The sequence below is a fragment of the Cariama cristata genome, unplaced genomic scaffold (assembly GCF_000690535.1).
Source record: "Cariama cristata isolate BGI_N322 unplaced genomic scaffold, ASM69053v1 scaffold1578, whole genome shotgun sequence".
Lineage (NCBI taxonomy): Eukaryota > Metazoa > Chordata > Aves > Cariamiformes > Cariamidae > Cariama > Cariama cristata.
This window is the reverse complement of record NW_009631462.1, coordinates 71,218-143,306: the sequence shown is the minus strand read 5'-3', so window position 1 is coordinate 143,306 and position 72,089 is coordinate 71,218. Positions and strand designations below refer to the sequence as shown.

The following is a 72,089-nucleotide window of genomic DNA, read 5'->3' as shown; positions in this document are numbered from 1 at the left end:
GAAATCTGTGTGCTTCCATAGATGTCTGACGCCATCTCGACTCTCTTTCCTTTTTCTTTTTTGTTCTGAATATGCCAAATGTGCAATATGTTTCTTGTTTCTTTTTTCTTTTTTTTCCCCCCCCACTTAGGAGCCCTTAAGTAGTCCAGTAGAAATAAAAAAGCTTCATTCAAGTTTGAAGCGCTGTGTTTAAAAGGCCTTTGCAGCGTGTCTTGAAGGTCATCGTGCATGGGTTGTTAAGACAAGGCTCAGTCATGGGACTATTCCTGAGGATACTTTCACTGTTTGTTTGATAAAGAAAGGATCTAGCTCAGCTACATTTGCAGCACAAGACGATGAACCCTTGGAACGTACCTTTAGGGTCATGGCCAACGCTGTCATTTCTAGCACGTTGTCTGTGGGCAGCTTGTGCCCTCGTAATTTACTGCTGTGTTGCTGAACCTTGAGTATTTAGTGGCTTTCCTTGGACACGGTGGGTTACTGCATGCTAACCTCCTGCGGTGACGATGGCAAAGTCTGTATCTGAAATGAATTCATGGTTTAGCGTAGCACCTAGAGCTGCGTCGGTTGCTGCTGTGGACTGATTACCGTTGTCATCTCTGTGTGTGGATAACGGCAGAGCATTTTAAAAATACGCTTTTGATTATAACCTCAGCATGTGTGCCTATTCACTGCTTTCATTACCAACTCCTGTTGCATATGCGCTTAACTTTAGCTAGTTAGTTTTCTCACTCATATTTCTTAATCTTACGGACGTTTGAAGACAGTATGGAATATGCTAAATGGAATTATGTCTCTTGATCATTCAACTAAATGGTAACACTGGAAGGCATGGTGTGCTCGTGATACAATATACTCCAGTAATCAAGTTCAACAACAGGAATTTAAAATTACTGCAAATCATGACAGTATCCCCTGTACTATTAACTCATCCGTTCATCAAAGATTTCACTTTGTTCTTTTACTATAGTCTTTTCCAGGCTTACATAGTGGGAGTGGGAAGCTGCCAGGGTTGACGGATCAACTAACTTGGTGCGGCTGGTAAGAGTTCAGCTGTGGCTGTGGCTGCAGACAGGGATGTGCCAGCACCCGTGCCTCAACTGCTCATCACTGCTCTCCAGGGACTGCTGGTGGTGATGGTTCTGTGCTCTCCCTTAAGCAGCTCGAGATAGTATACGAATGTATCCGTCTTGTGCTAGCTTAGTTATTTTTGTTAAGAAGTGATTTTTCTTCCTTTGACAACAAATTAGGAAAATGACTGCCCTTGACATGGTGTGGTAAGGAATGCTCCCCAAACTGTTTCCCTAGCAAAAAGGCAGGAACTAATTTTTCCAGCCAGGCGAAGGGAGCCCCTTTCACCAATATATTTGATCCAGAAAGGATGTATGTCTGGGCTTGTGGTTGGCAGGTGATAGGCAAAGCAAGCATCTCGAAGGCAAGTGTGTTATTTCTCTCCAAGCAATTTTATGGAGTTGGGGTCTACAGGACAGCGTATCTCGTGTGGTTCTGCTGATGCCAAATTGACGTGACTGGAGGGCGGGTGCCACAAACAGAAGAGCCATGAGAGCAGCGAGGTTTTATTAACAGCGATGACCATCTGGGTTTGTATGCACAAGTTTCTTTGGGCTCCTTTTGGGAGGTAGGAAAAGGTTTTTGTTTCTGCCAAAGCAAGAAAAGGGAAATAAATAGATACACAAATGTTTTCTGTGTTGGAAAGAAAAACTAACAGACTTGGTTGTGAGGGCTGAGCAAGGAAGTAAGGGATAACTCTTGAGTTCTGTTGTTAGCAGAGCTTCTTCAGTTCTGGAGTCCGTGTAAAATAAACTTACTATTTAAAGGTTATTCAGAAGTAGACGAAACAAAGATGTAAAGAACACTTTTAGCTTTAGATGTGTGTGATAAAATGAATCATATTAACCATGGCCTCTAACGCTGATTTGCAAATTGTGGGTGCTTTGTAAAACCTTGTGCAGGTGGCATGGTGAGAAGTTTCTCTGAAAAAGAACATGGTCTGTTTTGAGAATAACTTCCTCATAAGGGGTTCTTAAGTTCTTAGATACACTTTATATAGTAAGGAGATAATCTAAAATTACCTATCTAAAATCTGAGGAAAAAATTTGAAAGATATCAGAAGTTTTTCAAACCAATATGGATAGTCAAGGAATTCTGAATTAAATGATACTTTGTCTGAAAAGTAAATAGCTTAAAATTTGTGAAAATACTGGAACATTCTTAACTGTATTTCCTGGGTACAAACTTGGTCTTGATTAAGCGTGCCATCTGATTATGAAAAAGTTAAGTTTTGCTGAAAATAAAACCCAGGAATTCATCTACAAGACTGGACACTAATAGTTACATGTGGCTTTTTAGCACATCTCAGCTGTGTTGCTGACTCTTTGAAAGAGCAACTTTTTTTCTCGGGGGAATCAAATTGCTTTCTTCTGGATGAGGACACCCCAAGAGTTACGAGACCTGTGGTTGTTTAAGGGCTTGGTGCAGCCTCTCCTGCTTCTTTTTTAGTATTCTGAAGAAAGGTAGTAATATGTGCGGTAGAGTATGCAAGGTTTCTACTTTCTGAAGTCTGGCATAGAGAAAGCAGAAGTTTGTGTTTCTGGGATCGAGTTCAGACTGTGCGGTACTTCTGCCTTAAAAAAAAAAGCTCTTTATCTCTAGTGCAGCAGCTTTGCGTACTTGTAGGAACCGTTACAAAAAGTTCAGAATATCTTGCTTACGGCACAGACCCATCCATGAATACGAAGTAAAGCACAAAGTGGATTCTGTGCAGATTATTTGTACTAACACAATGCTGATGAAGTGCTCTGTACTTGTTTGTTGTAGATGGATATGCGAGGAGGGTTCAGTTTGCTATGGCTTTCACCAGCTCCTCTGACATCCCAGGACCCTTGCAGCCCTCAGCTCTCTGAAATATGTTGAGTTTATATTACTTTTTGAAATCGTCAAGGACAGCTTGAGTTTCAAGTATTGTTGGATAAGGCCATGGATGTGACAGTGCTAATGAGAGCATTACTTGAAATCTGAAGGAATCAAACATACAAGAGAACAGTGAAACTGCAATTGGATGATCCACTTTAATGTGACATTCTTCAAACTAGTCTCATGAAAAACAGTCAGAAAATAGAAATAATTTGGTTTTAAAGCCTCAGAAGGAAGTGTGATGTGGTTTGACAGAACTGTTGAATCAGTTGCTTTTGATGAGGGAAGGTGTCCTGGAGTTGGAGAAAAGCAAGAACAAATTATCTCTGGTTCTTTGCTTTTACAGGTCATTTGCAGCAGAATTGCTCATGTTATGCTGTTAAACACCTTTACAATAAGATGGATAGGTTTTCAAGAGCTCATAAAAACTGTTTTCCCTGTAACTTCTCCACCTAGCAACTTTAGGCTAGCTGTTCAGAAAGAAGAAAAAGAAACTAGAGTTAAGGCCATCTGCCATCTCCTGTACTGATTTTATTTATTCTGAAACGACTGGGGTGCGTAATTTGTCTCTTGGCTCTGTGTTGAAGAGGGAAGACTTGCTCGCATCACAAGTAGAGCTGTAAGGATTGCTTAGATGTTACTAAATGCTGGAAACTTCAAGATCTTCTAATGTGCGGTTACCAGGAAAATTAAAAATGAAACTATGTTACAGTTGTCTTTGGTAGTTTTGAGGGAGAAGAGAGACGGCTTTTCAGCAGTTTCGAGGTCAACCAACTTTCTTGGGAAATAAAGTTCCAAGATGTCCTCTAAGGACAGTGAAACCTGGAGTCATCTCGGTCAATAGCACTGTGGTAATAACCGCTCACCTCTTATACTGTAACAAAACTAAAAAACTGATTTCCTACTGGTGTGTATTCTGCATCTCCCTCTCCTCCTCGTGGGGCTGTCATCCGTGGAACTTCTGCTCTTCTGGTCCCTTCCACATCCCTCGTGTCCCCGCTGGGCTGAGCCTGGCTGTCCCAGGGCACCCACCCCCAGGGCTGGGTGACTCCAACCACCTCCTATAGCAGGCTGCATAGGCAGTACTTGGTTTGAAACCCCTTGTATTGCCTGGCTAGCTGCCCTCTCTGAGGTCTGGAGAGGAATGAACGTTTTGTCCTGGCAGAACTAACTGCAGTTCCTCTTCCCTAGGGCAGCTCACTTTTCATGAAACCCATAGGAACCGTATCTCCGAGAATGTGCTATCGCTTCGATTAATGTCAGTCAGATAAAATAGTGGGGCCAGAAGTTATTTAGCAGTGTAAAATTTTTACGCTGTAGTTTTCCATGCTGTGTTCGTATAGGAAGTGATGGCACTTAAATGCTTTGCGCTGTTCTTAATTACTTAAATTGCATAAAGCTAGAAACTCTTCCAGGTACACCAGCTTCCGATCCCATCTCTATGAGCGGCAGTAGCCCTGCCTTGTGCTTAGCTGTAAAGATAATGCTGCTGCGTTACAACATCAGAACTGTCATACATCCTGAAGCATCTGGAAGTGTACACCGGGAAGGAGCTGTAGTTTTAATACTCTTGTCCGCTTAGTATTCTTAAAAACAAACAAACAAAACCCACAAAAAAAACCCAACCAAAAAACCAAAACAAACCAAAACCCCAAAACCAAACCACCCTCATGCAAACTGTGGTAGGATTGCAGAATTTCATTAATGGTCTGTTAAAAGTTGGCATGCCATTGAATTCTAGTAATTTTTTCTTTTGAACATAGTTATGTTACTTGAAAAATGTTCTGCTTGGTTTCATAAAACATTGCTCCCAGTAACTTATTTTGTTATTTCATGTGTGCTCAGACTAGGTAGATAGGGATTTGATTTTTTTTTTTAGAGAACCTGAAGGCTGGTTGGATTCTGTGGGAGCAGCAAATGCTTAGCAGCCTTGAGCTATAGTGTATCTTTTTCCAGTTCATCAAAGGAAGTGTTTTGTCTTATGCCCATTTTATATTCACTTGGTATATTACTTGCTGGATATGAATATGTTGTATATTTGTGCTGGAATTCAAGAAGGAATGATTTTGATTAACTGCTGCGTTTGTATCAATCTTCAGTAGAAATAACTAGTGTTAAAGTGTCATAGAAGCTAATTTCCAGTTGAAGGATGTGTTTTAGCATTTAAATTTAATATTCAGGAACTTAATGATTTTAATACAATCTCTGTCAAATGAAATTTTGTGAACTACTACTCTGTGGCACAATGTTCATTTGTACAGTCTGTAAGCTTCCAGAGAAGGAGTAACATCCAGCAGTTATTTTATTTGTGGATGAAGACTTAACTGCAATAGCCGTTTATTTTACCTCAATCTACTGTCTTCTAAATTTGCTACTGTTTGATGTTTTTCTGTATCTCAAATCTGGACATTTGACGTTAACAGGTGGAAAAAAAAACACTCATTAATTTAGAACAAATTCCCTCACAGTTAGCAAGGCTCAAGTATATTTACACAGAGTCCTTAATGTTGAAAACGAGATTCTAGGCTGAAATACTAGCTAAATGTAATATAATTAATTTAAAACCCATTAACTTTTAATACCCCTATTTACATCTCATTTTTAATACAGACTTTCATTTTAATGTTTCCCCAACTGTGTCCATCTGACGAGTGTAGAGTTGTTCCTTATTTGCTGTTGAGACTCTTGGCATCTTTAACAGGTAGGATTATTAATTCAAGAATAATGTTACTTTGATCTTTTCCTGGATCTTACTTGGTGGTTCTTGTTTTCTCCTCTCCCTGCCTTTGTTCTCTTTCTCCTTGTAAGAAACCAAGTGATCTGGTTTACAGCTGTTGGAAGTGGTTTTTTTTTTCTTCTTTTTTCCTTGCACCAAGTTGGACTCTTTCCTAGCAGGTTTCTGCAAGAGGCTCGTTTGCATCAAGGTTTCTGGTGACCTCTTGATGTCCAACATGGGGAGTCACATTCTAGGCTGCATGTCACGTTTACTGATCGTTTTTTCTGAAAAAGAGTTCTGTTTTGGGGTAGCACTATAAATTGAAGTGTAGGACTTTTGGTTAGAGTCTTTGTAATATTTGTATATGAAAGAAAACATCAACCATTATTTGGATCGATTTTTTTTTAATTTTTTTTTTTTAAAAAAGCTAGTGTCCTCATGATAGGGTCACATACCTACCTGCCTCTGAAAATCGCACTGAGGAACTCATTTCCATAGAAGTAAATGGAAAAACAGGCAGCTAAACACCTCCCATTAGCTGTTAAAATACTTACACAATTTTGTTCATTCCCCTAAAGAGTGAGAAATAAGTTTAACTGCTGACCATAACACTTGTGAAATGAGGTATTGTACTTAAATAAACAGAATGCAAAATGAGATGGGGATTTGGATATTGATAGTGTTAGCCCAGCATTAGAAAAATTTGAGATATAACTGAGTTTTCAGTTACAGATTTATTTTTTTCTTTTTCCTCCCTATTGGGACTGCAAGCACAGTGCATGCTTTTGGGCCCTCTTAGCAAATATTAATAGTTTCGTTAAAAGGTTCTGTTCTGCAACCTCAAAAGAATAGAGAAGTAACACATCATTGAACTGTGTTTGGATGTTGAATGCTGTTTGTGGTTTCTTTGACCTTAGAAGAGAATGGCTTTTTGTTTGCAGCCTGTAAGTTTTCTTATCACTAAGTATAAACTTTCTTCTAAACATGCTTCAGTGTTTCAAGTTCTGAAACACCATAGCCTTGAACAGTGAACATTTGCAAGGAGTGTTTGTGGCATGGGTGATTTTCTGTCCTTGAATTTTTATTTCTGATGATCTCTTAAAATTTAAAGCGTTGAAATTCATCCCAATGACCTTCAGTAATAATGCTTCTGAAAAGTGTATTGATTTTTTTTTTTTCAGAGCTTTGGTATTTTGGTTTTTGTTAGAAGGAAAATTATGGCATTAAAGTGAAACAAAATATAGATTTATATATATATAGGTAAAAATATATAAAATACATTAATTACCAAATAACTTGGCTGTGTGTAGTAGCAGTACCAAAAAACAACCAATGTCATAAATTTCTGTTCCTGATTGACAGTTTAAAACTAATTTCACCATTTTTACCTTGCTTGACCATGTAACTAAAAGTAAGTGGATGTTTAAATTTTGACCCACTTACTGCATCTTAAAGTCATAGGTTATATACGGTAAGATGGAAAAGTTGTGTATTTGTATAGTGTCACCACAGAAGTATTCTTCTTTCTTTGAGCTTTCTGCCAAGTTTAACCTTTTTTTCTTTTTGGGGGATGGGGGGGGGGTGTCATAGCTCCAGTTAAATCAGTCCCAGACATGCCAATGTTGGCTATATAACCATGCTTTGTTCTCTTCGTAGTGACTAAAATCTGTGTTTTGGCAGGTGTGCTATTAACTTGGAGCTGATAAGCTGGCCCTCCCTCTCGAAAATGCAGGAGTAACTACTTCGTTGCTGTGGTTCATTATGGGACAAATTAACCCTTGGAGCTGGTTGTATTTTAGTTCTAAATGTTCAGGCAGTTTTGTGATTTTTCTGTTCTGTTAAGATTAGATGCCACTCTTCTTCCTGAAGCTAATTGTGTTTATTTCCTCATGTGTTATGTGAAAAGGAAAAAATTGTACTTTTTAGCTCATTATTGAATGTTATACTAATTATTGAGTCAAAAGAGCAGGTTTTCCCCTCCATTTTCTCCTCCCAAGAGAAAGAGAGCACTGCCAAGTTTGCAGAGTTCTTGTTTCAAAGCAAGTGTTTTGCCTTTGCTATTAAAGGAGATCAGAGTTCTTGGAAATGCACAGTCCTGAGGGGCTTCAGCTGCTGAAGAAACTGCCAGGGTGGAACACAGGAATCCTTCCACCCCATAGAATATATTAAAAAGTTTGATTCCTTTTTCCCCTCCCAAGTTCTGTATTTTTTTTAAAAAGTGAGCCCAAATAGATTAGTCTGGGGGTTTTTTTTCTGCTTTGTTTTGGAACAGGTGGTTTGGCAAAAATGGTTTTAAAGCAATAAGACTCTTTTAAATATTCTGTATAAAAGAAACTGACAACCTAAGTCAGAATTCTTTATGGAGTGTAACCTATTAAAATTCCCCATAGAAATGATATTAAAGGAGTTTCATGTTAGCTGATGAGGTTCGAAAGGAACTCAATGACTAAACTTGACTAAGAATCTACAACCAGAGTTTGTTTGGATTCATAGCAGTAGGCATCTTCAAAGGGATGGAGAAAATTTTGTTTGTCTACAGTTTATTCAACTGGTTCTTTTCGATAGTAAATTTCATCAAAGAGGATTTTTTAATGGGAAAAAGTGGCAAAGCTGGATTCTATCTTTACCTCTCTGACTAAAACTAGATGTGACAGGGTTAGATCTAGTAATTCTGAAATGTTGCTTGATTTCTCACTTCCTACAGCAGGTGACGGGTGGCTTCATTGAGCAGCTAGTTGCGGGTGGAGGCTTCCCCACCCATCTCCAGGCACAGGTTCTCCCACCTCCCATGCGTCAGCAGAATCTACTCATCATCACTAGGTCTGGCTTAAATCAGCTGAGGGATCCAGCAGAAAACTACTCTAAGCTGTTGGATTTGCAGGTCTAATTCTCTGCTATCTGGCTCGTTGAGTTTCCCAAGAGTACCCAGTTGCTAGACTCAGTGTGAGGGGGGAACAAAAGCTGTGAGGATGAGGGGCTATAACCGAAGAGGAGATAAAAGTATTTTAGTGACAGCAGGCTCTTAAGATCTTGGTTGTGATATCAGCCTACACCCTTATACATCAGTTCGGTTAGTAAGTCACCTTTAAAGGTAGAATGTGTTTGTAATTTTTAATATATATCTCTCTACATATTTATATTAAACTTTTCTGGACTTTCTTTAATTGTGATTTTTTTTTTTGCATTAAATATTTCAACATGTCAAATGCACCTTGATAAAGATCACAAAAAAATAAAGCAACAAGGAAGTACGTAATTGCTGAGTGTAATATGTTACGATCAGGAAAAGTATGCCAACTTTGTAAATACATGTGTGTATTCAGAAGCTGTATATTCTCCTGATTAGCTTGAAATATCAAATTGCATCAAGTCATGTTCTGTTTACTTTAAAAAAAAAACCCAGACTATAAATCCAAAACAAATTTGAATGAAATAGTCTTGGTTTTAAAATTAAATCTTGAAAAAGTGATTTAACTAATGATAAGTTAACTTGTTGGTTCTGAAGGAAGGTAACCTCTGTCAGCTCTTGCCCCTGGATGCTGTTTTTGAGGTTATAAACCTCATCTGCATTGCCCTGGTGAGTTTTGTATGTTGTATGACATACATTGATTTACTTTGCTTTGAAGGGAATGTCTGGCTCTTGAATTTGAGGTTAAGAAGGTGCTTAGTATGTTTTCTGAAAGTTTCTGTTGGAGGAAGCTGTACCTGATGCAATATATATTGGCTAAGATTCCTTTTGCAGTTTGAGTATAATAGCCTTAGTTTGCCTTGCATTTTGTTTTCTTAGGAATAGGAAGAAGTTCGTTAAAAAAATAAATAAATCATTGTTTCATAACAAAGGTGGTGTTCTTTAAGGCACGGATACACAGCCACTTTGTTCTGTAGAGTTTGAAACTGGAAGAGTATCTTAGTCGGGAATGACTGATTCACCACCTAGCTATTATTACTAGTTGTTTTTAGCATTTCTTTCTAATCTACCTGCATTTTGGTCACTGTTTTTATTGCGTAGCTACCTTTTAAAAACTAATAGCAAACAAAGAAGAAAGAGCTTAAAAGAAAGTAATTGCTGTTTCAAATAAGTAGGAAAGTTCCTGGTAGATGCTGCATAACTGAGTGTTTTGAGTTTTAAAGCTGAGTTTCAGTGTTGACTAGTTTCCATGTAATTGTAAAATTATGGAGGAATTGCTGTAATGAGGTAACTTTTCTTAAATGTTGTATTTAAAGAGGAGAACTAAGCTTAATCGTTTATTAAACAGAGAACTTGTTTAGTGTATAGTCTGCTTTTGATTGTTTGCTGATGCAGTATTCAAATCCTGCATTTTTCAGAATTTACTGATGGTTTACTGTTTAAATGATGATTATTTGAATGTCTAATTATAAACGCTTGTTACCTCTGGTACTTCCTCTTGCGGCACAATAGAAATTTCTATTTTGCATTGCAGAACTATCTGAACAGCAAGTGAAGCACAAATGGCAGGCAATAAAGTAACTCACAGCACCTGCAGCCTGTGCCAGTAACTTGTTAAAACTGCTTCTTTCTCTCAAGTTTCCATTTGCCCAAAGTTGCTTTTAATAATGGTTATTAAAGAAGTGAAGGGAGAGCAAAAAATGGTGATGCAAGGTGTGTTGAAGCTGTTGAAATCTCTCATCCCTCTTTCTCTCTTCTTTTCCCTTGGTTTCCTCCCGATAGCCAGGTGACTCTCTGTCGTTCTCATGCTGTGGTGGTTTTCTTGTGCCACACGTCCCACTCTGGGATGTGTTTTTCTTGTGGGGTTGGTGTGTATTTGTCAAGGACTTTTTGTGTCAAGTCTTGTCTTGTTTTGGCTTTCCAGTTGGGAACACTTTGTTCAGGGGTTTTTTTTAAGTGTATGTTGGCTCCTGTGAGGTAGGATTCTTTTTTTTTTAAGCTAGATGTTTTTAGACAAATACATTTAAGAACAAACTGTTGCTTTCAATTTAATGTGAAAATTAAGGAATGGTTATAAATGCCTGCTGTAAAGGGATGTAGGTGATAGAGGAGCCCAGTATCCCTGTAATAAAAAGTAGAGAAATGCCTCCTGCATATGTAATCGGTGTTTAAATGTTGAAATTCCCTTGCTGATGGTGAGCTCTAAACTTAATCTAGTGAGATAATCACAATCTGACAGGTACTGGCTACAGAGATAAGTTGTTATCCTGAGAACCCATAGGAGAAAAGCAAAGTATTTCAGAAGCAGTGCTATGTAGGCAAATGTATCGTCTTTTTTATGTGTTGAAGATGTTCTGAGCAGTTAATGTTTTCACTGTGAGAGTTATTTGTGGTTTAACCGCTTAATGTTTTCACTGTGGTAGTTAATTTGCAGTTTAAAAACTGGGCATGGCTTCTATAAGCAGCATTGAAATTTTAATTTCTAATTGCAATCACAACCAAACAACAGCTCCAGATAATGGAGATGGGTCTCTTAATATTAACAAGGTATTGTGTTTCATTAACTGAACAAGCAACATTTGATAAGGTTTTCTTTCCAACCTGTTACTTCCTAGGTAAAGAGGCAAGGTTGCCCCGCTGGTTTTGTTGCGTGTTGATTTAGAGAATTAACAGGTACCAGATTCACTCGCAAACAGTTGGAGAGGGAACGGACTGGGTGCAGGGGGGAAGGACGACAGTAGCAGCATTGTCTGGACAATCTCTGTTTGCAAGTAGAGGTATATAGTATAACATCTTTCTTTTCTGTCTGGTATTCTCTAAAAATGACTTTATCAGTGGTGGTAAATGTAGTGGGCACGTAGGCGGTCTTACCTATAGTCATAGTAACTTGAATAGCTGTGCTATTTAATAGCTTGTATTTGGGAAAACCATGATAGTCAGCTATTCAGCAAACCATAGATAGGGCAGCAAGAAGCAGCTGGTGGCAAATCAACTGCAAATAAACCAGTTGGTGGTTGCTTAACATTTTATTTCTAGTAGCAACAAAATAGAGACTATAAAAAGGGTATAGTAGAAAGTGTAAAGAATGTATAAAGAGGGTCGGAGGGACAGAAAAGACTTGCACATTTTTTTTAGATTTAAGCATTAAAAGGTAGTTTGAATTCAGTACATCTAAATGATTAAGAAGGTATTCAATCCTTTGACTTCGCTTCTCTCAGAATACCTTGTTTACTCAATTAGTTTAAATGGCTAATAACTGAAAATGAGCACCTGGAAGTGCTGGAGTGCATTATGAAATAAAACGGATTTTAACTGCACAAAGTCTTTGGATTTCAAGAAACTGATCAAATGAAATACTGTATTAGATTGGGACTTTGAGATAGATAAGGTTGGAGAACTATAATCTATAATTTTTAGTCAGAAAAAGCGAAGCAGGACTGTAGGACATAACCGGTGTTAGACAAGTAGCGCTGAAGAGCGCGGTGCGAGGTGGAGGTTTCCTGGGTGTGCTGCCAGCCAAGAGGTCTGTCAGGCCTCCCTCAGGCTTGCTGTAAATAATGTTTCTTAAGCTACATGAATTTTAAGGAATAAAAAGGAGAGAAGCTGAGGCAAGAACGTGAGCATTTTATTTACAATTATGCTTTAAAGAAAATGTTTACAGTTTAAATGAATACTTTCAGTTCCTCTCTAGACTTTCAGCTTAGTCCTGAAGGTAGCACTGGGGGTGTAGTTCTGGACCTGTCTGAATTTGGTGGAGCAGGCATGCACCTCAGGAATCTGATTTGTCTAAATGTGCTCTTTTCTATTATTTCTTGACCAGTTACAGCCTGTCTGTCCATATCCAGGCTCTCACTTCCTTTAATTTTTTTTTTTCCTTTTTTTCCCCCAACAACATTTCAACCCAAGCTCACAAGAAAAGAGAATGGAGCCGAGAAGGCAGCTCTTGTCCAAACCTGGCCAGACCTGGTCTGCCTCTTGGTGCATCTCTAACCCGGGCCGATGCAGTCGATCTCTCACCTTTTGCTCTCAGGAGCTCCACGCAGGCGTGACTGCCAGAGCGGGGAGGTTGGCGATGGAGTGGTGGAGAGGGAATGGCATAGGAAAAGGAGGGGGGACTGGGAGCATGTGGGTGGGATTTTACTGGGACTTCTGCCTCCTTTTGAAGTCTGAATTCTGTGCCTTTCCTAAGAACAGCTTGTGTGGAACAGTAGGTCAGAGAGGTGTTGCTGGTTCTGTTTTAATGAGAGGAACGTGGACTTGGGAAGTACCGGCTGGCTCAGCCCGTCCAGTTCCGTCACAGTCTTGGGCAACTGTGTGGTCGGTTTAGTTTTTGAAAGCGTGCAGAACATCTTATCTGCATACCGTTACACCGTCAAATACTTGCAGTGTGCCATCAGATCAGCAGAAAAAGACTCCAGCTGTAACTATGATAATGCAGAAAGAAGGCAGGAAAGATTAATGGCATTGCTATTTCAGGAGCATTTTTGACAGGAGTATATGTTGGATCTTGTGACTTTTTTGAGGACTAAACTGTGCTTTACACTGCAGAGGAGGACCAAAAGGGGGGTGGGAGAAAAGAGGCGATATCTTGAAATCTGGTATGACTCTCTCCCCACCCTCATAGCTCCAGATCTAGAAAGGAGTTTAATCATGAGCATGCATGTAAGATGGATCAGCCGGGGCAGCCTGGAGAATGTTTTATCGGTAAGAGCACCGGTGCTGTAGGTCCACATTCTGTTTCTAGGTATGGCTAACTTCTGTTCCCAACCTTTGTTTAGCCTAGCAAAAAGGACAAACGCTTCTGATTTTATCTAAATAAAAGACATTACAGAGTCCTAACTACTTCTGTTTTCTGCCTCTGCTCCAGTTTAGGTTCCTGTGGTTGAACACATGTGCAGTTTTAGTCATCCAGTATTTCATATGCGATCTTATACTTGTACAATTCTATTGATACTTCCCCGTTTCTACTAAAAAAAGCCTTTTTTAGTGCCTGTTAGTATTGGAGGCACTACTTGCACAACTATGTGTAGCTGCTGTTTTGGTTTTCCTGCTGTTAGCCAGAATAGCCAGCCTTTTCTTCTTCCTTCACCTCTGCTTTATAGCTGTAGGTTTTGTGATTGATCCCTGTCGTGGTTTAACCCCAGCCAGCAGCTCAGCCCCACCCAGCCGCTCGCTCACTCCCCCCCAGTGGGGTGGGGAGAGAATTAGAGGGGTAAAAGTGAGAAAACTCATGGGTTGAGATAAAGACACTTTAATAGGGAAAGCAAAAGTCACGCACACAAGCAAAGCAAACCAAGGAATCCATTCCCCACTGGCCACGGGCAGGCCGGTGTTCAGCCATCTCCAGGACAGCAGGGCTCCGTCACGCGGAATGGTGACTTGGGAAGACAAACGCCATCACTCCCAACGTCCCCCCTTCCTCCTTCTCACCCCAGCTGTATATGCTCAGCATGACATCGTACGTCGCATCCCTGGGGTCACCGGGGTCAGCTGTCCCGGCCGTGTCCCCTCCCAACTCCTTGTGCCCCCCCAGCCTCCTCGCTGGTGGGGTGGGGTGAGAGCCAGAAAGGGCCTTGACTCTGGGTAAGCCCTGCTCAGCAGTAACCAAAACATCCCGGTGTTATCAGCACTGTGTTCAGCACAAATCCCAACCACAGCCCCGTACCAACTACTGTGAAGAAAATTAACTCTACCCCAGCCCAAACCAGCACATCCCTTCCCACTTTGTATATTTTCTAGTATGATGATGTGGTCTTCCTCAGAGTGGGCAGTATCTTCTGACTTTGCTGTCAGTTCTTGAAATGCGCCTTGTATTTTTACAGTGATTGCAAATCAGCATGTGAAGCAAACTTGCTTGGTAGTGAACATCAGCGATGATTCCTCTGAATCTTGATAACTTTATACAACCTATATCATGATTTTCCTTTATACAACTGCTGGGTGGAATTCTTTGATTAATCCTTATTCTGTCTGTATGATTAAACTTCCCCGAAGGTACTCGTATCTGCTACCTTATCCCTTTCTAAGAAACCATCTGTCATGACAAAATGGGATTGGTATGACAAGAGCTATTTGGAATGTAACTATGCCATAATTTTGCTGCTTTTTCTATGCCTTGATGTCCTTAATTACTGTCCTTAATTAGTTTTCTTCAAAATCTATTCTAACATGACATTTAAGTTAACTTAATGTCTGTAGTTGAGCAAATATAATACAGTTGTTTTGAATATAGATGTTTACTTTTATTCTGTCATAGAGTACCATATACGGATTCGTGAAAACATTTGATAGTAGATTTACACTTTTTACAACATTAGTCCTGCTCTGAGGGAGGGGTTTGACACCCTGAGGTCTGTTCCAACCTAAATTATTTCATAATTTTATGAGCTACTTCCTTCAGTGATCTGGGATGAGTAATACTTGGATTTCCAAGTTCTTTTTAGTTACATTAGACAGCTTAAGGTAAGTGTAAGGTTTTTTCATTTGTATGGTCAAATAGCAGTATCTTTGATATGGATGCTGTTATAATCCTCATGTACGCTCAGTATGGTGTCTTTAATTTTTAGGATGTGCACAGTATCCTATCTACCAATTTCAATACTACTTTACCACATAGCATTTGTATTTTTTCATTTTTCTCTCTCTGATTTCAGGACTTTTTTTGCTTTTGTCTTCAACCTATTGATTTATATTTCATGGAATTATTGAAAATAACATACAATAACGTCTCTTTGTTCCCATCTGTAAATGGTTCTGGGCATGTGCTGTCTCTTATGTTCAAGCAGTGCCTGGTATATGGCACCCTAACCACTGCTGCTATGATGTTGAGAAATTTACTTTTCCCTTGATCTCATTGCAGAAAGGTAGTCTCGCAAAGGGAGGTGTACTAAACTCAGGATTGAGTTGAAAATTGTGTAACTGGTAGGGAAAATATGCGGCCTTAAAATATTTAGTCAATGTTTATTTCTGACTGTAGTACATGCAATGTTTGAATAACAGTCCAAGATGATGTTTTATGTTATTTTGTACAAAGTAGTCTTCTCATGTCCAACTTAGTCTCCTTCTCTTCGATTTTGAATCGTTCAGAAATAGTTAGAGACTCTGGTTTTGCTTATGTGAAAATAAACGAGTTGGACATAGGATTTTCCTACACTTCTGCATTCCTCATCTAATTCAGGTTTTTGGGTAGGTTTTAATTTCTTTTCAAATGGGCTTTGTGCTTTTAAATATCTTAGTCTGTCTTTGCCAGAAGGAAAGCACTAATGGAAGAATGAACTTTACTCTTTGTGGAAAACAAAAGGTCTGAAAAACGTTAACATTAAACCAGAAAGTGCTAAACTGCGTCTTACCCAACTTAATATTGCAAGTGTATTGGAATCTGAAGAGACAATTTAAGGGATTTGAAAAAGAAACAAGTTGGGGTGAGTGAACAGGGTAAGTCCAAGCTTGCAGAAGGGACTTCTCGCAGGTTAGCAGCAGTTAGCAAGTCCCTTCCACAATCTCTTAGGTTAGCAGCCAGGGAGGGCCGGGGAGCTGTGGAGGTGGCAGAAGGATGCTCCAGCGCCGGTTGCCAGGCTGCTGCCGGGGAAGCACTTACAGAGCACTACTCAGCTATGCCGAGCATTTTTACTACCCAGCTGCTCAGTAATCTGTGTATAGCATTGCTGTTTTCCTGGCTACCGGCCGGAAAGGGAAGTTTGAACTGCTAAGAAACGTTGTCCCTTTGTAGGATGAAACTTGGCCACGTGCCAGTTATTACCTTTTGCAAGACTGACTGTTTTTGGTTTCGGTCACATTGACTGACAAGGAATGCCAGGAATTCTGCTGAACATGTTTGAAATAGAATAGCAAACAATAGGTCTTTGATTCAAGTATAAAAGTATAAAAACTCTTGTATGAATTTAACTTGTTCTGGTGGTGCTGACGGGTGAGCTCTTGGTTCGTCTGTACCGTTTTGGCCTTTGTTTCTTCTATTCTGTGTTAAGAAGCTTATTGAAAATGGAATGTGGTTTCTCCTTTTTTTCGACTGGATTTGATGTCATTTTTGAAATATTTGTAAAGGAGTAATTAATCTGTACCGTCAACAATGATTTCTTAAAATTGCAAATGCAAGGTCATCAGTTTTTCCTCTGTAAGGGAAGGTAATTCTTCTTCTGCCTTTTTATTAATAGGTTCCCTGTACTGTGTTTTGCCATACATATAGTTGGAAAACGCATGCATTTATGATTCTTCTTATTTGTAATTTAGCCTTTGGTCTTTGTCCCAGGAGATCATTTTAACAGAAAGTTAAAGCTAACAGTTACAACCACAGACAGTGACAGAGGAACTGAATATGGTCTTAAAATTACGGTGTGTTAATAGTGATTCCATTGCATCTGTTGTCTTTCTCCTTGTGAGCTCTAACACGATAACCCAGTTCTCTTTTCTTTTAACGCTGTTTTGTGAAGGTGTATTACAACTCTGCCAGTGCTGTTGTGTTACGAACAAGTCAGATGCTGAATCCATGCTGTGGTAACTTACTCATTTGCATCTATGAAGGGTGCAGTGGATATAACATAACATGGATTTGATCCAAGTCCAGTGTCATGTTGCCAGTTGTGGACTCCCAAGCCAAGCTAACTCCCCTGGTATAGTCTCCCAACTTGGACTGATTTGTGGCCTGGGGATTTTTTGAACTTAAACTCACTTTTTTTTGATGTAAATGCTCTTTATGGAATTGTCTTCTGTGAATTTGTGTAGGTGCTTTTTAAATCTCTGTAAAATAATACTATTCACATACTATGCCAAGAATTCCAGGGTTCGCCTACCTGTGTGTTGTGTGAACGACTGCCACGTGTTTGATTCTTATCTGCTAATTTTACTCAATGATGTCCGTTTCTTGTGTTGAGAAACCATGAGCAATTGTTACCTATAGCTTTCTTCATTCCGTAGGTGGTGTTATAGATTCTGTTCTCAGCTGTTTCTTTTCCTGATGGAAGACTCCTTGTCTATTAACCTTTCCTTGTAGCTGTGGACATGCTGTTTTGAGCACCCTGGTTGTGTCCTTCTCCGTGCCGTTTTCAGTTCTGTTATATACTTTTTGAGATAAGTAGGAACCGGGACTGGGTGCAGTACTAAGGATCAGTTTTTATACAGTGATGTAATACGTGCTGCTTTGTTTTCTAAGTCTTTTATAAGAATTCTTAATATTTGTTTTGTTTTACTACTACTGCTATTTTTATTACTTCAGAATCTTGTTCCAAAGTGCCTACCCTTTTCACAGCCTGTCATCATCTGTGGGATGTTAGGATTCTGGGCTTTCTTAAACTTACGTGCTGTGCTTTACATTTCTTTACAGTGGATGTCATGTGCTGGTTTAATATCTGCTCACACAATTGCATAAAGAACTCATGACACTGTAGGTATTTGTCACTTTTATAGCTTAGAATAGCTTAGCATTATCAAAAAGCTTTTTCATGTTTATAAAAATCACAATATTTTAACAACATTTTACTATACAATTATCTGTGCAGTACAAGTTGTATGTGAAATTAATACGAAGACTGGATATTTTGATTTGATTCCCGTTGCATTAATTTACGAACTCAATCTTTTGCAGTTCTGTTGCTAGAGAAGATGGAATATGATGACATTTGTAACAAAACTCTGAAGATTACAGACTTTGGTCTGGCTAGAGAGTGGCACAGAACAACCAAAATGAGTGCAGCAGGGACTTATGCGTGGATGGCTCCAGAAGTGATCAAGTCCTCCATGTTTTCTAAAGGAAGTGATATTTGGAGGTAAGAAGTTTGTCTGATGAAGACTATGTTCAGGATGTCTCAACTACGTTGAGATTTTTGAATGAATTTTTATTTGGAATTTTTTTGGTGGTTTCCTGGGTTATTGTCTCGGCATGTGGCAAGTATAGCTGTTCTAAGAAACATACTCATTTCTCAGCACCTTGTTCATTTAATCTATCTTTAGTTACTCATGACTTACAAATTGGAGGAGGGAGAGGGAAAATAACAGAAAAACTTAGTGTGTTTGGTTTGTGGTTTTTTGTTTGTTTGTTTTTAAAGAAAGCAAGATCTCATTAAGAGAAGCCTTTAAAGTACCTATTGGTTAAGATACCTAAGTATTTTATCTGGAGTCTTATAAACAGCCATATAGTCTCGATACATTAACATGTGATTGATCTGGTATTGGTATGCTTATTAATATCAGATGTCTGAAAAGTCTCATTCTGCATAAAGAAATGAGACCAGCCAGTTGTTACCTTGTATGTCTGATAAACAAAAATAAGCTGCGAACCATAACTTTGCCAAATGTTAACTTAAACTAGTACTGTTTTTTAGGAATCTAGAATGTCATCGTGTGTAAAAGTGAACATCAGATCTAAGCTTTTATATTTATAGAGATTTTGCTTCCAGTGGCTGGAGTGAGGGGAGTGTGTTCAGCACAAAATTGTTTTAACTCACGCTCTAATTTTAAAGATAGGGAGCTCCCTATGTTAAATTTGTGAATTTCTTGTTAAAGACATTATTCTGGATCATATAAATAATATGGCTCTCAATACTGATGCTATCTTTGAGTGGTGTAGTGTGGGATACATGTATTGTAGAAAGGTAATTTAAACTTTAGTTTTAATCTAGTTCTGCTTTGTAAGTGGGGAAAAGCAGTGATTGCACAATAGACTTTAAAAGCTGCTGTGCCTCACCCTGAGAAGTCTACATTTCCTTTCTTTTGGAAATGTTCTCTCTCTGAAGGATCCAAGGTAGCTATTTGGGGAAGGAGGGGGAGGACTTTAATCTGTTCTCTCATGCCTTCTTATGCATGTTCTATGTTGTATAATTCTTAAATAGGTCCTATTTTGCTTAGATGCCTGATATTCTACAGCATGAAGTAATACTTTTGGCATTCTCAGAATGATTCTGTATCTGCACTACTGTGTTGTGACACCCATTTGTCTTGTGTCTGGAACTGATTTTCAGCATTTTGTTTACATCAGTCTGAGTTGATGCTCAGTTGAGAAACATCTTTGGCTTCATTCTTTTTTTTTTTTTCATTCTTTTTTCCTTTTTTCTTTAAATATTTTTTTTTTCTTTTGCGGGGTGGAGGTTGGGTGTAGGAGTTTCCCTAATCAGCTGTATTCCATGCTTAATTACAGGTCCTGTCCAGTCTTGTTGCTGTGATTTTAGGTATCTGAGGGGGTATGCTTTGGTGCAATTATTTTATATTCTGCTGCAACATTAGTTTACATTTTTGGAACCTACAGTATTTCTCTTCTTCGCCTTCTCTCCTGCACGCCTCTCTTGTAAAAAATGTAAGTATTTAGCTCAATGATGGACATCTAACAGGAGAGGTTTTTAAGTAGAAAGGCTGTGTTGTACAGTATAGTTTAGACCTTCTTGGCTTCTAAAGATTTTCTGCTTACTGCACCTTGATCTATTCTGTTGCTTATCTTTACTCTTTCTTTAGAAGAAAAGCAAATAAAGAATAACCTGGTATAGGAGTGGTTTTTGTTTTAAAAAGCATTCAGGTTACAAATTTAAGTATGGGTCTCTCTAAGAGGAGAACACAGTTATATTTCAGGAAAGTTCTAAACTTCAGTTACACATGCTGAGTGCTGAGTCTCCAAAAGAAGTCTGCGGACCTCTTAAAGGGGGTGGGGGTGGGGGGGGGAAGAGCAGTTGAGGCTGCTCAAGTATACTCACACTTCCAGCTAGTCTTCCAGAATCAGCCAGTGCTCGGAAATGTTGTGGGAGTATTTTCATGCAGAGCCTTGCAGGCTGCGTGTTCTCAGGTGTCATCCTAGATAGCAGAACTGCTGCTTTCCAGTCCCTGCACGTGCATCCTTTTGCTTCCCAAACCGGAGTTATACCTACTGCATTTATTATTCTTTGGCATATGCTTCCAAATTCCCAAACTAGAATTCTACTTTTTCAGCCCTACCCTTCCATCGATCATCACACATTTCTTAGTGGTATGTCAGTCTTGGTGTTCTGTATGGACCCTGAAAGTGCAAATATGCCCACGGATTTCCGAGTGCTGGTGGTGTGTTTCAGCAGTGGTCTTTACAGTAACGCGTGCCTCCGTTGTGCAAGTTTTTGGCAAAGCTAGGAAGCGCTTACCGTACAGCAGAATTGGCAGCTGCTTTTGCCTGGCACATTTGTGTAATTTTGAAGTGATTCATGTAGCAATGCTTAGTAACCTCTGCTTTAGAAGATGGACTGTAGAGTAAAATAAACTTTGAGAACGTTACATTCATTTTGGTCAGCTTTTAAAATATGTAAAACCAGCAAGTTATTGCTGGAATGGGATATAGTAAGGCTTAAATCACGCTTGACAGTAGGAGAATTTTTCAATAATGAAAATACTTAAAAGGACATCTTTTTGAAAGTGTATTAGTTTTTGTGATTTAAAAATATATAATTCAAGCATGTTATGTTCTGTATTTTTTGCTTTTTACTGAAGGAAAGGGAGATGGCTTTTGCTCTTTTAAAAAAAGCTATTTTCTGGCTCTGACTGTATACATAGAACAACTGTAGGTGGGCTCATGGAGTTTAATACACAAAGTAACTGCTTGTGTAGTTGAGAGAGTTAATAAGTAGTTGTTGTCCTAGACAATGATAAATTAGTACCTCCCAAAAACTCTAATACGGCAGGACTAGAAAGTCTTTAGGGTTCCTCCCCTCAGTTTTCCTCCCACAGCGCTGGCTCTTGGTACTTGATATTAAAACTACTCTCATTAAAAGAGACGGTTTCAGGCTATTACTGTGTTGGTCTGTTTAAAATTTTACAACCACCTTCTTGGCACTGTTGAGAACTACTTAGGATTAAAGGCTTGAATTGTAAATATAACTAAAGTAATAGTGTGTCACAACTTTTTATAAAAGATTATTTCTTTTTAGTTAAATTTATAGTTCTGCTTGACTTCAGAGTTCATGCTAAAATATGCATAGAATAGTCTGAACAAGGGAATTCCTTGAATTACAAACAGTTTATGCTTGCTGAGAGAGCATGACGTTATTTGTACCCTTTCTCTAAGTGCACAGATGAGATGTAGTTCAGTAGAGTTCTTCTAGCACGCCTAAAATGTATGTGTACTGTAGGAAATGTTGTACTCATTATCGTCAGAAGTACCACTGATTTAAAACAAAATTGAAATTAATTATTTTATCCTTCTTTGAGTATACAAGCAAATGCAGAAATTAAACTGGAAAAAATTGGGAGGAAATTATTAAGAAGCCCCAGACTTTTCTTTTTTATTCTATTTTCTACTTTTTAGTAATAGACTGTATTCCTCAGCTTTTGGTTAACTGTTAACACTGCAAATTCATTAGTTTTCTAAGATTTTATGATAGGCAAAACTTCTTAGAGAAACAGGACATAGATAAAACACTGCTGATATTGCATAGTTTGCTCTTCTGTTATTTATTAAAGTGATGTTATAAGGTCTTGTGTAATGCTGAATGACCTTTTTCTCATTAAGGAGAGAGTGATAGAAAAACTTAACTAGTGTGTGTTATTCTCGCTGTAGGTGAGGTGCTGTTTCTGGTACTGAGGGGTACGTAGCCCTTCCCTCCCCAGTGCTGTGTGCATTTCTCCTCATGTAGGAGAGTTTGTTCCAGTCCTGCAAAATTTACAGGTAGTTTCTTCACACGCCTGGAGAGAAAGGGCAAGAGGAGTACTTTGTATTCCCTTTTTTCCCTTTGCCTGCTCACTTTACTGTTCAAAAGCAGCAATAAGTTGTCCTTTGTATCCTTGTTCTACAGATAGTGGTTCCCTGGCAGGAAGAGAGGAGGGAAGTAAAAAACCCACCAACCTAGGCATAAAGTCCACTTTAGGCTTATGTTCTAAAAAGAGTAATTCCTGCTTCCACAAAAATGACTGTGAAAGCTATCCATTTCAGTGGCAGCAGCAGCGAGCGTGCTATACCAGCCCTTTGTAGGGGCTTGGATCGTTTGAGCAAGATGAGCATTGGGCATACAGACCCAAGGAAGGTAAAAGCAACACCCAACTCTTTTAGAATAGAAAGCATAGCAGAAATTGTTACAATTAGTGTTGCTGCAATAGGAATTAATTTCTGTACCTGATGCTGAGAAAAAAAATCTCTTCATGCCACCACCTTGCACTGGAGACAATGTTGTTTTGTTTGGGGTTTGGTTTTTCTTTTCTAGTATGGAGAAATTAGTTGTGTGTGTGTAATCATTTCTCAATCTTGTTGCATCTTCTGTGGGAAAGGAAAAGTTAGCAAGCCTTTATATAACACACAAGGGATTAGAAATGCAAACTTCCGAACAGAGCTGGGGCTTTTCTGGTGGTTTTTTATTACTATCATTCTAAAAAAAAATTAGCATGTACATCTATGTAAATGTTTGGAAAGGGGAATGGCCTGAATGCTCTGCTGAGGTTTTCTTTATTGTTTTGTGCGTGTGTTTTTTTTCTTGGGGAGAAGGTTACTTGTTTTCCTGTCATTCAGACTTCTGATTGTGAGATTTACGCGATACTAGCATTTCTAGAAAAGTGACTTCAGGCTACATTTTGAATAGGAGTGCAAGCCAGTCTTAGAGTCGCATCCGGTTTGGTTAATCGCGGTTAGTGGAAAGATGACTAAAGTAGAGCCAACTTGTAAAGGTATTCACCTTTGACGTGGGAAATCCTCATGAATTTCAGTATATGGTTGGACAGATACTTGTTTGTTCTTGAGTAAACAAGGTGTCAGTATTCAGAAAATAACTGTTAAAAAATTACCTTTTGTAGTTACGGAGTGTTGCTGTGGGAACTGCTTACAGGAGAAGTTCCTTACCGTGGCATTGATGGCCTTGCTGTGGCTTACGGAGTTGCTGTCAATAAACTTACTCTGCCCATTCCATCCACCTGCCCTGAACCATTTGCAAAACTAATGAAAGGTATCTATGTTGTTTCTTCCGATGTATTTAAATAGTTATGTTTTGGGAGTATGTAGCCTTGCCTGTAATAAACACGGGGTTGCAAAATAAATACTTCATTTGATTATGTACTGTGTACAAAGTATTCGGTTTTTCTTTTCACGGCAATCTGATGTTGCAGACAGTTGAGTGTGTTTCTGAGGAAGTCATACAGTATTGGAGTGTACCACATAAGTTCTTCAGTAGTAACAGAGTACATTTTTTGCTCTGGTTTTGCTGATCTCCTTTTACACTCAAATTGCATTAATTTTCATTTTTATTCAATTTCATTCAATTTTACTACAAATCAACACAAGATCAAGATTAAAATTCCAAGGGCGAGAATGGCAAATGGCATTTTTTTCCTCATTATTTCTTTCTGAGTGTCAAAAACATTTTGGAAATACTTTAGAGAGAAATAAAAATTGCTTGCTAGTGGCTATTTCCTTGTGTTTAATGAATTTCTTTACTTTTTATATGTATCGCTTCTGTGCAGTAGTGCTAGATTTGCTATTTCAGATCCTAAAGATAGAGATGAAAAAAAAGTTGGCTATTAATACAAAAACAGTCCTCTGAGTACAGGTAGGTAGATATCACTTCTGTAAATGGAAAAGGAGCTAGGGAAGCCTTGCAGATAAAGGGAACACATTTGAACTTGAAGTACAGTACCAAGTAACTTGAAATTCATGTAATTCTTCAAAAAGTTCTATGTATTATTAAAAACTGATGGGATTTTGATAAATTCTAGAATGCTGGGAGCAGGACCCTCATATCCGACCATCGTTTGCCTTAATTCTTGAACAGCTTACTGCCATTGAAGGGGCAGTTATGACTGAAATGCCTCAAGAGTCTTTCCATTCCATGCAAGATGACTGGAAGTTGGAAATTCAACAGATATTCAATGAATTGAGGACCAAGGAAAAAGTAAGTTGATTTATTTTTTTTTTTTTCCCAATTGCATGGCAGTGAAGGAAGGGTATGTGTGTATGTGCATTTATGCGATACAGCAGTTTTGAACTTTTGAATTGTGGCTTACCAATATAATACTAGAAACCTATTTTAGTAGTGGTTCAAGAGGATAAACTACTTGGGAGAGAGGATTTACTCTCTCATTAAAACATTTTTAATTTAACTTGCTTATTCTTGTTGGTGGATGTACTATTCTTAAATGCCATTAATGTGTTTCTAGACAGTATTTTAAGATAACCCTGTCACTATCTTGCGCCAAACTTACTTTAGAAAAAAGGTTTGAATACTGGTTTTCTCAAATTTCAGACAATGTTGATTTTCCCTTTTCTTCCTTAACAAAAACAATACACAGTTGTGTATGCTGATGGAGCTAGAGGTATTTCAGTTGAAGTGAAATGTTAAGTTTGAGAGGAAGCGTAATGTTATTGTAGTAAGCGAGGGTTATCTTAGGAATGGCTCATTCAAGAAGCGCAGGCAGTTGAAAGAGAAACATATCCACACCTCTCTCCCCAAAGAAAACAGGTTGTAGATCTGTAAATGTGGCAGCAGGCTGTCTTTAAAATGTGTTACTTTTTTTTTTCTTGGATACTTAGATGCATCACTTAACAAACAAAGAGTAGTTTATTTACCCCCTAGCGAATCTTTATAACCACTGCAAATTTTCAGCTGCCGCTGAACATTCTCCTTAGTTGTGGGAATGAAAAGCTTTTCGTCCTGTTATATGACTGTGTCACATGGCTTCTTTTCCAAAACTGGAACATTGCTTTTATCCCTCTTCTTCCTGAACAAACTGATAATATTAATCTCTTTCAGTGTTGCAGTTTTGGAAATCTTCTTGCCAGGTATTGATAAGATTCATTAGGTCAAACTTGTACTCGTGAATCAGCAAATCCAGTTTCTCTTGTTTATTATCCAGCTTCCTGTCACTGATCTTCTTTCCATATTCTCATGTCATGATAGATTTGTGCTAAATGAGCTCTCGCTGTTAATTCTTTTTGCCCTCTCTTTTAGTTACTTCAGTGAGCTTTTAATCAGTCTGAGGTTTGTTTTCCTTTAGACAACTTGATAAAGATAACAGTTGGAATAGGCCAGATGTCCCCTTGAGCGCCGGTTAGAAATACTTCTAGTAAAAACAGATTCCTTCTTTGCAGGTCTTTCTTGTAGTAGAATTATTGCCCAGTATATATTTGTTATTTTTCACGAGGTGGTAATAGATGAGGAAGAAGAGAATTGAGATGCAGTGATTTGTGAATAAATCTTTATGAAAGACATAGTCACTTTGACAAAAGCAAAAACTAAACTCTTATCTTGCAAGTCACTGTCAGTAGCCTTTGTCCCTCACTTCTTCTCATCAAGTGTCACAAATGGCTGTTTGTGGACTCTTGGCTGGTGATGGGTGTGACATTACAGATCTACTGTAAAATCAGCATATGTGGTATCAGAATTTATTGATCACCGCTAAGATTGCAGTATCGTCAATAATAATCTTATAATACTTCTTGTCTGCCTTTTCCTCCCCTCTCTGCTTTTCCGTTTTCCATTTTGGCTCACAGAACTGGGTAAGTGTTGTCTGTGTAGTCTCTGCCCTGCCTGCAGTGGGTATACAGGTTGCTAGAGCTGGGCTGTGTGCCTCTGGAGCTGTTGGACCTCTTCCTTTCCAGGTGGGCTGTAGTCCCTCTACAGAGAGTAGAGACTTCCCTTTTTACTTGCCGTGGGGCCACCAGCCACTGCATGTGCTTGCCACAACCTGCCATAGGGCACAACTCTCTTTTCCGCCCCTCCAGCAACTGCTCAACCAACAAGTTCCCCCTATTTACTCTGGGACACATTGTAACAGGAATTCCCGCTCAGGTTTTTGTTTATATTTTTATTTTCTGGTGGCATTAGTCCAGTATGAGATTTCCTATTGAAGAAAAATCTGACTATAACAAGCTTAGGATTAAATAAGTTGGTGCAGAGCTTTGGGAGAAGAGTCATATTTTTGGTGTAAGAATGAGTTAGGCTTAATTAGCGAGGGGAAAGATAAAATGAAATTTACTTCTCGTATGCCAAAGTAAATGCACCTCCGAAGGCATCTGCCCTAATTAGGTAAACCTGTTTAAGAACGAAAGCATGTAACTTTGACTTAGACAAGGTTTTCATGTGCGCGGGCTTATTTAATTTGGCACACTATCAATTTTACTGACAGATACTAGGGAGAAAGTAATGTCTATGAAGTATTTGTACAATAATAATAAAACAAACAAAAAAATCCTGCATGGAGTCTCATGCCCTGGAAAAGGAGAGCTTCTGTAGCTGGAGGAATTTCCTCAAGGGCTTGCTGTAAATGAACGATGGTGACGCCCACTCCAAGCGAAGATCACAATCTCCTCTTGACAAACGTTCTTGAGCAACTTAAATATAGAATTCTTTCCTAGCTTCCTTACAATGGGCGTTTTAATTGTAGAGTGGTGTAAAGACATTGCATAACTAATTGCAGTAAGTCTGTTTTTAATTAGTTTATTTGGAAAAGAGTAAATACTTAATCTCTCAGTCAGGAAACTATTTTTTCTAGACGGTCTACCTTTTCAATACAGACCCTCATTTTTTGCCTAGTTACTGAGATTTGTGGAACCTGTATTTGAGGATGACAAGAAGTGGATAATCAACAGTGTCTTCTAATATATATTTATTTTACTGTATTAATGCAGTAATAAACATATTTTCTATTTAAACTGTGAAGTACCTTTATTCTAAATTTGAATTCATGCAACTTCTGCTTCCAATCCTTGTTTTAGGTTGTTCGGTTTTGACTGAATGGGAGGAGGAGGAAAGTAAGAATGCACAGCAATCTCTAAATGGAGTGATTAAATATCTTTTTAAAAAAAAAAAAAACAACAACAACAAAAAAAAACCCCCACGAAACAAAACAAAAGAACAAAACCCCAAACCTTACTTGCTGGCATGGAGATAGGCTCCTCTGAATTTTCAAGAGACAGAACTGCCTTTTGTGAAACTGTATGTTAAGCACAGCAGGTTTAAAAAAAAGAAAAACAAATTTAAAACATTGTGTTGAAACAAGCTCACTCAAAATTAGAAAACCATATGAAATTTGTCAATCATTTCAATTACATTTGAAAACAGTGATAGGCAATGTGTTTATGCTATAGTTGTAAAGAAAAAACGAGTGTCTTTGAGAAACAGATGCTTCTCACTGAACCAGAGTTTGTTTCAGTGCTCACCTGTCTTTTGACATCCATATGCTTTTTGACAAGGACAGAGAGGGTTTTTTTCCTCTCATTTGAAAACACCCAAGTACTATAGTTCAGGAACTAATTTATTCAAGACAAAGTGGGAGTTAAAAATAGCAGAAAATTCGGTTTTTTGCTTTCACTGTATGAGATAAGGAATTGTGCTGGCATACAACATTGCTGGATGCTGATGAGCAGAAGTAGGCAGTGTGCTCTGGAGAAAAAAAAAAAACACAAACAAAAACCAAAACACCAGACCAAACCCAAAAAACGCCAACACCACAATTATGAGATTGTACAGTGACAAAATGAATGAATTTTAAATAGGAATAAGATTCTTATCTATCCAGAACTTTTAGCATAACTTAATTTCAAATGCTGCTTTTCTGTTTTGAATTGAATTTTAATTTCTATTCAGGTAGAATTTTCACAATCATACATAAAAATAAAAACACATGTAGTGAGAAACATACAGTATCAGTATCTTCTGATACCGGTACATTGTAGCTTCTCCATTTTCTGTACTCTTTTTTATTAGCAGTACTAACGACAATAGTTCTGGGTCTTTTTCATGTATAATATGCCTCATACTATGAAGGGAGGTCTACTTAAATTTCAGATATATTTTAACTTATTTTGGAAGCTGAAGATTAAGATAATTTTAAGATGGTAGGTTTACAGCTGTTCAGCCTTGGGTATTCATTTACCCTGAAAAGTTAACTAGCTTCCTCACTAAAGCTTTTCCTTCTCCAAAATAAAAAAGTGTAAAGGGAAAAGAATTCTATGGGATTGATGGTTGGAAAGTCTATGTGGTGCAATTCAGTGGTTAGAAGCTGTTTGACATTACACAGATTTTAATTAAGAAACAGCTGTCTTCTGTCTTATGACTTGGTTTATCCTGTTACACTAATCCTCATTTGCTGTAATACTGATGGCTTTTCTAGATAGAAAAGTGCTACTTAATACATGGCTGAAAAACAGGAAAGGTTAGGAAATTTAAGATAGAGGCCTTCATTTGTGTATTCATCAGGTCATTGACTTTATGTTAGTGCGAAGGAGCTGTCTAAGAGCAGCCCTGATGCTACGAGTTTCTGATGTAAAGTATTTGAGCATGTTTTCTGCTAGGCTGTAAGGTGATAATCTTTGATTGGATGTGTCGTCCCCATTGCTGGTGCTTACCTACCTTAAGTAAAGCGACTCAAGTTAAATGGTTAAAAGGAAATCTGTACAATGCTTGATTGTGTCTGGATACCAAATCTTGGCTTATGCAGAACGGAGGACTGTCGGAAGGTCATACGTGCATGTTACATGTATATAGTGAGTCATGAAAATAGATAAGGCAATACAACCTGCTATGCATTTTAAATATCCTTTAATAAAACCTTCATATTATTACTTGGTTTTACTTGTGTGAATCTTATCTTCAGGAGCTTCGATCGCGAGAAGAAGAGTTGACAAGAGCAGCTCTTCAGCAAAAATCTCAAGAAGAATTACTTAAGCGCCGTGAGCAACAGTTAGCAGAACGTGAGATCGATGTACTGGAGCGTGAGCTGAATATCATGATATTCCAGTTAAATCAAGAGAAACCCAATGTAAAGAAAAGGAAGGGCAAATTTAAAAGAAGCCGGTTAAAACTTAAAGATGGACACAGAATTAGTTTGCCTTCAGGTTTGCAGTTTTTTTTAAAGTTCACAGTATATATTACAATAAAATATGCAGGCTTCAGTTACATGGTTAATGTTTTCAGTATTGGCTACTATTTTAATTCGTTGTCAGACCCTCCTACCCTAATAATGCAAAAGGATACGGTAAGAATTGTATAGCCCCTTTTTCCCCCCCCAAAGAAAACAACTTTCACGTATCATATTCTTGTGGAGTACTCCTCATTTCAGCTGGAAGAATCTTTCACCTGATTCAGCTAGAAGCCCATTGTACCTGGAGGGAAAGGTTGCTGGCATGGGGGCCAAATGATTGAAGACTGATTCAGTGTTCAGATTTTTGCTATCGTTCTTTTTGCGGAGATAGAAAAATACCTTTTTATCACATCCCAGAACTTTCTAACATGATCAAATATTAGTGCTGTTTGCCGTAAACTTGCAAATACATAGTAGAAAAACAGCACTTCGTAATGGCTGGAGCTACAGGTCTGGTAGGTCCAAATTGCACACTTAACTGCAGTCGCAGAATACAACAATCTTCAGTGCCTTTCTTTATGCAAGAAACCGCTGTAATAGCAACAGAAGATATTATTTCAGAGTGCAAATATCGTATAATTTGAATGCTGGAGCATTTAATTGCACCCATGAATGCTTTCAGACGCCCCCTTTGCAAAGGAGAAGTGTTTGTAGAGAGCTGGTGGTTGGTTTCTTACTCTCGGGGACTGGTTTAGTGGTGCCTTTTCCACGTTGCCACGAGATGGCGCTGCGGAAATTCAAGGTTACGCCGGTCCTTGGAAAGCCTTCAGCAGTGGTACCAGCATCCTGGTGTTGATGGCCTACCTGCCAGGTCAAGTCTGTCGGTTTATTACTAACGCAGTAAGAACTTAATGTCACACTAACACAGGTCTGACCAAATCATAGCTGTCTAGTAGTTGGAAAGAGACAAAGAGGACAGTAATATTTAGAGTTCTGTTTCAGCGCTACTGAAATAAGCTTATTTTTCCTTACTTCAATAATAACAGTAAATAAAATAAAAATCACACTACAGTCTCCCAGACAAGCATGTTAGATTGGCTTATGCTGGATCACAAGCTTAAACTAAATATTTTGTGCTTCGTTTCCAGTTCTGCTCATATTTAGCTTGAAAAACTGCTAGAATAAAGAGTTTTGTTCAGAATAGCACTTAGCTCTTTGTTGTCAAGAATCATCCGATGAACTTATCCTTGAGACAATTCTATTGTAAGAATAGCATACAATTTAATTGCACTAATGATGGGGATTAGAGAGGTCCATATCGTCAAATTCTGTTTTGTAAAATTTTTCCTACTTGCCAATATTTGCTGCTGTTCTATTTTTTTACTGCATTGTTATAAATATTTGTAGTTCTGTAGTTTGGTGTCTTGTTTTTCTGACATGTTGATAGATGTAATTTCTTTGTTAATATTACTTTTTATGTTGTATATGAATTACATGTAAAAAAAACCTGCAAATCTGATTGCCATGAATATTGATTAATTTGAGATGAAATACTGAGATTTTTCTGTCTGTGACAACCAACAAGACTGAGTAACAGCTTGTGATGTGGATATGTCTCTCCACTTGGACCTACCTGCTTTTGTTGATGTTACTGCAAACCTACTATATAGTGTCTGTGCAGGTGTGAAATCCTGCCTCTTTGACTCAATAGCTAAGTAGTTACATTAAGAGTTTGTCAGTGGTTTTAGTATGAACATCTCTTACGCTGTCAAGTCTAATTCATTATACAACTTTGATTGTTTTAAGAAGTACAGCAGTATAACCTCTTGAAGAGTTTTTTATTTAGGACATTAAAACTGTTTTGGTTTACTCTCTTATAGATTTCCAGCACAAAATAACAGTGCAGGCATCCCCCAATCTGGACAAGAGGAGGAGTTTAAACAGTAACAGCTCTAGTCCATCAAGTAGCCCCACAATAATTCCTCGTCTTCGAGCTATACAATGTAAGTCTCCACCATTTCTATTTGTTCATTTGGTCAATAAAGACTGTTCCATACACTCACTGGTAGTAGTATCAGATTCCAGACAGATTTCTGTCTGATTTCCAGGTCCCTTAACTTGTTCTAACATTCACAACTTGTTCTTTGATGGCAGGGATAATCTTGCTAAAATGCTAAGTAATTTTCAGTAATTCAAAATGATTGTGAATGCTTTAAATCGTATCTTCCCTTAATAACTTCAGGAACTCATTTGTAAACTGACCGGGATAAAACAATGAAGAATCAAAATTTATAATGGCAAAAGGCAGCGCATCACATTTAAAACCCATGTAAGATGGAAAACAAGTTGTTCGGTATTGGAGTTGATAAAGGAAATCAGTTATGGACTGTCAAAAAAAGAAAAAAAAAAAAAAAAGAAAAAAAAGAAAGACTCCGAGAATAAGGGAGTCATGTAAGATGGAAAGGCCGAAGAATCAGCCAGCAACCCAGCTTGCTTATGTCAAAAGAGAAGCAAGCTTTAAGTAAATACAAAAATAGAAGAAAATAAAGAAGAAAGCTTGCATTAGCTTTTTTGAAGACAAGCGAAAGAAACAAAAATAAAATCGTGGGTACGCTTGTAGGTCTATGTTATTCCATGTATACTGATGACAGGAGGGTAGGTGTGTTCGTGCTCATGTAGTGGAGGTACCATGAATATGGAAGAAAACTGATCATATTGTTACAGTGAAGCCTATATTTATATTTGGGGATTACATATGTAGGGATAGAAAACAGTTCCTACAGGATTCACTGTTTGCGATTGTACTCTCTGATCTATTGTGCAAAGTAAATTGTCTGTCTATATTCAGCATGGAATGCCTTAAGCTTTTCTCTCTATATGAAATCAGTGGAACCTGTTCCAGCTGGTTGCTTATAGGTAGTGACTGTCTTCTCTTGCAAGGGTAGTCATCTCTGAAGGAAATCACTTCAGAATCTGGCTTTATCAGATGTAAATAAGGAGGAGGGGAAATCAAAATGCACAGGGATTTTTTTCTGCAGGCTGTTCTGTAGCTAGTTTAAAGATTATTATTTTTTTTTAATTTTTTAAAACTGGCCTGAAACTTTGAACAAAGTTGGATAGAAACCAGATCTGTCATCTCCATTGGGAATACCTCTGCCTTATGAAATCCTTTTCATTATTAGTGTCTGAAGGAGAAGTGGTGTATTTTCTGGCAGTAACTGTATTATTTGTTTGAACTGCAACTGATAGAGTTTCCTGGGCGAAGACCATTACTACCCATATGTTATGGCTCAAGGAGAGAGGTGAACAAACCCTGTCTTGATTTTCTTAATGAAAATTTGAGATGGATGGAAAATTACATAAAATCTTTTTCGGAAGTTAGCTGACATAGTATCTGTGTTGATAATGGTTTCCCGACCTCAGACTGTGTGGCAGGTTTTTTGGTTGGTTGGGTTTTTACTGCAGAAAAGTAAGAAAGGTTTCTTTCAGTAAAATGTCGTAGTTACATATAAACAAGACTGTCTCATTTTACCTTTCATTCTCCTTACTCTGCATAGAAATGCTTGGAAACGAAGCAAGTGTCAGGTATTGGCATGATTCTGAAAACTTGAGGATTTTTTTTTTTAAATGCACAGCCTTCTGTAAGCTATAGCAGTGCCACTCCTTGCATGTGTGCTAAGTGCCACTGGGGATTTTTCTTTTCTTTTTTTATTTAATCAGGCATTTGTATTTGTGGGACTAGAACATACAGGAAAACATAAAGGCTCTCCTTTAAAAGGAGTACACTTCTGTTTCTGAATTTGGATCCCTAGGCTTTACCTAAAAGCTTATCATATCTCTCAGGAGTATCTAGCTGAAACAATTTAGTTTCCACACCCATCTGCACCTGTGCAAAATAAATTCTCTTTCCCACAATAATGTTTTATCTTGATTTAACTTCAAAGTGTCTTTGTTTCGAGAAGACTTGCTCAAATACAGGTGATTTGAACAGGCGTATCTAACAGTTGGCTACTTGATTGCCTCCCTGCGTCATGAGCACGTCTAGCTTCGAAATCTAAAAGTTTTTTTAAGTTAAAATAAAAATCTAGTTCATTGTAGATCTTGTTATTAAAACAAATTCAGCTAATTTTGAAAGGTGCTTTAAAGGGAGGAGGAAAACCAGTAAGATATCTATTCCATAGGTCCTGGAAGGTGGTTGCAAATGGGAGCGTAAAGGAGGCGAGTAGTGCCGTACTACAGGGACAGCTGTGCGGTGCCAAAGCGGCAGAACCACGGGCATGTAAATGCCACCTCATTTATCATGCTGTTACAACTGGCTAAGTTGTTTTCCTCTTAGGTCTCTCCATCATGGCTGTAAGCGTGCTACATTGATAGCAAATTACTTTTCCAGTTAGTCAGTCATATATGAAAATCTACTTGCCTGGATCTGGTCCTAGAAAGAGGATCCGCTAAACCCTACAGTAAAAACCTGCTATCAAAAGATGCTTAGTGCCTTTCTAGAGCTGGGCTTTATGACCCAAAGATAAAACTACAAGGGAAACAGTTCCATTTCTGAAATCAGCTTGACTAAGATCTCTACTACGTTCTCTTAATTTTTCCTCAGTGATTCCCAAAACAGATACACACACAACTAATGGCCGAAGAAACAGTGTATATGTGTACCAGCAAGATGTAGATATCACAAGTGAATATGAACTTCCCAGTGGGGTTATGAAAAAAGGCAAGATTTCATTACGTTTCAAAGGTGCTGGTTCTGTTTAATTTAACGGTGAGACAGTGACAGACTAAGCATTTAATGAAGGTTAGAGACTTTAAAAGTATAATTTGTTTTGGTGTAGTGAGAAAGAAAACATTCGTCATTGTCACAATTGGAATATTCTGTTTCATTTGATGCCAGTTGTTCCGCAGCATATATTTTCTTAATTGGAATTTAAGTGCTCAGTCTAACTCACTTGTCTGAATTACCTGAATATAAGGTTCTCAGTTAAAGGAAGCATGGAAAATATGTTTTGCAGCTTTATCTTTAATTTGGGATTCTTGTCAGCTCATAAGTTATTCTTCTTTCTCGCTCATCTTTTTAGATCAGTGCAGTTTGTGTGGTGGTTTTTGTGAAAGAAAAAAAATCTCAAATTTTGTCTACTCGTTGTGTCAAAATGATTTTGCAGTGGAGAAAATACTCGATTCTGTCAAAATATTTGGGTTTTAGAAATACTATTTATGTGTCAAGTTTTTTTGTTTGTGTTTTTAAATCCAATCTCCAGTAACTTCAGATGAAAGCAACAGAACTTGGGGAAGGAGCACGACATACCACCAAGAAGAGTTTGAAGATGTGAAGAGAAGTTTTAAAAAGAGAGGTTGTACATGGGGACCAAGTTCAGTTCAAACAAAGGATCGTGCAGATTCTAAGGACAAGTATGTCTACTACATTTTGTTTGTTTAATAATACCAAGCGTTCTTAGTAACTGAATCACTAATGTGGGTAGTGAGAGGGAGAAGTTCTGCAGTCTCTAGTTACAGCTAAAACTCAGCCCTACCTTTGAATTAGTTTAAAAATTACATTAATAATGAGTAGCTCCCCCACATAGACTTGAGGATAAAATGCTTACTTATCTTAAAGTTTTATTGGCTCTTATCTATTACCGTTTATCTCTGGTTTTTGAAACTTGGAAGATACTGAGCTACTAGTGCATACTGGGCGTTCGTGGCCTGTCTATCTTCCTTGCCTTTCTGCATGTTGACTTGAGGAACTGCCAGCATGGCCCACAGTGGGCACTTTGCCATATGATTAAATAAGACTGACTGACTTCGCATACGTGAAGCACAATCCACACCAGCAACATCATTTACACTGACAAACACAGGGTGAAAGGGTTCTGAAAATCAGCTGGATACCTTCACTTTTGGATTTATTTTTCTGATTGCTCAAAACTGGAGATTAGCAGTTTTTCTGAAGCAAAAGAGCCTTTTCCTTGTCTCTTCTAGTATACATAATTGTTTATAGTGCCTTTTTTTCTTGATAGAGACATCCACTCATTTACCTGTGGCAGCAGTTGGTTCCAGGCCGTCTGTTGAAAATGGCTTTGTGATATTTTAAGGTCACTATGTTTAATAAATTTCCAATATTCACGTCATTTCTTTAACACAGTGAAACTGTTGTCCAAGTTTTCATCGACTTTTGTTGTTCAATAGGTAGTCAAGGCCCATTTTTCATTGGCTTTCTTTTTAGGCCTGAAATTTTCATCTTGTAAGGAATACTTGATATAAGGCATGTGTCAATTTATAATCATATGGCTCTGTGCTATTATATACAATTTTTTTTACCTTTGGAAAGCTTTACTGTTTTCAAGTTATGTACTACATGTTTAAAAAGAAAGAGGTTATAGTAATTTTCTGTCAAAGTGTATATAAGCATGGTATCCTCTGTAATATCAAAATAACTATTGTTATTTCAGAGTAAGACCCCTTTCAGATGGCAGCAACCCATGGTCAACCGTTCTAATGAAAAATCAGAAGGGTGTTCCCTTAGCTTCACTATTTGTGGATCAAGGTAAGAGCTCTTTTTGAGAAAGTTAAAGTTGCCACATAATGGCCTTAAGCCAACTTCGTGTTATAAATTGTATTGCTTGAATTCCTCAAGGATTATGCAGATTATAAGAAGAGTAGTCATGCTAAAAATCATTTTCCTGTGCAAAAAACCTATCTATTAAAAAAAAGCAAGTGTTAACATCTTTACATTTCCATTATTAGCAACTAAGAAATATACATGGTACGTGGGCAGTACCACATAGAGAGGTTTTTTTTTCCACATTTTTGATTTGCAGGCTGATCTGTATATGAGGTCTGCAGTTAGCACTTTTTAGCTTCTTTTAAAAACAAATATCTAAATCAGCAATTGTCTTGACATTTAAATGATCATTAATGGCTTATAGTTAGTGGGCTCTGCATAGTTGTTTAAAAACCCGTAAGCCCTGATGTATTCCCAGATATTAGTTCCCTATTTTTTAAATGAGATTTATTCTCTAAATGTTCAAGAAAAAATATGTAGATTTCAAATCTTAAAGTTATTTAGGCAACTTACAAGTAAATCACAAGGAAAAACAAACTTAATCCTCTTCCTCTTAAGATCAGGAACATAATAGCTGTATGTTGCTTTTTATGTCCATTACTATAATGTGCTGTGGTTATACAGCATTCATAATCATCTTCAAATTTGCACACACTTTCTATGCTACAGATTCTTTTCTCTGAGAAAATTAAGTTACCAGTGTCAGGAAAAAAACTGTGATATAACTTGGTGTCCATACCAGTGGCTAGATTTATGCCAGCTGGAAGAAGAAATTGTAAGCTGCTTGGACACTGTTTTTCTTTTTTCCCCTAGGAAAAAGGCATTTTAATCTTTGTATATACTGGGAGGGGTATAAATCAAGGCTTCACAAATAGTAATTTTATAGATTTATTAGCTTCCTAATAAACCTCTACATACAGAGCAGATTGTACAAGTTCACATATTTGCATTTCAAATATTTCTGTGTTTATTCTGTAGCGTTCAGTAGTTTATAGAAGAATAACACATCTAGGTCAAATTATACCTTCCATTTTATTTGTCATTAGGTGTGAGATGTCAAATTTAGTTTTTACTCCAGACCACCATGAGCTAATGAATTAATTGAAAAAATTTCTAGTAACTCACTGGATTTTGGAACACGGCTTAGTTGAAAGCTTTGTGAAGAATGTGTTCCAGATCTTATCTGGCAGTTTGTGTACAGTAAATTACTTCACTGTAGTCCATACACAGAAATATTTTCTGTGTTATTTGAAAAGCACTACCAAAGTGTTGCAAATCCTCAAATATCACAGGAAATGCAAAGACAGTATCTGCTGTTCAACTGTGTTGAGTGCATAAAGGTTGGGAGGTACCTTTGTGTTGAGTGCATAAAGGTAATATAAATATAAACATAAAGGTAAGTCTTTCAGATGTGAAAAACATGATCTGTTTGCAGTTAACATACTCAGGAAGATTGATCTGCAGGTTGCTTCTAATAGTTTGCTTTTCAGTTGCTAAAAAGATGAAATTGTAGCAAAATGGTATTTCTGCCGTTCTAAAGACTATCAAGAGAACATGAAGAGGTTTAGGCTTGGGATGTGTTTCTGAATCTTACAATGTAAGCCTGTGAGCTTCTGGCTGTATCTAAAGGGAGCATACGGTACACCTCAAGATTAATACTTGTGCAAGTGAAAGGAAATAATGGTGTACATATGCAGGCATGCAATAGCAAAATAACTGAATTGCAATCTTAAAGTATACTGTAATGTTTTATAGGTGTCTGTACTGATAAGAAACTTCTCCCTGAAGGTTTGGACAGTAAAAGACCAAAGCCAATTAAGTTGCCGAATCAGGCCTATATTAACCTACCTCTTTGGAAAGATGATCAGGGAGAGAATACAGTAGAACATGAGAGCTTTGAAGAAGGAACCTCTGCTAGTTCTACAAATAGTACTCCTCAAATGACACCTACAAACAGTCTGAGCAGGACGCTGCAGAAAAAGAAGACTGATTCAGTGCTGTATGGATGTGCTGTCCTCCTTGCATCGGTTGCCCTGGGCTTAGATATCAGGGAGCTGAACAAATCACAGGGTCCAGATGAACTCTTGCCTAAAGATGAGAAGAAGCAGCGTGATGGAATATTTCAGCGTGCTTCAAAATTTCGCAGGAGCGCCTTTTTTTGCAGTCCAAGAAAGAAGAAACAAGTATTCCATCCCTAAATCCAGCTGCAAATACTGTGAATCTTCTCTCTATGCCCTCCATTTCCACAAAATGCCTACTTCAGTCTGATAGTGAAGATGCATTTGTAAGCACTGTGCTTGGTGGCTGTGGTCCATGTAGTTCCACTGATGACTTTTCATCTGAAACTTCTGAAAATAAGAGAGAACAGAGGATACAGCTGGCTCCTAACACAGTTTCTACACGATTAAAAAATCAACCTTTTAATCTTTCTCTGAAACAAGACTCTCAAAATGTGCCAAATGATTCCTTGACAAAGTTAAGTGTGTTGGGTCACAGACGAACCTTATCAGATGGGAACAATTTTCAGACCACAGGTGGGTAATTAAGAACTTAAAATGTAGGGGATTTTTAAATATAGAAACAGTGGGAAACTAACAATTTACTAAGGCATGAGATTGCTAAGATTTTTGTACACTGGCACGTGTTAGCTGAGCCACCACAACTGTGTGTGGGTAAGCCCTCTGTGTCTGAATCCTGGACAAACTACCTGTGCTTGGAATAGTATCCTGTTAGGAGTGTGGGTATGGAGATTTAAGGGGAAGAGATGGGTTCATTTTAAGGTGATACCTATTTTTCTCAGATGTTGCAAAAATAGGTTTTCCTGGACTTTTCATGTCGGCAAGAACCTGCTTTTTGTGCAATGTACAATATTAGCATTATGGCTGAAATAAACTGAGACTGTCAAGTGCAGTATGTAGTTGTAGACTTCCTGAGATTGCGAGTACGCTTGTTTAACGTAGTTTCACAGTCCACATAGGTGAGTGAGTGAGCATCATTTTAGTACTGCTTGTTAACTTAAAAACAAGTCTGGTAAGTTTTGATTTACTTGCTTGACCTAGAAGTTATATCACGTGTTCCATGAATCCTTAAGTTAAGCTGTTGATAAAAATTTAAGCTGAAAAAAAAGTCTTTAAATCTGGTTTCCATGTAAACGGAGAAGTTCATGATCAATGAGTTTTTGAAAAGTTCTAAATTTCAATACTGGTGTTGTACGATGGCTTAAATGTAATGTTCTTCATGGTACTCTGCACATGTGTAAACTCATAACAACTGGACAAATCTGTGGGGCTTTATGCCAATATTAATATTCATCCAGTTACTGGGTGGTTAATGCTTTCGCTCTGTATTTCTTTTGTAGAAATAAAAAATAAATTGTTATGGCCTCTGGCAGAGGGTATAGATGCAAAAATGTTATTTGCACACTGCAGGTCCTCTCTTAGGAGATTCCCCATAAATGTATGAACCTCTTAATTTTTCTGATGGAAAAAAAGCCACTAGTGTTTATGGCAACCCAATTTTGCAAATAGCAAAGGAATCAAAAAGTCACATGGTTTAAATTGCCTTTTTTTGTTTGGCATTTCTTTTCCTCTAGCTAATGGATTTGCTTCAACCAGTGATGTCTCCGCATTACCAGTTCTGTCAGTTACTGGACCTCTGCGTTGTCCGTCTGTTCAACAAAGAAGCAATCACAGGGATGTTTCAACTGAAAAGCAAAGCGCTGTCAATATTATATCAAGGCCTCGACCTTCTTCTCTAAGAAATAAAATTGATGCATGGCAAATTATTCCACGTATTATTAAACCAAACTCTAAAGACTCTGAATATTTAGAGGGCAGTGTAGATCCAGATGTAAACTTCTTGCCAGGAACTGAGGAAAGAACTAACTGCCACATGCCCTCGTTACTTGATATTGATGTGGAAGGCCAAAACAGAGACTGTACTGTGCCTTTATGTAGAATGAAGAACAAAACTTGTCGACCATCTATATATGAACTGGAGAGAGAGTTTCTGTCGTGAGTGCCTTTCGTTTTAAAAATGTTTGCTTTTTAAAGGGGAACAAATACAAAATACTTGTCCATCTAATGCTTTGTGCTGCTGTTTTCTGATGTACTGTGACAAATAGTACCAAAATTATTAAAATGGGCAGCTAATTAAGAAAGTGTAGTAGGTGCCTTTTTCAAGTGTTCTTGGAAGCCCAGCTAGTAACCCTAAAAGAACAGTGCTACGAAATAGTATTCTAGGTGAACTTCATAAGCGTATTTTGAATGACTACAATAATATGCCCACCTCCCTCTGCCGAGTCCCAGAAGTTTTCTTTAGGTTTGAGGGGTTTTGCTAGAAATGTAACCTTTGCACATTGGAAAAATGAATGACATCCAGTGAGGTTGTGTTCCATCAAGAAGAGTTTCGCCCAAGAAGCGGTTTTCTGTAGCTTCCCTCCATGACCTGTAGAATTAGGGAGCGGAGCATGGGATTTAATATGCTGGTGCAGGAGTCTCTGTTCACTCCTCGTTAAGTAGCTGGTTACTTTTTGGCATTTGATACTTAATATGGTTAAGGGCCAGCTGTTGAGTTTCCAGTCTTTGCCCTTGGTTTTTGTGAGAACTTTCAACCGTGTGCATTAGTTTCTCCAGAAGATTACACTGCTTGTATAAACACTTAGGTTTCAGCCACTATATCAATTTGAGAGGGTAAACTTCAGTACTGCGATTGGATTAAAGGTATTTGATGTACTTTATAATGTGAAGCAACTTTCCTTGTAGGTAAAGATACACTGGAACATAAATATTTGTACTGTTAACCTTTTGAAGACTATGGTGTTTGCACTGAAAACAATATTCTTGGTTGGGATTTTTTTTTCTTTTTTTGTGGCGGAGGGGTTTTCCCCCCTTCTTGTTTCTTAAACTCTGCTGCACCTTGTATTGAGGAAACATGATGGGTTTTAAGGATGATTGGTTTTGGTTTTAAGTGAGCCAATGGTGCGTTTTACTGCACTTCAAATTTTAAAACTGCGATAATTTAATATTAAATCTTTCAGTATAATCTCTGCAGCTTTTTTCCCTAAAGTTACTACTGAGTGCCCAGTTATTTGTATTTAGGAATTAAAGGACAGAAACAGATATGCTTGACTGGTTTTCGGTGGTAGAAAGGCTTCAGAACATTCCAAGTAGTTAATTGTGGGGGGAGGAACATTTAACCTTGATAACACTGATAGTTTAATTTTTTACATTATCACTAAGTGATTAAATCCAATGTACAGTGTACTTTCCCTGAGGAAAGCATTTCTAGAATTAAAGGGACATCTACCATATTCAGTATTTGAAGTCTTAATTTTGCATATCATGGACATTTAAATAGTCTTCATAAATAAAATTAGATAATGTTAGAATAAAACTATTATGTTCCCATCAGAACACTTTGTTTTAAACGTTCAGTTGTTAAGTAGAATACACAATTGCTTAAAGCTACAAGGGATTAAGAAAGTTTCTGTTCTAAGTCTGGTATGCAGTACAGTAGCTACCTTGAGGATGACAGATAATTATACACAACAAAATCATGAAGTCTTAATCACAAAGAGCAGAACACAGAAAATGCAACTTCCCAGCTCTCAAAGTGAAAATAGAAAAGGATTTCCTTAAAGTATTAGTTTACCAGAAGTAAAGACATAACCACTAGCTGTCTGTAAAACTAAATGGCTGCATAGCAGATTATTACGTTATTACATTTTGTTCAAACCTGTTTCTATTTCAGTATTCTTAGTTCTTTGTCAACCTGATTCAAGTTGTATACTGTTCTTTGTCTTTTCTTTAAACTTTACTTTCATCCGAACACTTTAATAGATGAACTCTATTCCAGTTTTATACAAAATGTTTTCATACGATAAAATCAATTAGGTAGTGCACATGGATCAAATTTTAAGTATAGCTTGATAGCAGATTCATCTTCAAGGCTTAATTAGATTTTTGGAGCATTAGGTGTATTTCAATGCTTTCTTGATCTATTATTCCTATATAATACTGAGAGAAGAGGAGTTGATTGTATTACATGTTTCTGAAGAAAGTATCTCTGTTGGGCTTTCTACAGGAAAATCTCAGGTGCTGAAGTATTAAACTTCTGTTAAGCTCTGTTCTCTACTTTTAAGGTTTATATAATTTTAAATGTTGAATTTTGCACCCTATGTTTTGTAATCAATAGTATCGGCATAAAAAGTCTTTTGTGAGCTGTATTGTTTTCAGTTATCAGTGGCTTATCTCTCTTGTAATTAAACAAAGATTTCTATTCCTGTTCAGTCGATAATTTCCCATAGGAGTGGGACATATGATACGACCAGACCAGTGCGTTTTAACTAATTTAGCAGTTTGTATTCCACCTCTTATTCTGAGACAGTTTAGGTAAGCCGTCTCAAATATTTCTCTTACATGATGCTGGTTTTTTTAAGCTATAGTCTATAGTGCTTTATCATTGTTTTTATAGTTTAAAATGATAGGCCAGTCTTCACTGAAATTAAAAAGAGGAAAAAGAAAAAATTATTGCAATTGTGGTTTCACAGTCTGTATTTCACTTGTCACCAGAGAAACTTTCTATAAAATTATGGTAATCTGGTATGCATTAAGTGATCTGTCTTGGTTAAAAGTATATTTATTTCAATGTAGGTTAATAGCCTGACCAAATAATAAATGATGTTGATTGTTTTAGCATAAAACTGAAGGTGCTTATGCTACAAAGATTAAGATAAACACTTGACATGCTGTTTTACAAAACCTGATGATTTAAATGTTTTTATTTAAAAAAAAATAAATGTTTTGTAGCTACTGTATTGCAAAGTGACCTGAATTTTCTTGAAAAAAAAAATTTTAATGCTTGCTTAACACGTACAAAGGACTTCTCTGGTGAATAACCAGGAACTATAGACTATGGCCAGCCTGTTCTTGGAACATTAGAATGCAATTGTTACTTTAAGATTAATTATCCAGTACAGTAATGTGAACATTCCTGTAATTTCTTGCAATTAATGTGGGCAGAAACATACGGTATAAGCTTTTTCTTTCTTTCATGTGACCGTAATATGTCTTTTGATGCTTTTACAATGTTGGCTGGGTATCTTAGAGGAGGTAGAGCAGTGGATTTAAATAAATTCTGGATCTGATTTAGCATCAAAAATACAGGTAAGGAATAATGTATTTCTGTTACGGGGTTTTGGAGGGGAGGGTTTGGGGTTTTTTTGATTTTGGGGGGTTTGGTACTTTGGGTTTTTTGGTTGGGTTTTTTTAGGCAAATGAAGCCAGTATTTTCCTTGTAGTATTTTCTAACACATTTTTTTTTGTGAAATTCCCTCTTCTCTTCCCCCATCATGCCGTGGGCTCATTAGCACATCTTTCAGTAAGGAGAAGAGGAAGTATCCATTTGCGCAGTGGCAACAGGCAAGGTACAACAAAATCTCTGGAGGTGCAGTGAAGTTCAAAGGTGTAAGCCCAATCCTATAAAGACATGCCTGCATGGAGCTTTCAGTGAGGCCGGCTAGATAACAATTATTTACGTAGCCTTACTTTTGATGTAAGCTGAGGGTGCTTAATGTTGCAGTACTAGGTATTCTAAATTAAGGCCAGAGTCCTTGCAAGTGTGTAATGGGTTTCTCCCTGAACATAAGTGAAAAGGAGCAAAGCAAATATGAGTTAGTCACCTCAATATTGTTAGAAATCCAGTATCCTTGATGATCTAGCTAGTTTGATAAAACACCTTTTTTTGACCAAAAGAAATCCTTTTTGTAATAGGCTGGAGAATAGATCCACAGAGTTACACAAGTAGGATGGGTTTACTTTTCTATTTCACAGAATCACAGGGTCATTTAGGTTGGAAGAGACCTCTGGAGATGAAACAATCCAACCCCCTCTGCTAGAGCATATTGCCCAAGACCATGTCCAGGCAAATTTTGAGTACCTCCGCAGACAGACTCCACAGCTGCTCTGGGCAATCTGTTCCAGTGTTTGACGATCCTCACAGTAAAAATATTTTCTCATGTTCAGATTGAATGTCCTGGGTTTTTTTAGTTCGTGCCCATTGCCTCTTGTCCTGTCAGTGGGCACTGCCAGGAAGAATCTGGCTCCCTCTTTGTCCCCCCTTATCAGATACTTATAAACAATGATAAGATCCTCCTAGAGCCTTCTCTTCTCCAGGCTAAGCAGTCCCAGCGCTCTCAGCCTTTCTACGTATGAAAGATGCTCCAATCCTGTAATTGTCTTTGTGGCCCTGCACTGGATTTGTTCTAGTAGGTCCATGTCTTGTACTGGGGAGCCTGTAACTGGACCCAGCAGTCCAGGTGTGGAGTACTAATTTCTTTTTAGAACTTTCCACCCCAGGGAGGTGGTGGAGTCCCCATCCCTGGAAGTCTTTAAGAAAAGACTGGACGTGGCAGTGCCGTGGTCTAGTTGACATGGCGGTGTTAGGGCTAAGGTTGGACTTGGTGATCCCAGAGGTCTCTTCCAACCAAACCAATTCTGTGATTCTATGTGGCCTGTCCAGTGCTAAGTGGTAGAGAGGGACAACCTCCCTCAACCTGCTGGCAACACACTCCTAATGCAGAATGCCGTTGGCCTTTGTTGCTGTAAGGACACATTGCTGACTTATGTTTAGCTGCTTGTCCCCCAGGACCCTCGAGTCCTTTTCTGCAAAGCTGCTTCCCAGATAGTTGACTCCCAGTGTATACTGGTTCCTGGGGTTGTTCCTCCCCAAATGTGTTTCCACTTCATGAGATTCCTCTAAGCCCAATTTTCCAGCATGTCCGGGTCTCTCTGAAAGGCAGCATAACTATCTGGTGCATCAGACACTCCTCCCGGTTTTATATCATCTGCAGACTTCGTGAGGATACACCCTGTCCCAGCATCCAGATCGTTAATGGAGATATTAAACAGTGTCTGCCCTAGGATCAACCGCTGGAGTACTCCTCTGGTGACTTGGTGATATTAGAGCAAATTGTAGTTAATACCATCTCAGTTTTATTCAAGTCATGTACAATATTTTTCCTAGGTGATTTTGGTTATTACTATTCTTCAATTACTTTCAAAGGCTTTTTTTTCCTATTTCAAAAATAAAGACATATTGACCATTCTCACATCTAGGCTTTAGTGAATTGCTTCCAGTAGTTGAGATCTGGCATCAGGATGACCAAGTTCAATGCCTCTTAATGTAACAGCTTGTATCTGTTCAAAATCTTTACAGTTTGCTTTAAAAGCAGAGTCGTCAATTCAGCCTGGGTGACCAAACTACTGGGTGACCATACAGCCTGGTGACCAAACAGCCTGGGTGACCATACTTCAGTCAAGTGTCAAATTTGGTGTTACTCCTTTGAGCGATCGTTAATATGGAGACTCATGCTCTGCAACACTGCTCAATAGACTTTTTAAAAACATTTGCATTATATCTGTGAACATCAGTCTTCCCTCCTAGACATCAAAGCATGCAGTTACAGGGTCTGACAGCTTGAATCTCTTGTGGCTGCTGAAGACATTCAGGAATTCTCTGGTCTCCAGAGGGAAGATGGAGAGGGCACAACAATGATCTCCTCAGCAGAAAGCTGTTAACACTTCTCCAAAGAAAGGTACCCAACGCAGCCATGCCTACCATAGCTGCTGAGTTCTTTGCATGCCAGAGAATTTACACAAGTGCTACGTTGTCCTTTGTCCCTGCCAGGAGTTCAAATATACCTAGCTAAGATCTTTGGGGTAGTAGTAGTCGCTATGAATAGTCTATAGTCATCTGAGGGCTTGCCAATCATTATGAAAGCGAGTGGGAGTCTGCACATTTGAGGCCGAGGAGAAAACAGAAAGACTAGGACTATTAATTCCCCTCACTGTTTTGCAAATCACTTGAATGATTCAAAAGTTTCTAAACTCCCTTTTATGGCAGACAAGATTAGGCAATAATATTTTACAAAGCCTTTTTGCTCTCTGCTACATTCTAGACTGAAAGTGATGTTCATTCCTTGTGTCAGATGCCACTTATTCTGTCTGATAAGTGTTATCAACAGTTGGAGAGATGCAAGACTTTTTTTTTTTTTTCCAAGCCTAATGGAGAGAGAGAGTTGTGCCAGGAAGCAGATGGATCAAACATCAGGTGTAGTTGCCAGTAGTCTAGGTAAGTCAAAGACATGTACTAGATGTATATTGTCCAGTGATTTTAAGCTATTTTAAGTGCATGGTTCCTGAGGGTGCTGGATAATCCCTTACAGACTATTTCTAGGGGCAGGGTATTCACCCAAAAGGAATCCACTTCTGCTCCAGAAGTGGCCTGCGCATGGTCAGATGCCTTCTTGGCTCTGTCGTTAAGGAAATGAGTATGCATCTCCTTCAATGCACATGCCACCTGAAATGTTTCAGGCAGAAGTGATAATGGCAATTCTATCAGCCACTGTAGTTCTCATCCAAATACTTATTTTCTCAGTGTAGAACCTCTGAAATTATTCACATTGGTGGCTCAGCTCTTGATAGCGGAAATTTTCATCACCAAGACCCTGATTCCTCCTTCTTGTGTTGCGATGCAGCTACTTGATGGCTGACTTTGGGGCTAAGATAGAAACACTGTAGTTTACCCACAAGAAATACTTGTTAGACAGATGTTTGTGGGCAAGGGAATAGCCTTGTCTTATTTTTTATTGTACCTTAGCTGATTTAGACCCACTGAAAATGTATCTTTTAGGTGCTTTTTCAGGTTTGGATTTTTTTTTTTACCATGGTTGCTTTTCTCTAGTTAAGCAAATTCTGTTGGTTTATAGAACTAGACCATTAAGAAGAAAACCTGTACTGTCATTATCTATAGCTAGAAGATGTAAAGAACAGATATTGTCTATGGTGGATAACTATATAAGGCATATTAAGAGTGTTGTGGCATGGGGTCATCACCTATGATCACTTTAACAAGTTTGGAGAGCTCTACAGTGTATATTCTTCTCTCAGGCCTGCAGAGCTGCCATGAGGTACTGTTTCCACAGTTATACTAAGCATTGCATGATGTATTTAGTAGAAAAGTGTGCCTGAGGCTGTTTGTGGTTTTTTTTTTTTTTAAAAAGTGTTCTGAATCCCTTCCAGAAAGTCAGGGCACACTTTGTGTTTGCACATTATGTGCTTGTAGATACTAAAAGGAAAGAGAGATTCTCTTGTAGCTGTAAATATGCTCCTGAAGAATTTTTCCCCCTTTACGTTAAAACTTTTCAACACTTTCAGGGTTTTGAAGGAAGAGGAACGGGCAATGCCCCCCCCCCCTTTCTCGCTGTGAGCCAAATAGGTCTGGCTTACATGTGCTCCAACAGATACTGCTGAAGGTAGTGCTCTGATAAAAAGCACTGTGTAAATGTCTGTATAGTATGAATGTTTTTCAAAAAAAGAGAATTACCTCAAAAAAGGGAATTACCTCAACTTCTGTATGCAATGATTGTAGTGCTTGTTTTGAAATACATTTTTCTTTTTGATACCTGATGAATTTTTCCGAATACCTGTGGAAGTCAGGATAGGATGAGGCTGCATTACAGTTGAAAAGAAGCCTAAGTAGGAAAGTTTTTGTCTCCATTTTCTCCTTTTCTAAATAGTCCAATTTAAGTTTATTCTGCTGCTAGGAGTGAAAAAGCCAGGAGATCCCATAATCCACAAAAGCCTTCATTGCAAAATAAAGTATGCTAAAAATAACAGTTCAGGACTGAGCATGAGAAGCAATGAGATTAATCAGATACACATACTGGACACGGAAACCTATCGATACCTAAATCTTGTAATGCAAGCCAATTAGCTTTTTTCCTTGGAAAGGAACTCAAAGGATCAAATCCGGCAAGTATTGGTTCCCCGTGGTGTAACAGATGACAACAGGTATACAGGAGACCAATTGTATTATAGTTGAGAGACCAGTTATTTATTGCCCTTTTCCATTTGCAGTTACAATGTCGTTGAACCTTGATTTCACACTGTGGACGACATCAAAAGATGTCCTGTGGATTTCTTCTGATGTTATTCAGGGTGTGTGCACCAGTGTAGTTGCTACAGAGAGAGGCAGGAAAATGAGTTCTCTCCTTGTCCTCTGCTGTAGTGGATGTAGGCAGAGCATCACTCTTGACTCGATCTGTTCTTTCTCATAAGTGCAGCTGTGCTTCCTGGGTCTTTTTCTTCACCTGTTTCTCTGAAGCTTGTTTCTCTCTGTTTCTGGAACTATGTCTAGGGACTCTTAGGATGGATTGATCCCATAGATCAATCGGCTTTCATCTAACAGCTCTGTTTCTGTGGTAGGAGACACCACCAAGATGTTTGCTCATTTTCTCTTTCTAACAATGATCCTCTCGGTGTGCAGAAGGTCTCCCATGTTTACAGGTGCGTGTAAGCATCAGGAAGGAAAGAAAAAAATCACTTTTGTGGTCTACTGCTCTTTAGCAGTTCAGTGGCTGGTGCAATGAAGTGCTGTTTTCCAATATTAGATGTGCTCAGAAAGGAGGTTTTAAGGTAGTTGTTTGTTCTGAGGAAAGCTAGAGTATGATTTTAACAGAGACAGCTATCCTATTTCCCAGGGGCCTCATTTTGTCAAACCTTCTAGAGTAACCAGTGTCATTCCCTTACCCCAGTCTATTTGCAGATATGTTGCTTGACTTGCTGATGCTTATCTATTAAGGAATAAAAAGCTGATCCTGTAGAATACACCGCAGAAGAATTTTATAGTTGTCCATTGCCAGACATGGCTAAGTGGAAGTTTTTCCACTGTGTTGTAAACTGAGCTTTTTATAGCCCTGGCTTGCCTGGTGCTCCAAGAGGATGGCTCATTCTTGAGAAAAGTACTTGCAATGACACGGCAACGGATCGTTTCTGTCCTTATTGCTGACAGTCTCCAGGTTTATCATATTCTGCCTCATTTTTTTCTTTACTAGGGTAAACCATACAATTCCTTCAATCTTTCCTCCTGAATAACTTCCTAGAAATTGGGTCGCTCTCTATTGCATTCACAATTTGGGAGGGAAACAAATCAGTGTTCAAAAATCTCCAGCTGAGATTGCATCATCTGTGACAGTGTTATAAACCTTATCATGATCAAAATATACCTGCTGCTTCTCCTGTTGCCAGAAGGCTTGTAATCCTGCCTTAAAAAGAAATTAGGTTAATTTGTCAAGTCGTGCTGAACACTGGTCATCTTTGAGGTGCTTTCAGAGGGTCCTGATTGTCTTTTCAAACGTTTGAAGGAAAATTGGAGGTGAGCTGGCTGGTTCATAATGTACCACCTCCATACAAAAAAATAAATCAAAACAACACCATCTGTTCTTTTCACAGTCTTTTTCTTTCCTGTGGTTCTTAGAAATGACTGCTCTAATCAGATCATTTTCAGAACAAGGTTCATCAAGCCCAGCTAATTAGTAATGGGGTTTTTCCCCCTCATATTCTAAGCTTTCTCTAGACTTTTTCACCTACTTACGTTGAAGTCTTATCTTTACTTATTGGTCTTAATTGTGCTCATGACTGTTTAACACCTAACTCTTTTGCAAAAGATTGATGCAAATCAGGTAATACTCACAATTTCTTGGCATCAGCTAATGAGCTGAAGGCTTTGCCTGCCTACTGGGAATTTATCACCCCTTTTCTTGTGGGTTTTTGTTTATTTGGTTTTATTACTACTGTATTCATAATATGACTTATTTTGGGATTATCCTTCAAATTTCACCTTATTTTGTCTCTCTCTACTCCTGCCATTTCTTAAACTTTTTCTACAGGCTTTTGCCTTGTATTTCATATCAATAAAGAATTCACAATTTACCCAAGTCAGTGGTCTTCTGTAATTTCATTTCTTTCACACTGAAATAGTTTGAAGCCATGCCCTTGATCCAAAGTTTCTACCTTACTTTTCCCTTGTATTTTTTTTTTGGTCTATACTCAAGTCCTTCAGGTACTGAAGTCTAGTTTTGTCAGCTTGGGGAAGGGAGATTGAGGAGCGTCCCCTTGTGAAATAAGTTCACAGAAGAACCTGTAGTTCTTCTTCTATTTTGGACTACTGAGCAAGCATATGAATCTTTGATAACTAAAGCAACATTTCTATCTGTTCTCCATTTTTTAATAAGCTTTATGATTTGTATTCTGGTCATGGTCCTTCTCATAAATTATACTAATTGACTTATAATCTTGTTCACTGTATTAAGATTTTCAGCTTTTCCTCATCCTTACTGTGCTTTTATACAACCATCTTAAGAGTAGTTTCATTCTCTCTCCTTGCTTATTGTGACCGTATTTATAAATAAATGGGTGTCTCCTCATTTTTTGGTCCATGTCCAGGTTACCTTATTATTTTCCTGTGTGCCTTTGTCAACTGCCTCATTCAATCCTTATTTAAAATCTTCACCACTGGGTTAAGAAATCAATGTGCTGGATGGAGTCTTTGTCTAATAGCTCGTCTGGGTAGGCTTGTCCCCAGAGGTGTCCAATATCAAAGAGTTAAAAACATTATATCTAAGTGTTATCAGTTCAGTGACCTCTCCCATGCCACTTTCAACAATAATTAACAGTGCTGTTTCAAGGAAGATTGAAAAAATGTGCCTATGTAATTGCATTGGATCGATGCAGCCAATTTAGTTCGCGTTTGGGGTTATAAAATTCAAGTACTTTAGGAGCTCTACAGATTTTTTTTTTAAAAGGTCACTTGGATGTAAGCTTCTGAAAACTTTTACTTACATTTGATTAAAAAAAGTCTTTTTACTTTGTGACATGTTTAATATTTTGTCTTGAAAATGTAACGTTGAACAGCATCTTCTAAAATAGCTTTACTTTTCTGCAGTTTTCAGTGCAACGAGTTCAGCAGGAAAGTTGTAGCTACAGGCAGTTCAAACAGGAGATCAGACCCTGGTTCCAGGACAAGCTTGGCATTTGATCTTGGGCAAGTCACTTAACTTCTTTGTAGCTTACACCATAGCTCTAGTCGGTACGATGAGCACAACAATTTCATCCTTTTCCGTGAAGCACTTCACTGCTATCAAAGCAGTTTCAGTGGTAAACAACAGCTACAGCAGAGTTAATGCCTTAACTTTACACACAAAGAGGAGCTCCCTCTGAGCCTGGGAACTGAATACACTGCAGCTGTACATACTTTTCTTTCAAAGCACGAGTTCCTTGCAAGTTAAAGTTTAACTTTGGTAAGGAATGATTCCAATAACAACTGGCTGCAATGATTTAGCCAGTAATTGCCACACTAGGGAAATAATTACACAAAGTTTAGTGGGTTTTTTTTAAAGATTATGATGATTGGTCCAAGCTATTAAAACTTAGAATTGATTTCCTGTTTCATACAACAAATGTTGTTTACATTGTTCTCCCCCACCCTAAATTCATCAGGATACTAGGTATTTTCTTTTGTCTGAATAAAAGGACTCTGTATTTTAACCGCTGCTGCTTAATACTACTCTTGTAAAGCTGCATTACCTGATTGCTCCCCATTTATGAGAGGGCAGCAAATATGCAAATATTCCCTAAAGAAGAATGATGTTACAGCTTATTGGCCCAAATGTCAGGGTAAGTTCCTCATGCTCTTCTTCACAGTTGCATTCTCTCTTGGAACTGCTCCAGCTTTACCTTGAAGACAGGATTTAACAAATTAGTGTAAAACATAAGGATGAGGGGTGAGAAGAGTTACTCCATCATCTAGATTTAGGCATCTGACTCTATACAAAGATAAGTACTTGCTCTGAATTGGAAGAACAGCAAACTCTGAATGGGTCTCTGGAGGCTCAGTCAACAGTATAGAAAGCCTTGGCTCATAACTTAGCTACAGAAATTGAATGCCTAAAGCTATACTGTAAATCTCATCTCCCTAAAATACAGATTGTGCAGTAGTACATTGCAGAGCTAGTGAGAGAAGCAGCTCATTACTACCAGCATTCAGCACCACAGTATCTGCATGCTTTTAAAGTTACGAATATGAGATATGAGAAGTCAATAAGGTTGAAAGAATGTGTGGTTTAAAGCCTCCAGCTTCAAATTCCAGAGGAAAGCAGTTGGAAGATCTGTATGGCAGCACTGCATGATACTAACATTCAGTTCTTTAAACAAGGCAAAATGCAGTTCTTTGCCTTTAAAACTAATGACCTAGAAGACTTGAGGAGGTGTTTTCTACAAAATCTCTACTGATTAGTAGTCGTCTTTTTGCTATCTTTACTTACGAGCATGCAGCCATCAGCGTTACTGTGGCTGTAACCTGCCTGCCATGTTTGTACACAAATGGTAGGATGTTCACAGGCAACCAGGGACCTATAGGAAATCACAGCCAGTCCCTTTTGTCTCAATGATTCCTGAAGTAATATATCATAGAATCATTTAGGTTGGAAAATACCTTTAAAATCATCAAGTCCAACCGTTAACCTAGCACGGCCAAGCCCACCACTAAACCATGTCCCTAAGCACCACATCCACACATCTTTTAAATACCTCCAGGGATGGGGACTCCACCACTTCCCTGGGCAGCCTGGTCCAGTGCTTCACAACCCTTTTGGTGAAGAAGTTCATCCTCATCTCCAATCTAAACCTCCACTGGTGCAACTTGAGGCCGTTTCCTCTTGTCCTATCGCTGGTTACTTGGGAGAAGAGGCCGACCCCCACCTGGCTACCCCCTCCTTTCAGGTGGTTGCAGAGAGCGATCAGGTCTCCCCTGCAGAGCAGGTTGGGACTTTTCAATAATAGTTTTTTGACGAAAGAAAAGCAAAACTGTCAAAGCCCAAACTTTTTGTCAAAGTGTGTGTTTGAAAACCAGTTTATCCTTCGTTTATTCCTGGGATCCCAAAGATTTCCCATCACTGAGAAATTACAAACCTCTTTATTAAGCTAGAGGTGTCTTAAAGGGACACCCTGTATTTACTTGAGCTTCATGCCTTGGATTTCTTACGTTACAACTGATTTTCCTATTAATGGAATATTTTGAAGTAAAGTTCATCACACAAAAGCTTGAAATGGATATGTGTCGAAAGCTCTGAGTCTTTTCACACAAGACTGGATAATTCCTAAGAGGAATCTTCTACTACAAGAGAACATATTTTGGATAAGATGCTAAAACCCAATTTCTTAACCTCTTTTTCTTAAAGAGTAGAAACACAGCACTCAAATCCCGACCAGACTCCAGCACACTTTTAATTCCCTACTGGTCACAAAACCAGATTCTACTCTTCTTACCCTGAACTACTGTAGAGAGTTGATAGCTGAGCCATTATATTGCAAGGTACAACTGATTGCATTTCAACAATAACTGTTGTTCCTCTGTGCCCTCAGCCTTGTACATTTGTCTTTGGATTTTAAACAATGTTATAAATGCCTTTTGGAAGGTGTCATGGAAGCCTAAGATTTTCTGGATTTAATAATGCTTCAGTTGCCCACTCCTTGGCGTGCTAAGTGTGCTCATTTTGATGGACAAATATCCTAGTTTTTGTAAGACCTACTATAATCAACTTTCGGATGTAATTTGAATCATATGATGAGTGGATGATAAATAGTAAATGAAAAGTGGTATCTTATAAACTCAGGGACTTAAACCAGCTACCAGAGATGAAGTTTGCTCAGTGGCACTTTATGCAGTAGATTAACTTGCTGGGAGACTAAAGAGGAAATCAAGATTAATCTGCTCTCCTTGGTGAACCTTGGAGATTGTCCAAATTACGACAACTGCAGTTGCTGGGGCTTTGCTGGGGGAAAAAACCAAACCGACCCAACCCACTCTTCAGCATAGTTTCTATCTTGTAGACCTGTGGACAAAGTTGAATGGAAGATGCCTATATTTCAATAACCAATAAGGGCAGATACACGCTTTCTCTGTGGCAAGTAACTTGCTAACAAACAAAACATCTACAAAGCGCAGGTGAGAGAGATTGCCAGCCAACCTAAGTGTGTCCCCAGGCTCTCTGGGTGGGGAAAACTGGAAGGTGTAACTTGCCCAGCATCACTCGAACCTCTGTTAGGACAGGGGCCAAAATCAGCGTCTCAGTAGTCTTGATGACATTCTCATTCTGCTCAGCAGCTGTGCCCTTTTGGATAAAACTAATTGAAAACAAGAGGTCTTTTGAAAAACTTAAAGCTGTTAAGAACTGCGTGAGCCCTGCTCCCGCAAAGTTAGTGTGTACATCTGCTTCCCTTAACTGAGAACTGAATATCAAAATGAATCCTTTCCCTTCAACAGCTTTTTCTGGTGGCTATTTAAAACACCGTCATCTTTCGGTACCCAAGGCAGCAAACGGGTAAATGCTGCCTCCTTCTCCCGTTCTCCCCTTACCGATACTACGTATAGCAGCAGCACAGCAGCAGAGTGGTTTTCCATTCAAATATAAGTGTTCAACACCTGCTTGTCCCTCCTGATTAGGGGGAAAATTGAACTTTAACCTGTTCATTTAGCAAACCTGGTTAGATTCCCTGTTCCTCCAGTAATCATGGGAATGTGCACAGTGCCAAATTCCTCTGCTGCTCACAGTGATGAACTTGGGAAGTGCAACATCAGGTGAGGAAAAGGGTTGTCTTTGCACTTGGAAAAGTAAGGATCATCTTGTAGATTAGTTTCAGTGTAGAACACGGAAACTTATGCTCCAGGTAATTAACTAGTTGAGCATTTAACTGTAAGGTAGGAATCCTGACAAGAAAGTCATCTATTAAGAATCACGTGCAATGATGTAGCAAAACCAAAAGCAGCTAAAGAAAATCAGGATTCCTTTACCCGGCATGAATAATAGGCATGATGATGTGTATGCAACAACGCAGCAGGATTACTAATTAACCTACCTTTGCATGCAGGATAATTAAGCAAGCTAGGATTGCATTACAAACAGCATAGAACTCATTGACTCAAAAATGTTTTTTTCATTCGTTGGTCGAAGCTTACAGGGCTGTCTTCCTGCTCCTGCAGTATGGCATCATAGGATTACCTGGGGGTAATGCTATCTGAGCTTCCTTAATGCTTCCTTCACTGCAGCCCCAGCTGGCTGAACGAGTGCTTTTGTGGTTTGAGGGGAGCTCGTAGGATGACTGTTGAAGAGAAATTCCACAGCAGTACTTCAGGGGCTCTTCCCTGGGGTTGTACAGAGGGGGAATGCATTGCAAAACAACTTGCCTGGGCAAGAAAGGAAGGTTGACTGGATGCAGTTCCCATACGAGGGGGTGAAGCCCTGAAAATACAGACCAGAAGCTTAAAGAGCATCTGCTGACTGTATGGAAAGGGATGGCTCATGGGGATGGTGCTGCTGCAGGGGACCCAGGGGCCTGGCTCTGGAGGGGAGGGAAACAGGAGTCACGCCTGTGGGTGGGTGAAGGGTCCAGCTTCTTTCCCTGCACCATGACCAAGGGGAACTGCGTTGTGTCAGCACGGTGGATCTATAATACCGCTCCCCTTGTTTTGGACAGTGTGTCTGAGGCTACAAGAAGGAGGAGAGGTCCCATTTTTCTGTCTTGCTGGTTTAATTCCCTTTTAAAACTTTTTCAAAGTGCCTCTGTACAAATAATCCTCTTGAGAAGTTCACTGAGGTATAAGATACCAGCCCCTAAGGGCATGTTGCGTAAATGCTTCTGGGGATGAATTAGTGTGGAAAGTCTTCTTTCAAAACAGTTTTAAGCTTCATCTCAGTGAATTAAAGATTATTTTTTTCTAAAATAAAAAAGAATGAAGAGAGGAAGCATAAAATTGCTACAAATGTAGCCTTGCAGCTCCAAAAAGTTCCCAAAAGTGCCTTTAAGCACCTTTTGTAGCTGCATAAAGGTCTCTAGCTTCCTTGAAGCTGCAGTCCTGTGCTTGAGCTCTGGGAATACGAGACTAATAATTACAGTTAAAAGCTTGGCAGTCTTGGTAGTGCTGTGTAGATGTAAAAGAAGCTGGGACTTGAATGCTGAGAACTGATATAAACCATTTACTCTACCCATCTTCCTTCTCTCTTGTCCAAGCCAAGTGAGCCGATTTTCCTTGCAGCATCCACCCATTCCATCTCAGTCTGCCAGTTTGGTTGGAGAGTCCTCTCCTCTCCAAAGGGAAGGGAGTGCGGAGAGTCTGGAAGACGGCAGCCAGCGCTGGGGAGGCAGCCCTCCTGGCAGAGGAATTGCCCTGGGCCTTCCCACCTAAATGGGTTCTCTACAGGTACTTTAATTCATCACTCGCAAAAAAAAAAAATAATGAACTGACATAGCAAATAAACTGTGCAGCTTCCTTTCTCAGATGTTGTTAAGTCAAAATACTTGCAAAAACCCATCCCCTGGGACAAGCATCCATTCAAATGATGAGCTTACTTGCTTACAGTTATTATTTCTCATCCAAAGAGGCTTGGCCCACTTGAATCCATTTCTACAGGCAGAAGGTGGAAGTATGCGAGTAGCATAATTTCACAGCAAAAAGAAATTTAATGCTTTTTGACAATGTTGCAAACTATTTTTCTTCCCCAAAAGCCTTTTATTTTTTAAAAAAAACCCTTGTGATATAGTAGATTGCTTGTACTTTTAAAAGATCACCAGGACTTGTCAGCAGCAAGTCCTGGTGTGACAAAGGAGAGAAGCGAGGAACAGATGACCATCTCTGGAATATTGCTTAATATCTGGAGGAGCTGAACACTGTAAGATGATAGGTTTGGGTTCAAATTTGTGATATTTGGTCTCATGCCAATGCAGAAATGAAACTGAAGAGATTGAAGGCAAAATTTTTTAGAGATAGCCTGAGTCAAAAATTATTTTCAGGTGCTGAATTATCAAGAAGCTGGCTTGCCTGTTGAGTTTGTTGTGCCCAGTAGATGTCACCCAGGGATGCTGTGCCGAGTGACAGCCACTTCCATCGTGGCTTAACACATCGGGGTTAACCGGAGGGTTTGTTAAAATCTGTGGTGGTGGAGCGGTTGGTGTTTATTGATAAATGGGCAGGTAGCGGATGAAACCACAGCAGGCAGAGGGGTGTTGCACGGAATAAAAGCAATATATTATTGTTTTGAGTAAGGATAAGGCTCTGATAAGGCTCTGCCACGTGCTTTGTAAACTCTTTCATCTCTTCCCTAATTCTTCCCCAGGACATTCACCAGTTAACGTAATGAAAAATGTGATTTCCTGCAGACTCCTGGTCATCCAGAATTGGCTGGGGGACCATACGTACAGGTTTGAAACGCGTTCACGCACTTCACTGTTACTGCTTTTTACCATTGCTATACACAGGATTGGGTAACGACGTTAACTGGCTGCAGGAATGACAGGGAGCAAGCTTCAGAGTCGAAGCAGAGAAATATGCAGTATGGGCTGGGTGTCCTAAGCAGCAAAGCTCTGGTCTTGGGGAAGTTCCTTTAGCCTTAGCCGCATCCTCCAGAGATTAAGAAAGGCTTGCGGAGGTGCCATGGGATTTAATTATCTCCGTTTTCTAATTAGTTTCCCCTTGACTTAAAGAGAAGCAGCATTAGGCTTAAGGGTAGTAAAGAGCTTTTATGTATGGACAGGAATATTAAATCCCACGTATTTTTATTTGAAGGACCAAAGAGGAAAATGGCAGAATTACCCTCTTTCATAAATGTAATAATTTTCATAAATTTCTTTTCGTGAAGACTTTCTCTTACTTTTTCTTTAGTGAAGGAGAAAGTGGTCATCTTGCTGAAGCACCCATCTGGAAAACAGGAGATGTGGGTTTACTTCAACTTCTTTTATATGACTTTGGGAGCAAGGTTCAAGGAGGAGACTTTAAATACGGTTTACAGAAGAAAAGAAACTTAGCAAGGGTCTGTTTGAGAAAACGGAGCGCTCAGACCATTTTTTTTTCTCTCAGTGCCTTCATCTCCTGGCCAACTAGTTCAGATCAGGTCTGTCTCCTAATCCTTGGCACCTCTTGAAGCAACCATAGCTATTCTTTACTTCTTTTCCATTCTACCAACAGAAAATTATCTAAGGTCACTATTGTGTTGCACAAGTCACTCAGCTGTGCAGGCTGCTTACCAGTGCTTGTTACGCCGTGCAGGTACGCTGTGTGTCCTGGCTACTCTCAAAGAGACATTTTTTTCTCTCTTTTGATTCTTGTTGCTTTTCGCTACTTTAAGGGCTTCTGCAAAGCTTTCAGACTTGCTTCCTTTTGTGGACATGTTGAAGAAAATGGACTCTTCTGTATCCTCATTTCTAGAAGGAAGAAGATGCAGGTACTTGTGTTAGACCGCAGTCCCAGCCTGTCCTCTGTTTTTTCCTACGCTGAAGTTTCACGTGAGTTGACAGAGAAAAGAGAGTACTGGCCAGTACAGTAGATCACATGATTTTTCTTTTGTGTTTTCCATACCACAGTGACCTTCCTATGTCCTTAGAAGCAAGTCAGGCTGTAGTGCCTCTGGCAGCACTTTTCTCTCACCCATAAATAGCAAGCCAGCAATTACAGAAAGCCATGGTGATTTGAATTGGTAATACAGGCTTGGTATATAATTCCACAGCCACCCAAGAGAATAAGCTTTAGTGACTTTCTGCAACTATCTCATCTTTTATTATCACTTTTGTAAATACATTCCACGTTGTTTCTGTGATTAGTTAATTCTCATACACGGACATTGCATGCCTTGTGTCATTTTTCGTGTGGTTCTCAAGAACAGGTTGATCGGGTCCTCCTAGGAGCTTGTCTGCCATCAGCAGCAAATGTCGCAGTTTATACAGTGCTGACAAACCCTACAATAACTGTTTAAACAGGCCAGTTTTCTCCAGGTGACTTCTTCTTTAAGTAGCAGTATTGTCATTGCCAATTTTTGCCAGAACTGGTCTCCACTGAATATGCCTCTGTGCCTGTGTGCAGTAACACTCTGTTTCAGTAAGGATTCGGGGGGCATATGTCACTCACCCCCAAAGTTCATCATATTCTTGCACAGACACTGTGCCTTATGTTGCCTTTTGAGGTGTTTGTAGAAAACTTGCTCTGTCTTTTGGTGTAAAAGCATGCAAGGATGCTAGCTTTATTCTAAGCCTTTTAAAGCAGAGAAGTCCCTTCTCGGGAGGACATTTCAGCTCCTTTTCTCTGTACAAGGACATGGAGATGAGCACAGGCTGAGACCACCAATATGAATGTTCCTCCAGAGGTCACTATGCCTGCATGCCTCTGCATTAGTTGTATCTTATTTTCAGTCTTTCTCCTAGCGATATTATTTATTTGACCTTCAAGTTATCTCTCAAATTTCAATTCTGCTCCTTGAGCCCTGTCAGATACCTTCTACAGCCTTTCATCCGTATCTGTTCTTGTCATTTCAGGATGCAGTCAGTAGGTGCTTTGCCCTGTATTCCTTCAGGAAGCTGTGATACTTTCTTCTAGGGAAAAAAAGTACCAGGAACAGATTTTAAACCACAGAGTAGTCTGTAACAGTATTTTCTCCCGTATGGCAAATTGGAAGTGCATATTGAACTCTCCTTATCTAGGGGAATGTGCAAGAACCATCAAAAATTGTTTGAAAATATTGAGCTTCAATCATAATGATAAGAATGTCCTGCTAGTTGGATGCAATTGTATTTGTCAAACATTTCAAATCCTAAATATTTACTTCAATGACTTACTACTACTCCCTGCTACAGCTGGTAAATTCAGTTAGTTATTAAATGCTGTTAGTAAAGTTTTTAAAAACATTTGTAGAGTTAATGACAAAAGATATTCCTGGTAGCATGAATTACTGGGCAGTGGAGCGCTAAAAATCTACCTGTCCCATTAAAGATATCTGAGAATTAATTTTGTGTACATTTTCTTTAAATCAAATCCAGAACTAAGCACCCTTTAAAAAAATAAATAAATCGGATATTAGCTCTTTGTTCCCAGATGTAACAGACTCTTCTTTTAAGCTGTGTTTTTTTGTTTGTTTGTTGTTTGTTTCTCAGTTCAAATTCAAATCATTCCCATAGTGGAAATTGGATCCTTCATACCCATTCTCAGTTTTTCTGTTTTTTCGTCTAGACTTTATTTTTTTCAGATGTAATCTGAATGTAATTCACTTCTCATGAAAGAGTTAATCGGGGTGTTTCAGCTCTCGCAGACAGGGTCCCCCCAAAGAAGCCTGCCCTGCCGCCTGTGCTGCCTCCTGCTATACAGCGTTAGTGCATTTGCTGGGTGGTCCTCACTGCATGTGGTTCCAAACACAACCAAAATTATTAATTTTCTTCCAGTATTTTCCAAAGACTGGAGATATTCACGCTCCCATGTCTTCTACACTTTTTTTATTTCCCAGTTCCTAGCAACTGGCTTTGTGAGGTATCTTCTGAAGTTCTTGGCTCTGTGGCAGCTCTGCTTTTCAGTTTCCTTTCTCACAGGTGCTTCTCATTGAGTGTTTTTGTTCTCTGCCGAAGGAGCCAACAGCTTGACAACCCTTCCCGTGGAAAAGCCTGTACCTATAGCCGTCTGGTCTCACCGTGAGTCTCTGATACATGATTAAGGAATCAGTGACATCTGACTTAATTTAGTCACACATACATAGCTGTAAAACATTAAAAGGGCTTTTCTGGTACTGCACGTCCAGCAGTTTTCTTGCTGTTGGCCACGAGTGTTTCTGAACCTTGTTTCTGGAGGTATCACGGTGCCACTGGCACTGACTCCCTGACCCGGCTGGCAACCCAGCCCGTTGTGGGGATGAGCCGCTCCATCTCCTCCGTGAATCCCGCTCCTCCCGCAGCTCGGCTGGCCAGCCCTGGCCCTCGCCGCTGCCGACAAGGCCAGTCCACCCCGTCCCCCTCCCCGCAGCCCCTCAAGCCCTTCAGCTCCCTTCGGGGCTGTAAGCACTGTCCTGGGCAGCAATGTCAGGGGCCTCTTCCCTCTTGCAGCGTGCAGGTGCTGTTAACCTTCCCTGAGCTGGGACCTATCAGATTCGCGAAGGGCTTCACTGATGAGTGTCAAAATAATTCTTGTGTTGTTTAGTCAAAGCCCGTGGTGTACAAAAGAGTTGTGAGTGCAGTGTGTGTGCACCAGAGGAAAATGTTTTAATAGGTTACGGAGCTGTACAAAGGGGAGAATGAATTCAGCGGCATGTGATTAACTGCGTAAGATGGAGAGCTTAAAAAGAAATCCAGGTTGTCTACAAGGCTTCTTTGTAAGTTACAGCACTTTCTGTGTTGTAATAGAGAAGTCTTTTTAGAAAGCTAATTAAAAATTTATCTGTAATGATATTTTTTTGGAAGGGCTTGGAAATGTTTGAATGCTAAGATTATTGAAGATGTGCTGGAAGAAGAAAATCACATTATTTTCAGGACAGGATTTCTTTTGGGCATTCCTCATTGACTCCTTTTTTGCAAATGTTAAAACCCTGTAGTCTGGTTTTTAGCACCTTGTAATAGCTTTGCATGGCATCACAGCACAGTCTTAATTGGAGATATTAAAAAGCACCTTTCCACAATGATTAAATGGAAAATATTTGTTGTGTAACTCTTACATGGTTATGCTGATGTAGCACTTTTCATTTTTACTTAAAAATTTTTACTTACTTTACTGTTGAAAAGTTTCTAGCAAGGTTTCAGAGCTGCTGCAAATACAGTGGTTTGTTTTTCATAAACCTCTTTTTTTCTTCCCTTTGCTGTCCCATGCTACCTCCTCCCACTTCACTTAAAATATGCATATATTCAGCATATGATTTAACACGTGCGACCTAAGCGTGCAGCAAATTAATGACTTCTTGACAAAACGTCCTTACAGAAGAAGGGATACAGAATGCAAGAATCGGTTCATCTTTAGCCCAGTATTCTCTGAGGACATTTTTCTTCCCAGCATGTGTAGGAACAGCTGTACGGGGTGGTACCAAACCAACGGGATCAGCTGTGCCCTTGGCCACTGCTAAACGAGCGGGTGTTATCTCCGACCTCCCTTGTGCCATAAAGCCCCTCGGTGGTATGATACCAACATCTCGCAAAGGAGAGGGTGGCATTTCTAAATGGCAGAATTACCATCTCCGCTACAACCACTCCTGATATCCCCTGTGAATACAGTGGGAGACACGCAGAGGAATAGCGGCGTACCCTTTCCCCTGTTTGCAAAGAAATGCACAGCCCCTGAGAAGGACTCGGTGCCGGAGTGAGATAATTAGCTGCAGCAAAGCGGAAGGTTTGATGGAGCACTTGGTGGGGATTTGCAGAGTTGTCTGGCTCTCCCTGTCCCTGACAAAAGACAAAACATTTCTCAAGGAGAGCAGGCTAAAGGAAAAGGTTAATGGATTTGTATCCACTGGAAACTTGCCAGTCTCTTTTCTGAGCCCAGCTATGCTTTTGGTCTCCACAATATCCTGGGACAGCAATTCTTAAAACTGAATCTTAAGTTACATAAACATGTATCCCTTTCTAATAAATTTAAACCTGAACTCTGATACCATCGCTAAGTTTTCCGTAATTTGGTATTCTGATTATAACAAAGCAGTCCTTCCTCGCTTTCCCTGGCTGTTAAGAAGTTCAGGCAGCTCCACAGCCCACCTCCGCCACTCATTTTCTAAACCGAAGGACTTTGTATCAGCTAAAGCAATGCTGCAGAGGCTAGAAGGTGCAGGGTCAAATGCAGCTGGATAAATGCAAAAACATAGCTTTTTTTGGGGTGTTTGTCAAGTTATGTGGCCGCAGAAAAGGCCACTGAAAGATGAAGGAGCTTCCTCTGCCTTCCAGCACCGGGCTGTACGGCGGGGCCAGCCCCGGTGCGGGAGCAGCAGGGAGGATTGCCAGTGCCGTGCAGTGGCTGAGCATCTTCTCCTGCGTCTGTATCTGATGTGGAGGGGCAAAGAACTGGAGAGAAACACTGCGGGGCACCGGCTGTGACCAGTCAAGGAGCAGGGTACGGCTGGAGTGCCCTTAATGGGGACCTTGGAGGGACTTTGGGCCCCTCACTACAAGAAGGACATTCAGCTGCTGGAGCGAGTCCAGAGAAGGGCAACAAGGCTGGTGAAGGGCCTGGAGAAAAAGTCTTATGAGGAGCGGCTGAGGGAGCTGGGGGTGTTTTGTCTGGAGATGAGGAGGCTGAGGGGAGACCTGATCGTCTACAACTACCTGAAAGGAGGTTGTAGTGAGGTGAGGGTCGGTCTCTTCTGCCAAGTAACCAGCGATAGGACAAGAGGAAATGGTCTCAAGTTGTGCCAGGGGAGGTTCAGGTTGGATATTAGGAAGAACTTCTTCACTGTAAGAGTCGTTAGGCATTGGAACGGGCTCCCCAGGGAGGTGGTGGAGTCACCATCCCTGGAGGTGTTCAAAAAACGTTTAGATGTGGCGCTACGAGACATGGTTTAGTGGGTTTAGCAGGCATGGTGGCATCAGGTATACGGGTGGACTTGATGATCTTTGAGGTCCCTTCCAACCATAATGATTGTATGATTCTGTGACTGCTGGCAGCGAACATGAGAGGATGTGGAAGGATCGGCCGTCACTGCAGATAAGGCAGGAGAAAAAAAATGACATGAAGGAGGAACAGGTGTTACCCAAAGGCTGGCTGAAGTGCTGAAATCTGAGAAATGCTGTTGGCTTGTCAAATGACTGAAAACAATACTGTGGGGTATTTATTAAGTTTGTTTTTAGCAAGCACCTCTGTTCAGATTAAACTGGTACTCCTACTTGCTGCTTTGCAATAGGATCCATGACTGCTTCAAAAGCCTGTATCTTCTGTCACTTGCACAGAATCTAAATAGTGGTGGTGCGTTTTCACAACAGAGAATTATTACATCTTAATGGAATTAATTTGTTTAAGGACTACGAGGGCTGGCAACTGTCACTGTGATTGACATTGGATTGTCATCTCTTTGGGAAAAATGCAGTTTATTCATCTCAGAGGAAGGGAGAAAATTATAGAATTGGATTTTCTTCAGGTGCAAATAAATAAAAAGATCAAGTTAAACTCCACAGCTGACAGGAACATTACAGAAGCCTGTAGCACCTGCTTCTGCCTCCCTTTATCTCTGTGGCTGTCAGCGTAATGGGAAACATCTTATTTAAATGATCATGAGACCTGAATTCTCTTTCCAGTGATTCTACAATATATTTATTGCTATCTTCTAAAATGTTCTCCTTTTCCTGTAGAATGATTTCAGACATCATGCTTTTTGACTGACTCCCCCGACAGTTTTAAAGAATCACCACTTTTTACTAACAGGCGTTAAAGTCAATGGTTCCCAAGCCAGGTTAGGCCAGGTGTCCTCACCAGAGCCCTGTTCTGTTCCCATGATAAAAGATTTTACACCAAATAAACCAAGAAAAGTTCTTCCCAAGGCTCCTCGGCCAGAGGCCAGGCAGCAGTCTGCAGGGGGAAGGCGAGGGTTACTGAACGGAATAGGCAGATCAGCTGATGCAAACGTTGTGCTTAACGTATTGATGGTTTTATTCTGTTAAAATGGGAATCTTGGTGTCTAATGATACAATGTGTGCCTTCTGCCACGCAAACTTAATGGAAATGAGGTCGAGAAGCACAAAAAATTAGAATCTTCCCTGCTCAACGGAAAACTCTGACCCTAAAAAAGGTGCTAAGAAGCAGCAAATATTTCACTGATTTCCATGGTGCATGATGAAGGCTGATGTAAGAAACCACCTGTGGATGTTTTCCTATTGCAAAAAACTCCAAATTTGGCCACATTTTGACCACATTTTATTGTTTTCTAAACAATAAATAAAATGGTAATGTTATTTCAACATGACAAAGCAGAAGAGCATTACAGGACACCCCTTTATTTTAAGAAAAGTGAATTTAAGGACTCAATTAGCCAGAGGTGAGAGGTACTACTCGAAATGCTGCAGTCGATGCTGCAGGCAGGCTTGAGGAGGAGGGACTGACTCCTTCCCTCTTCTCAGCCCCTGGATAAAACCAACCTCTGGACTCACGGGTTTATGCCACATCGAGCCTGCAGGAGCCTGTGCCAGTCTCAGGAAAAGGCAGGCAGTGGCCTCGCTGCCAACATGGAGCACTGTGCCGAGCTCACCGATGACAGACCAATGGATGGGGAAAGTGAAAACGGGACTGACAGCGGGGTTGTGGTTTTTGGTAGTGAGGGGGGAGCTGTTCCCAGGGCTGTCCCTGACTTGTCCCTGGCAGATTGCAAAGAAGGGAGAAGAGATTTTGATGCTTGGACATCTGGTTGCCTGCCCATGAGTGGGGAGCCCTGGACTCCAGCCTGCTCCCGTTCCATCCCTAGCAAACCCACCCGCACTCCCACATCACCAAACCCACCGTGGAGCCCTGGCATGGCGCAGCAGGCAGCCGGAGCCAGGGCAGGCTCAGCCCTGCGCCGACGGAGAGCCGGCTCACCCGCTCTGTGCCCAAGACAGCCCGTGGCTCGCAAAACCACTGTTGCCACAGCCACACAGCCCGTCTCAGCTAATAAAGGTGAGTTTTCCAAGATCCAGATGTCATCACTAGCTGAAGCTTGAAAGGTCTTGCTGAACATGGCAGGCACTACTACCAGCATTAACTGTGGAGTAAGTTTATGGTCCCTGAAACAGGCTGGTGTTTTTTCTCCTGTGCTTCCAGCTGAGCCAAACCGTGGGAGAGCACACCTGCATAACGCCGTGCAAGTCTTCTGCTGGCAGAAAGCTAATTTCTTGTTTGTTTGTTTTACTCTGGCTGTTCAGCGTAAATACAAATGCTTTCAAGCAGATTTCTTTGCAGCACAACGTTTCTTTCTAGTCAGTGGGAAGTAATCTAGCAACAGCAGGGTCCAGCTGAGGGGAAGGTGCTGCAAAGTAGTCATTAATTAGCCTGATTGAAGCAAGGTTGGGTTTAATGGCCTGTGGATCTGGTGGTGGTGGGCAGGGTTGGCACAGCTGATGGTTATGTTGCTCAGGGTGTGTGTCCTTCAGCTTGGGAGTCAAGGTCCATGAGCCAGTCTTGTTGGGTTGGGACGCTTGTCTCTGGTACCCTGCAAGTCCTTGGGTCTGTGGACATTGAGGGGTTTCTGGGTTTTCTGGGCTTCATGGGAGTGGGACTTACTGGGCTGCAGGAGTTGTGGTTTCCCATGTGTCCCAGGGGAAGGTTTGAGGGCAGCTGGGCAACTCTCCCAGTGCTCCCCTGCTGAGGTCTTTTGGGGATTTTGGTTTTCTGCTGCTTGTTTGAGGCTCTCAAAGCCTGAATTCAATCCTCTGGGTATAAAAGCCTCCAAGGGGATGTGTATGTTTGTGTGCACACGTAGTCACGTATTTATATGCACACATGAAGCTGTGCGTTGGTATGTGTGAACACACACCATGCCCACAGCTTTGTTTAGTCGCTCAAAGTTCTGAAAGATCTTCTGCTACAGCACTGTAATGGATGAAAAATACTGCATTTGCCTGTGAAGTATCAAGCAATGTTTGTTTTCCTCAGCTGGACAAGTCATCAAAGGATAAGGTAATTTATTTATTTATTCTCCCTTTCTAAGAGTAAGTTATTTCCTCTGGTAAGAAATCATAGAAAGGTTTGGTGTTTTGCCTTTTTAAAAATGCTATAAACTCAAATGTTAAGAAGGTGAAATTTCTGGAGAGAGAGAGGAAGGTAGGATGGGATGGAAGAGTGAAAGAAGCATTAGCAATTGCTGGCTCGCTTGTGAGCGCGGAGGGAGCTGGTGTGCCCGAGCCGAAAGGAGAGCGGTTGTATCCCTTGGGTGGGCTGGGGGCTGCTGCTGCCCGCATCCATGCCTGCTCCCTATTGAACCGCCCTGGCTTCAGCTGATGGCTGCAGAAACCGAATCGCAGAATCTCTGTGAGAGCACGATAGAAAAGCACGTATTAAACCTCTTGTTTCTGTTCGTTTCCCCTTTCCTAGTTCAGGACCTTGTGCTGGTGGCAGATGAACGAGTCTTGACAACAGTGTTGGTGTAGGCTAAGCCTCTAAATCGCTTGTGCTTCTGCGAGGTGGGACTGGCAACTATCCAGCCCTTTTTGGGGTCATGTCAATATGTTTGTACATGGCGTAGGAGAATGAATCTCAGTGGGATTGCTTAGGCGTTATTGCAATGCAAATATTGAATTATAATTACGCTAACAAGCGCAAAAATGCAATAGATGCTCTTTCACTTAAAATTAGAGCTCAACAGAGCTCCTGTCTTCAGCATGCACATCACGCAACTGCTATAGCAGTACCAGTCTTTCTGTGGAGGGAAAATGAATATTCAACAATTGTTTTAGTTAAGCTGATACTACTGTGGACTCTGTTCTTTCTCTCTGGCTTATTCTTTGAAATGCAAATTTTTAAAAAGCAGAGAAATCAAGAGATGACAATCAATCTTTTTCTCCAGGGTGGGAGGAACTTTAAAAAAACAAATATTTAAACCTCTGTTCTCTTTAAGAATTTTTTTCTATGGAAACACTGATAATATTTGTGGAGGAAGAGTGTACAGAAGTGTGCATGTGTCTGGAAACAAATCAGTTGAACTAGGATCAAAGTAACGCTTACCAGCTATAGGAAGCCTTTCCTCTGTCACCTCAGTGACTGCTCAAAGTCACTTTTCCTCTGAGAAACTCCAGCCAGCCACCCAAAGGCTTCACCTTGTTGTCACCCTGAAAAACTGCACTTACAGTCTTGACTCTACTCCTTCCACCAGTCTCTCCCTCCACATTGCTGACCCTAGTAGGGGGACAAATCCCTAGTAAGAAATGATGATTTCTGCTCAGCGCCATCCTTCCCTGTCAGGCCCATGGAAGCCCAAACCTGGGGACAGGGAGTGCTGCCAAGGTGCGTGGCTGGGGCAGGTTCACGCAGCCGGGCTGTGTTTGGGCTCTGCCTGGTGCTGGCAGCAAAGATGGCATGGGCAAGTGCTTGGGTGTTTGCTGCTGGAGGGACCACACGTGGCCTCTCCTCCTCTTCTGGTGCTGTGCTTGCTCTCTCTGCACCGCTTCCCTGTGGATAGCTGATGAGCATGGGCTAACATTTCTCCGATATTTTTTTTGTCAACCTCCTAAATGTGTATTTGAGTAATCTCAAACTAGATTCGTGCACACCATCTCTTCGGTTCCTGGCTGTGCTGTCTTTGTGTGGTTCACCTGGCCTTGCTCTTTGGTATCCCACCAGGAATAACCTTGCTCCATCAGATGAGATGCTCAACTGTTAGTGGCTTCTCTCAGTTTGTTGGTTTCAAAATGACTCGTGGTCACTTCTAGGAAGACATTTAAGAAAAATGTATGCATTGTGTTTTTGGTTCTTTCTCTGATGAATACAAATCTTTATTGTAGCTAAAAGGGAAAGCCGTAGATGTCTGAAAAGGGATGTTTGCTGAACTCTTTGTTTGACTTGTCTTTCATAATCCTGGGGTGCTTTACTAAGAAGAAATAGATATGAAAACTTGGTCCTTTCTCTACTTCTGATTAGTTTACCCTTATCAGTGAATGTTGTTTAAAACTGCATGACACCTGTTCTTACCTAGAAACTTGCGCTAAAGAGGATGAAGTCTATTTTCTTCTTATCCCAGAGATGCCAGATGTCCATAAGCTTAGATAAAACATAATAATTGCACTTATTAGTACTGAGCTAATCAGTATTAGAATGAATCAATCAGCTTTCAGTAATGTATTACACAAAGGGACTCTAATTTGTCACAATCTGTCTTCCTGAAAGACAAAAAAACGTTCTATTACAATATATAGAAAATAGGGTTCAAAGTGCTGGTTAAAAGGGTCCGTTTTTGTCGTCATCTGGATGAGCATTGCCTAGAGTATTGTGATAGAGAATAAAGATTCATTAGTCACTAATAATGTCTTGAGACCCTCTGTCCTGAAAAGAGATTCTCTGTTTATGGGGAAAAAAACTGGCCACGTTGGATGTGCGTGTGTGGAGGTTGTGTTTGTACGAGTCGCAACCGCTCCTAGGCGTTGGGGAACAAGTCACCTCTCCAACCAAGGCCAGCTTGATGTAAAGCAAAATGTTCCTGAAAAAGAAGTATTTCACAGTAGCTTCTGAGTGTGGTAACATTGATACTGGAAAACAAAGATATAGCCTGCTGTCAGTGAAAAGGAGAGAGCCCGAGTGTGAGAAGAGATGTGTATCTTCAGGTGTCGTGTCCAGCACTACAGCGATGTTCTCTGACATGCTGTGGATCCAAGGGAATGTCACGAATGGTGTTAAGTCGGGAGAATAAGCTTCTGCAAACAAGACAGCCAAAGGTCATTGCAGGAGGGTGCAAACCCAATGGGCCTTAAGTCTTTTCCCCAAGAACACAGTAGTGAGGGGGAAGAGAGGAAGGCAGGGAATTTTGGCTCTTTTGTGGTGTGCATACAGGCCACAAGTCTTGTTTATCCAACGTGAGCTGAACCATACTGTTTTGCTGGAACATAGAGCAGAGTCATAAAACTGGGGTTCCAGTGTGGCCTTGTGACCTTGGTCAGGTTATATACGACTGTTCCTCTAAAGCCCAGCTTTCCTTTCTATAAAGGATTTGGAAAGACGAATGGAGACTTTGCTCTTGTGAAGAAGTTTCAATTTCCAAAATATGGCTTTCTACAGCATCCGGAAGAAACCCTAAAGCAGATGGCTGGAGCATCCATCCATCTGATGGGTGTGCAGACACAGCGAGTCGGGGCAACGTACCGAGGTGCTTGGTACTTAGCTGCAATCACCCATCCTCTCAGCCACCAAAAGGATGCCTCTGCTTCTGGATTTGGCAGAGCCTGTATCTGCTTCTTGCTCCCCAGAAGCAGGGGACTGAAGGCTTCGTCCCTGCCTGTCCTGTAGTTTCCCTCCTGCCACTTTCACTGGACAGAAAGATTTTTCTGAAACATCACAAAAGCATCGTGGAGTTTCCTTCTCCTTTCTGTGTTTCCGTTGCGTTTCTGACTTCTCCACCTTTCCTTCGCTAATGGCAAAGTCCCTTTAGACGTAAGCATGGCCTAGATATTGCACCACAGGCACCAAACCAAGGGCCATCTCCAATACTTGTAGGCAAAAGCCAGAACAGAACTGGTGAACTGATAACGACAGAAAAGAGAATTCTTGTTCTGTCATTAAAACTGTGATTAAGGATTTCAGCCCAAATCTCTTTGGGCAATTACGGAGAGATTTGCTTCATTCAGTCTATTGTTCAGGACCTCCAGACACACACCAGCAGCCAATTTGCACTCCGTCCCAATTAGCACGCTGAAGTTTATCCTGTTAGAGATGCAGCCCATCACCAGAAGAACACTATGCCTCTCCAAATCTATTTAACAGTGGTACAAAAGGAACCCAGGGTACTGGGTTCATCTGCCATCCATCACTTGTCTTAAATTGCTTGTGAGACTATCATATGTTTTATTGCTCATGCTGGGTGGTCTATAGTGAGCTAAGCTTCTTAAAGGTATATCTGAAAAAAAAAAAAAAAGGAAAATAATAACAGGAACTGCTGTTGGGAAATATATGTGAAGACTACTACCTCTGCGTAAAAACAAAGAGGCGTAGGACTGAAGTTTAAGCTAGGAGAGTGTGGTTGCGGCTGCTTTTCCATGGATTACAGGTTCTGCATGTGCTAAATCCGGGGTTTGCAGCAGAGAGGGCCATCTCTTGGCTTCCAGAGCCAGTTACTGCAAGCATCAGTTTTGTATCTGGGCACAGGGAAGTTAAAGGGATGGCTGAACTTTCAACTCATCCAGGGTACTGGAGTTTTGAAATGAGGTCTTTATTTTGCATATTCTTGTTGCGCTGGGAGACTGGGTCCCTTGCCCTACAGCCAGTATCTTTCTGTCAATGTTTGGGGTGGGGAGCGGGGACTCCCTTACATAAGAAAACTCTATCGTTCTTTGCACAGTAGCAACCTAGAAGAAAGAAACTTTCCCTAAAAATTCATTTCTGCCTTGACGTATACAGAGCAATTGGAAATATTTTTCCGCAGGGAACTGAGAGTGTTAAGTTCCGATCACAACAGGGCTGCGTTCTGATGAGATTTAACTGCTGTTATAGCACTGCACCACTGTGACGGTACTACAGGAGCTGCTGCAGAGCTGTGTTTAATGCCCAATTATGTAAGGTATAACTAAATGTTTCAAGCCATTATGAAGCTCCTGCAGGGCTTCTAAACTCTCCAAAATATACAACTGCTCTTAAAATCTTCACGAACTAATATATGGGGTTTGTAGGGTTTGTGGTGGGGTGGTTTTTTGGTTGATGGTTTTTGTTGTTTGTCTTGAGTTGCGTTTTGGTGTTTTTAACCAGGTATAGAATGGCTGTAATTAGTTTAATGGGAGCTAGTCTCCTGTGAATTTCTACTCATATTACGTAACAGAAGGAACCCAAAGTTTCTTATGAGTATTTAGTGATGCCACTAGTTTCCCTTTCATAGTTGCCATTTAAAAGCCTATGAGGATTCTAGCAGCAGTCGTACAACGCTGGCAGTAAAAGTCACATAATTCTTAGTTTGAATTACAGTGAGCAGCATCGAGAAAGGTGTCATTCTTTCTCCTTGTGTTGGTAAGCCTGCAATCGTGTCCTGAACTATTTTGTCATTGATACTTATCATCCATTTGCTATTTCTCTCCTTGGTGCAAGAAGACGACTCTCCTGAGCCTTTCAAATTTGGCTGCATAGACAGCCAAAGACTTGCCCAGGGTTTGACCCAGAATTCAGGTTCAGCTCAGTGCTTGCCAATGCTTTCAAGGTCTGTCTGGTGCTTTGGCCGCAAAACCAGGACTCAAGAAAAAAGCTGCACTAAGCGGTTTCTCATGTAAATCTCTTGAATTTCCCTGGATGTTTGGACAATGTTCTGATTTCTAAAATTCTATATCAAAACCAAAATTATATAAGTGCTCAAGTAGTCTTTTAATAACACTGGAACAAAATTGTTCTCTTCATGTTGAAGTTTCCAAGATACTTGCTTTTCAGTCTGTTTTTGGAATGAAACCATACTTTGAAGTCCAGGCATTTCCCCAGGGAGAGGGATGCTCCTTTTTCAGTTGACTCTACAGAGAATGATCCTCTTGGGGCCTTGGAACCAACTCCCTCTTGTCACAGATGCAGACATAAAAGAAAACTGATAGAGACAACTTCATCATTTCATGGTCCTCTAATTCTTAAAGGAAATCTCCTCTGTTCCCTCCAGCTGCTTCCCCAATCTTACTAAAATTAAAGCTCTTTGTAAGCAGAACCTTAGACTTTAAGCCTTCAGTTTGCTAACCTCTTCTCTCTGTGCCGTGGCCGGAGCAGCAGGGCTGGGGGAGGTGAAGGCACGCACGGTACTGAACCCTTTTTAGGCTCTGGATTCTGCTCATTTGCTCTCTGGAAAACTTTTTGCAGGTTCATAAGTGACAGGCTGTGAGCTAAAAGCCCAAATGTACTTGGCCAACATGCAGAGGGCCTTGAAAGCAGCTTTCTTGAAAAATGATTTGTTGTACTTCTAACACCCATCATATCCC

General features: G+C 39.8%; 1 protein-coding gene across 1 annotated transcript; it reads left to right on the top strand.

Moving 5' to 3' along the window:
• Positions 1 to 18,134: 18,134 nt before the first annotated feature.
• On the top strand, positions 18,135 to 39,882 carry LOC104166121 (mitogen-activated protein kinase kinase kinase MLK4; the record flags this gene model as incomplete). Its single annotated transcript, XM_009705951.1, is given in 10 exon segments — positions 18,135 to 18,337; positions 23,301 to 23,449; positions 24,216 to 24,391; positions 29,094 to 29,334; positions 31,181 to 31,303; positions 34,562 to 34,712; positions 35,753 to 35,847; positions 37,621 to 38,016; positions 38,019 to 38,399; positions 39,458 to 39,882. Coding segments are annotated over 10 exon segments (2,340 nt in total), but the record flags the coding sequence as incomplete, so codon positions are not given.
• Between the last annotated feature and the right edge of the window lie 32,207 nt (positions 39,883 to 72,089).